At 31.9% G+C, this 57,521-nt stretch overlaps 4 protein-coding genes across 4 annotated transcripts; 1 reads left to right on the forward strand and 3 right to left on the reverse strand.

The window, feature by feature from the left end:
* Positions 1 to 368: 368 nt before the first annotated feature.
* On the forward strand, positions 369 to 5,891 carry LOC125818942 (protein PALE CRESS, chloroplastic). The gene is made up of 7 exons (XM_049498456.1): positions 369 to 534; positions 628 to 692; positions 1,278 to 1,472; positions 2,531 to 2,617; positions 3,279 to 3,329; positions 4,885 to 5,067; positions 5,275 to 5,891. Exons 1-7 carry the CDS (start codon positions 414 to 416, stop codon positions 5,506 to 5,508), a joined length of 936 nt encoding a protein of 311 aa, XP_049354413.1. The 5' UTR covers positions 369 to 413; the 3' UTR covers positions 5,509 to 5,891.
* Positions 5,892 to 6,836: 945 nt separating this feature from the next.
* LOC125818852 (isoamylase 2, chloroplastic) lies at positions 6,837 to 10,644 on the reverse strand. Its single transcript, XM_049498369.1, has 2 exons — positions 10,559 to 10,644; positions 6,837 to 9,659 (listed from the first exon to the last, which is right to left on the reverse strand). Exon 2 carries the CDS (start codon positions 9,589 to 9,591, stop codon positions 6,955 to 6,957), a length of 2,637 nt encoding a protein of 878 aa, XP_049354326.1. The 5' UTR covers positions 9,592 to 9,659; positions 10,559 to 10,644; the 3' UTR covers positions 6,837 to 6,954.
* A 1,955-nt stretch (positions 10,645 to 12,599) lies between these two features.
* LOC125818861 (CSC1-like protein At4g02900) lies at positions 12,600 to 26,575 on the reverse strand. Its single transcript, XM_049498378.1, has 13 exons — positions 26,413 to 26,575; positions 25,654 to 25,805; positions 25,026 to 25,365; positions 24,701 to 24,850; positions 24,162 to 24,297; positions 23,977 to 24,078; positions 23,558 to 23,677; positions 23,350 to 23,430; positions 21,888 to 22,228; positions 21,181 to 21,426; positions 20,003 to 20,327; positions 13,139 to 13,372; positions 12,600 to 12,896 (listed from the first exon to the last, which is right to left on the reverse strand). Exons 3-13 carry the CDS (start codon positions 25,337 to 25,339, stop codon positions 12,690 to 12,692), a joined length of 2,256 nt encoding a protein of 751 aa, XP_049354335.1. The 5' UTR covers positions 25,340 to 25,365; positions 25,654 to 25,805; positions 26,413 to 26,575; the 3' UTR covers positions 12,600 to 12,689.
* A 9,326-nt stretch (positions 26,576 to 35,901) lies between these two features.
* On the reverse strand, positions 35,902 to 36,941 carry LOC125818991 (EID1-like F-box protein 3). The gene has a single exon (XM_049498504.1). It carries the CDS (start codon positions 36,939 to 36,941, stop codon positions 36,132 to 36,134), a length of 810 nt encoding a protein of 269 aa, XP_049354461.1. The 3' UTR covers positions 35,902 to 36,131.
* Between the last annotated feature and the right edge of the window lie 20,580 nt (positions 36,942 to 57,521).

Here is a 57,521-nt window from a genome sequence, read left to right on the forward strand (position 1 = left end):
TACTTTTGAATTGACACACCTATTAAGAAACTAATGATTGATATATTAAGTTTATTATTTTACCCCTATTAATTATTAAGTAGATGAATTAAAAAAACTTAAGATTGTCAAGAAGTTTTACCTTTTGCAAAATAATTAATTGGGGGTATAATAGGTAAAAAAAAAAGTTGTTTTTCTTAATTTGTCAAAATAGATAAGTAATTAGAGACAACTAAAAAAGGAAAAGTTGACAAGTAATTAGAAACGGGGAGTATTGGACAATTAAAAATTAACAGAAACTTGTTATTTCTTCTTAGTTACTAATTTTGTAATTAAATATACATAAAAAAATATTAAAAGAATATATAAATACATAAAAATGGAGAGGATTTATCTGGGGTTTTAGGGAACACCCATTTTAGGCAGCGAGCTAAATGGAGTCAATAGCTCTAGGATTAACATGCACTGCCACTGTTTTCCCTCATTCTTTTCCTTCAACTTCATCTCTCTCAGCAACTTCAACTTTTAATTCAATCAAATATCCATCCACCACAGGTCAGTCAGATCCACTTTAATCTTTTCCTAGTTTTTTTTTTTCAATTTTGAGGTTAAATGATTGATAAAATCTAAAAAGTTTCAATTTTTTAGCATTGCGAAGCAAGGGGATTGAAGAGAAGGACCTTTATGGACTTCCAAAGGAATTTTATGATGATGTATGTTCTTTTTTTGCCTCTTATTGTTTCTGGGTCTGTTTCATTTTTGATGTTTGAGCATATTTTTCCCATCTGTCACCAGTAAATTATCCAAAATTAGGGTAGGAAAGCCAGGGAATCAAACCCCTACCAACTGAGCTTCTAACATTCCCCGTAATAATTTTGGTTGGATTACTGGTTTCTAGTTTGATTCTTGCAAAAGGGTAGAAGATAAGGTAACGAGGGTCAAAAGATTCTAATTTTAGTGCTCTCAAGTTTTTTGAAGTACCCCTTCGTTTCAATTTGTCTGTCTTACTTTCCTTTTAATCCGTTTTAAAAAGAACTTGTACGTTTTTTTGACAACTCTTTAATTCTAACTTCCGGCACACCACAAGATTAAAGAGCATTGTGGTACATTCTACCTATTTTTAGTTTAAGCCCACAAGTTTAACTTCGTGCCTAGTCAAACACCTTCACATAAATTGAGACGAGGGAGTAATACTGTAATGGAGTATAAATTATTGTAGAGGGAGCAATGTATAAGCAAAAAGGAAGGTTAATACTGTTAGCATGCTCTGGAAGTTGGTGCTAAGCTTTCTCTTATAGGAATGGCAAGCTAAACAAAGGGAAAAGACTAAGGAATTGCATAGACGACGTCAACAGGAGGAAGAGGAAGAGGAGGAAAAGATAGATGAATATCGTGAAATTGGATTGCGATTGAAAGATTATCCAGAAGAAGATCTTGTAAAGGCCAAGAAATTGGTTGCCAGCTTCATTAGATCAGCTGAAGAAGTGGAAGAGGTGAACAACTTTTATTGTTAATGTGTATTCTTATTTATTTCTGGTTGGATATAGATAATATACACAAGGTGTATGAGGCTTTCCCTGTGATGCAACTGTATTTGTTTTCTAGAATAGTTGAATTTTAGCCTTTATGAGAACATTAACATTGTACCTTGTTAAGTATTTGGCTTAAATACCCAGTCTAGGAGAATCTGAACAATGTCAAAGTTGTTGCGGAGCTGGTGTTAATACAAACAAGAAAATCACTAATTGCTTTGTCTTTTTCTTTCTCCTTTTTTCGAAAAGAAGAAATTATTCTCTTTGGCCATACTGATGTCTTAGTACGCAAACTGGTAGCAAAGGGGTTATCTTTTAGCTTTACCTACCCCTTGTTACCTTGTATCCCCTTCAAGAGAGTTAGAAGCAAAAATCCTCATTTCTCAAGGATATAGTTTTTTTTCGTCAATTGCTAATTAAGAGTTGTACAATTAATTTATTGATCCTGTTGATTTATGTGGCCTTGAGAAAATTAGTAAAAGAGTTCAGTTTTGGAGCTATAGATTTCTTTCTTTTCTCCTTCTGTAGGTTACAGAATTGATCCCCAACAACCCTTCTTTCTCTTGAGGGACATCTTTCCTGAGTTATGGTTATCTATCGTGTTGTTAATTTAGCCTTTAGATCTCTTCTTGCTTGTGAAATCTATCTATCCATTATACACTAACTTTAGCTACTTGGATGTGACAGAATACATAAACATCTTCTTATTAAATCCTTTTCTTATGACATCTATCTGTCTATTCCAATTTTTCTTTTTTGATGACTGAGAAATACCAAGGTTTGGATGGTGCCATGGTGGATAATGGGCCCGCCACTCTACCTTTCTCCACCTAAATACCAAGCTTTTGTTTATAACAGGGTTTGAACCTGTGACATATGCCTAAACCACACATCACATGTTTCTCTCTTACAACTAGACCAAAGCCCTAGGGATTTTTTCTTCAAAAGTCCAATTTTGTGATAGTTTTCTTATTGGACATTGTTTCTTGTATGGATCTTGTTTTGATGTTTATGTGCAGAAAATTGAGGAAGCTGCAGAAAAAGGTGAACTCGATGAACTTGTTCTATTGATCATATGGAATCGGCTTGATCTTGCTCGGCGTGATGTAAGCATTTTATGGCTTATCTTACCTTTCTATGACTAGCTCAGCTACCCTGTTCTATTTCCTTTGCTTTTGCTTGTTTGTGCAATGGATTCTCCTTTGGTCGTCAGTTAAAGTGTCACATTCATTTTAGCATGTTCTTTAGTTCATGAGCTCAGATGGAAAGCGGTGGCTGCTGCAAAATTTGTCACTCCTACAGAGTAGCGAATTTGGAACAGAATCTCCACAAGTTTTCCCCAAATAAAATGGCCTAGTTTAAATGAGAAAATTTACAGGACTTACTGTGACAATTAGATGATGAAATGCACCATGGATGATATTTCATGCAATATTAAAATATTAGGTATTTTTCATCGCTCATTGACAATTCTGTGATTCTGTCAATTCCTTTAGATTCCATCTTCTTGTATTTAAAGTCCTTCATATGCACTGTCAATGTTTGATTAGTATGGTACTGTTGCATAGGCAGTGTGGAAATGGGAATAAGTCTTTTTCTTACTTTGGTGTAATAGAAGACTATGCAGCCTCCTAATTATGTGCTTGTATAGAGTATCCTCTAGAAGTCCATGTGTGGTAGCTTAGTGAGCCCTCACCACTAACTCTTTAGTAAAAGGAACAAAAGAAAAATCTAATGCATGTAAGATATCTTTTTTGTGCATTCCAGGATGAGAAGGATGCAGTTCGAAGTCTTGATCTCTTGTACAGGCGAGTTGAGGTATGTGAAAACAGTCTTCTGTAGAAGCGCTCCTGGCCAAAAAAACTCCTATTTCTTTGATATCAATTATTTAAAACATCGACTCTTTTAGGGGTTTGGGCTAAAATCATCCCTCAAGTATAACTCAAACTTGGGGTACATCCTTATGGTATAATTATGAACAAAAAACATCCTTTAACTATCCCAAACTTTGCAATAAACATCCTTATGTTAAAAAACTAACAGCTAAAATAAATACATGTGCCAAGCACATGACTTCCTCCCAAATCCCCATATATTGTACGATTGATTTCCTCCCAAATCGTGCCCCTGATCCTTATGTAGACTTCTACCTAGTTCTCTACGGCTCATCTGTACTATAGTATGATAAATTGTATAAAGTTCATAGCTGCACCCATTGGAGCAGATTATTTTTCTGCACAAAAACCTAAAAGAAGAGTCCCAACATTTTGTGGCTATTGTTTATGAAGATGAAGAAATCCGTACAGTATATGGAGATTTGGGAGGAAGTCATGTGCTTGGCACATGTATGTATTTATTTCAGCTGTTAGTTTTTTAACATAAGTTAACCTAAGGTTGTTTATTGCAAAATTTGGGGATTATATTATAAAAATGTACTCTAAGTTTGGGTTATACTTGAGGGATGATTTTAGGCCAAAACTCACCTGTATTTTCATTTAACTCAATTATACTTGGTAATTTTAACCTTGATAGTGTTCCACTGAATTTCCTTTCTTCTCGTATGTGTTGTATCCCTCTGCCTGCCAAAAGTAACTTTTGTGTGGTTAACTGTCATTTTAAGGAAATGCTCATCATCTCAAGTATCCAGCTTTGATAAGTATCTTACCCATTTGTTGATCTTTGACGAATTGACAAGTAGATGTGATTTACTGATTATTTTTGGGAAAATTGTATGAAATAGCAAACTATTAATTCAAATTAAATGTTATAGTCATAGTTTATTTTAATTGTAATTCGCAGCAAACGTCCCCTATCTTTTGTCATCTGATTCAGTATACAATTAGCCATTTTCGATATACAATTAGCCATTTTATACATTTCGGTATAAAATGTATAAAATGTGTTTGTGTTTGTATAAAGCGAGAGAAAAGTGTATATACAAATACAAATACATATATTTTCGTCCTATACACTTATAATTATACAAATATAGATCTTATTATACAAATTACAATGTATAAATGAATTTATACAAAACTGAACAATTTGTATAAAATTGAATGTTTGTAGCGAACTATACAAATCAAAAGCTCCATAGCAAACATAAAATTTGCTATGGAGCGCAATTATGCAAACTATAGCTATAACATACAAATATGATTTTTATGTTTACTATATGTGAAAGTTGCTCTTTATTTTTATCTCTCACTCGTGTTCTTCCTTTTTTAGTTTGTCTTTACATTTCAGGCTTTTACTCATGTCTTTTCCTGACTGTCACACAATCGTGTTTTATCTTTCATCATGCGGGAAAAATACCCAGCTTTCTCTGTCTTTATTGTTTTTTCTTGTCTAAAACCTTTAGCCTTGCATTTAGACAGAGATTTTGAAGCGGGAAGCAACTCCTGCCATGAGACTACTGAATGATCTTCTGAATATGCATGATGGTGGACTAGACAATGAAGGATGGCTCAAGGCATGTAAAAAACATATGGTTGATACATTTCCTCGAGAGGACCCATTTAGCATTCTTGTACCTGCAGGTTTCGACATGGACACGGTACATTTTTACTCTTTCATATTGCTTTTCTGATTTGGTATAAACTGTTCATCTTCGTACTATCAATCTATGAGATCCAAAACCTGATTGTACTTGTGTGATAACTGATATTTACATTCACTTCTCTCTATGTGGTATGTGCGCATTAATTCGTTACGTCAAGACATCTAAAGTTGCTTTTCTCACTTTCTTTGCATTTCTTGTTAGCATCAAGGTCCTCTAAGACCAAGCTTGGAAGCTGACGATATGCTTTTGAGGATAGATTTTGTCAGAGAGGTGGACGAACTGTTAAAGGAGGTGCGATCTGAATATACAGAATCATTAGAAGCACAAGGACTTGATCCAGAATCAGTCGCGAGTAGATTGAAACAACAGGAGAAGCAACGCGCAATACATCAAGTTGAAAGTCTTTTGGATCTGGCCATCAACTTGGTGTGGTAGCAAGTTGCTGCCTCTTCCCAATTTAGAAATATAGGCAGAATAGAAATCTCATTAGAGAAGAAAAGTTCACAGACGGTTCATCGATAATATGTCCCGTTCATGAGGTTCCTACTACCATTATAGTTACGACGACTCCATGCCACCAAGTTATAACATCTTATGTAAGATAATTTTGCCATTTCTCCTTCCTTCCCCTCCCCATGGAAAAAAACTGTGTGCTTCTGCTCCTTCCCAGCCGAGAAGAGTGTCTATGTATTAGCTGGAAGAATAGCATTTGAAGCTTTACCGAGTGTACATTTAGGGGTTGTTTGGTAGGATACATTAAGAATAATAATGTATGTAGTAGTTTCGTGTCTTACTAATACCTTGTTTGGTACATTTTTCAATCTATGTATACACTATTTGGTGTTATGTATGTTTAGTAGGTGGCAAATCATGGTATTAACAATGTAAGGATTTTTGTTGCATGGTTAAAAGACATAATTGCCTGGCAAAATCTTTTCAACATCCTATTCACTGTATTTGTGGAGGTATTTTAGTAAACAACTTTTCTTTTTCAGAACTCATGCAAATGTGTGTTATTTTTAATAAATCAAATAAAATCGTGCATAAGAAATGACTTCAGTTTAACTAATGTTAGCATTACTAATATGTCCTATTCAATATTATTCTTATACACTCAGCTAAACGATCTCTTAATGGTGTAGCAAATTGTCTTGTAACAGTCAGTGGATGAACATATAATTGTTACTCCCTCTTTTTCTGATTACTTGTCCATTTTGACAAATCAAGAAAGGATAAAAAAAAATTACCTATTATACCCTCAATTAATTACTTTGAAAAATGTAAAACTTCTTGAAAATCTTAAGTTTTTAATTCATCCACTTCATAATTAATAGGGGTAAAATGGTAAACACACTATGTCAATCATTGTTTTCTTAATAAGTGTGTCAATTAAAAAGTGGACACGTAATTAGGGACAGAGGGAGTATGTACCAGGAAATCTTGCTCTAGCTAACACTTATTGAGGCATTTCAAATTTAAGCGGCCTTGGTTTTCTACTTGAGCCTCCCTCCAAGGATAATGGTAGATGAACAATCATTTGATCTCCATCACAATCGGCATTAAATCCCTTATAAACTAATGGATGTAAACAAATAGCACGCCCCTCCACTAAAACTGGCCGGGCTGGAATGCATGTCTGCCTAATCTATGCAGAGTGGGTGCTCTATTCAGCAGTAGAGGATACAATCATGTCAACAAAACTTGCAGCTGACAAAGCTTGTATGGCACTAATCTTTACATCTTTTACATAAGAACTCTTAAGATATTTGAAGCTGCAAAAGAAAATGTTTAGATACAAGTATTCTCAGTAAAATCTTCTTATTTATTCAGAAAAAAAAGCCTCTTATTTAAACATATATATATACTTAGGGGATTTACAAACTATTGCCTCTTAGAAGAAAGTCTAATCTGTTTCTTTCTCTTGCTAGAATCTATTTCAGCTAGTCTCTGAGCTTCAAACAGCAAACAGCTGTGAGACTTCATCTCATATGCAACTAATTCATCTTCAACTGGAGTTCCCTTCTCATCGAAAAACCCCGGGAAAGGGAGGGCTGTGTCAACAAGACGATGCCATACCATATCTGTTGGAGGTGGTGGAAGGATAACAATCTCTGAATCACCAGCACCATTGAAAGCAACAAACAGGTCACCTACGATATCAGAGACTAATGTCTGGCTGACTTCAGCATCGGCCTTCAAAGTCATAGCCAAGAATTTGCTAGACGGGCCATCCCATTTCAGAGGAGATTGGTCACTCCCATGCCACTGGATGTTTTCTTCCTTCAAGAAGGTTCTCTTTTGAAGAAGATCACTTCTTCTCACTCTTAAATTACTCAAGAATGAAATAAACTGGGCAATCTGAGTCCCAAAACCAGTTTTTAAAGTATTCCAACCCAAAGATTTTCGAGCATCATATGCAGGGGAACCTCCTGAAGACTGACCACACTCGTCTCCCATGTTAAGTACTGGTACACCTAGAGAAATGAACAATATGAACAGAAAATTACGAACTTGTTTAAGTCGTCTCTCTAGGACAATGTTATTGGTCGTAGCGCCTTCTTGTCCACAGTTCCAACTTAACTCTGAAGCCACTTCATTACTACTGAAGCTAACCAGGTCAACAAGTGTGAGTCCAGAATTTCTGGCAATGTAATTAAAAGAGAATGCAGGACCTCGTCCACCTGCAAAGATATCCCCACTTCCACAAAGTCGTGTTGCTAGATTGCTTAGAAGACCCTCACCTCTCAAGAAGTCTCGAATGTCATCACAAAATCTCATATTTATCTCTGCCCATCTCCTCCAGTGAGGGAACAAATTTTCCTTCGAATCATTGGTTAATGGATTCCAATTATCTGCAATCATCTTGACCTTTGAAAGGATAGGATCAAAGGCAATAGCTTCAACTAATGGAGGACGAGATAGAATCTCTCCATTGAACCCTCTCAACAACGAAGAAGAGTTAACAAAAACAAAACCATCAATATGAAACTCAATTACCCAGTGGCGGAGACAGTCCAAAATCATTTGTTGGACTATGGGGTAATTGCAATTCAATGCATTTTGAATATTCAGATCCTGACCACCTTTTATGCAATATGAAAAGTTATCAACATTCATCAAAGGTGCATCCTCTGCAGTGTGAGTGAAAACAACTTCAAGAAAAACCTCTATCCCGTTAGCATGTAATTTCTTAACCATATCCTTCATAGATTTAATGACAGAAAGAGGGTCACCAGAAGGTCCATACATATTTCCAGGTGAAAAGAAATGCCACGGAAAATAGGGTCCTTTCTGCTCATCAAAAGGGAAAATTGGCTCCAGTAACATTGCATTCACACCAAGATTTTTAAAATGGCGCCATTTTTTGCTAATGCCAGAGAAAGTTCCAGCAAGGTCATCAGGTAGCTTACTGGACTTGTCCTTTGTAAATTGAGTCACATTTAAGCGGTAAATTATTAGTTTCTCCATAGGTAAGCTAGGAGGGACATCACCGCTCCAATCATAGCCAGGTTCCAGGCATAGTTCTCCAAGATATTTTGGACGTATCTCAGACCCACCCTGACGAGGAATAACACGCCTTATCACCTTAGCATATGGGTCCAAAAGAACCAGCTCTCCCTTCCCAGAAGTAGCCGCCTTACATCTATAACCATAATTCTTAAATGGCAAAGAACAATCTAAAGCAGCATGCCAAATATTGCCTGATCGATTAATATAAGGATCTAGATCAATCTCTAAAGAAGGTTTTTCAGCTGATATGTCATCATACAAGCACAAAACTACACCTTTTGCACTGCGTGAGAAGAGAGCGAAATTCACAGATCCATCTGGCTGAAAGGAAATACCCAATGGAGCAGGATGCCCTGAACTGAGACCAACTGGTACAACAAAATTTGTGTTCCTGTGGCTTCTGATTTCTGAGTTTTTCATGTCAGTAACTAGTTGTGACTTCATATAGAAGGAGATATAGAAGGGGGCTAAACTTTCTTCAAAATCCAGCTCAACGGTGACCTTGCCTGAAGGTCCTTGCACAAATGGTGTTTCAACAGTACTACTTTTTCCATCTGCTCCACGTCTGTTTAGATCCAGAGGCATAAAGCATGAAGCATCAGATCTAAAAAGACCCCAAACCATAACTAGCTCAGAATGTGCATCTGAGAGCTCCAATGGCAAGACTTCTACAAGCACTTTGTACTTTCCATTTGTCTTTTCCACCAAGACTTTCACTTGACCACCAATATCTGTCCTGAAAAGGTAAGTGGGAACCCTTTTTGCAGATGGAACAAGCGAAATTCTCGATGCTGATAGTGCTTTTCGTCGATGAGCTCTCCTAGGAACTTGTTGGTCATTATTTCGACCTATGCCAGAGAAATTCATGTCTTCCAATTCCAGCTTCCTTAGACTGCATACTATTTTTCCACGGTTACCTGATGATGCAGGAACCAACTTGGTTGACTCAGTACTGCCATAGCTCAACAAACGTGAATGCACAACCAACTGTATTGGTGAAGTTGCCATTAGCAGCACACAATGTTACGACAGCGTCAGATATAGAACTTGGTGGATCACATATTCTTAATCAAGTCCTGCAAAAATACAAAAACAAACACTACATATCTCAAAAGGAGTTGGAAGAGGTAGTTGCCTTGGCGAGAATTCTTCAACAGGCAGAACAACTAGAGTAAAACACCATAATGGAAGCAACAGATGAACGAATTGAACGTGGAAATAAATTGCAAGAATCATAGGCAGATCCATGATAGAAGTCCACCCACTACCTTCAAAAACAGTAGACTCAAACTATTAACGGAGGGCAAATATACTTGAAGTAAACAACTTATACTCTCCCCCATGTTTCAATTTGTTCATCTTAAATTCCTTTTTAGTCCATTTCAAAAAGAATGTTTTTACTTCTTTTTCAACAACTCCTTAATTCTAAATTTCCACCTGACATATTTAAGATCACAAGATTATTTATACATTCTGCATATCTTTAGTACTTTAAAACCACAAGATTCAAATGTCTTTCTTTATTTTCTTTAACTCCGAGTCAATTCAAAATCAAACAAACAAATTGAAACAGAGAGTGAGTACCAACTATAAATCGGGTCAAAATTCATAACATCAAAAAGGTCATTACTAGTATTGATGAATTGGTTTTGGTTCTGCACTTTATGAAATACCTTTTATTTTGTCAACCAAACATTTTAAGCAGATATTATCAAAATTGATTGTTACAGCATATAGTATGAGTCTATCACAACTTGAAGCTATTATCAAATTGGAAGCAAAGAAGAATTTACACAATAACAGTCCAGTTGAGGATTTTATTAAGAAATGTGAGTGAACAAAACACTAACATTTACTAATTTACTCTAAAAAAAAATTGTAGTTTACCATGAAAAATCAGTCCAAATCTAGTCTGAAGCAGAAAATTAAAGTAAGAAGAAATGAAAAAATGTAGAGAGAGAAAGAGGAAACATACCCATAAGGATTCAGTCAGAGAAACAGAATGTGAGGAATTTGAGAGCAGTACCAATCTGGGTCCATTTATTTGTTCTTTTTCTGTTATTTCCATATCCCTTTTTTCCTCATGATTTTAGACAAATTATTTTTATTTTTGCAAGATATAAATTTTATATTTTTATATCCTAATATCTCTCAAATTATGCTCGTAATTTACAAAAATATGTCCTTTAATTTGATTTTAATTATGTAGGACACAAATTATCCGGTAGAATGCAGTTATATATTTGTTCAATTTTATACAAAAATAAAGTGTTTATCTATCTATTCATAATTTCACATTCAAAATTGAAGAGCATATATAAATTAGGATCGATTTAAAATGAATGTTTATGTATTAGTATCTCATTAAAAAGCTTTGTATGTATTATATTTTAGGGAAAAAGGACAAATATACCTCCGAACTATCGTAAATGGTATGCAGATACCCTCCGTCATACTTTTGGGACATTGGTGCCCCTGTCATTCAAAAACTAGAGCATATATGTCCTTCACTCTAACGAAAGACTAAATAGGGACACGTGGCGCAATCTTATCCATTGATCCGATATTTAATAAATGTCGGTCGATGGATAAGATTATGACACATATATGTTTGTTAGTATAAAGGGTATATATGTTCTAGTTATTGGACGGCAGGGGCACCAATGTCCCAAAAGTATAACGGAGGGTATCTGCATACCATTTACGATAGTTCGAGGGTATATTTGTCTTTTTTCCCTATATTTTATTTATACTATACATAAGTTTCAGTTAAGGACAAAAATAAAAATTAATTTATTTAAAGGATAAAAAAAATCACGAAAAATCGTACAATTAATTATTTATTTCCTCCGTTGAACGTGGGTTTTTGGGCAAATGGGCCCAATTGCTTCTTGATCCGTGAAATATCTCACTATATATTTATAAAAAAAATTATCAAATAACATTATGAATTTCAATTTAAAAAAAGTATTTCATTATTGTCAATTTATAAGACCATTTCTTGTTTGATCCATCACAAAAAAAAATGTCATTTATTTGATAGCATCATCCTCATTTTATATTTATTGAATCTTACTTAATATTTTATTGTAAAAAAAAATTAATTAAAAATACTATTAACATGACTTTGATAAGACAATTTAACAAATATTACAAAATCTTCCATTATTTCTTAAATTTTCTGCTTGATCAAAACAATTCGGATATCTCACGTCAAGAATCGTGGACCCATTTGAATCACTCAAATCAAAATAGTTTTTATCTATTTTGAGGTAAGTACATTACTTAAAATATATATATATATATATATATATAATTTTTTTAAAAAGACATTACTTAAAATATCAAAACAAGGGTAAATAAATAAAATTGTAACGTCCTCCTACTATATTTTTGGATCTTGCCCATTCAGCACACCCAAATGGTAGGCGCACTATTTGAGTAAATTCTTTTAAGTGGTTACTCAGATTTAAAAAATTAATGAAATAAAGTTTTTTAAAAAAATTAAGAAAGTTAAAGAAATTTTATAGAATGGAGTTATTTTACTTTATTTTTGCATCAATAAAGTCACTCAAATTATGTGTTGATATATCTTTAGAATTACTTTTTTAAGCCGTGAATTAAGATTCGCAAGACATAAGTTAATATGTTTACGACAGCATAACCAGTGTAGTCAGATGTCCGATGATAGATGTACGCAAACCTTGTTTTCGCAATTTAATAAGTTTATGGAGCTTATTATAGGGACCTTTCTTTTGGTCACTTTGTACTTTGATTGCTTAGATATTGAAGTATCATTATAGTTTCACACTTTCATTTTAGCCTTTGGATTCTGCACATAAACATCAGATAGTATGAACAAGTTAAAGAAAATCTTTCTTTCTCCTATATATCGCGAGCATTTACAGGCACCTGAAGCTGAGATATCATCATCATCATCGCGTGTTCGAGTTCTGCATTCAGTACATTCTGATTCTTTCATGTTCCACCGCAGAAATCCCAATACAAGCTATAGTGGGGAGAACAGAATAAAGAATAGTAACCACTTCCTTTTAAGTTCTTTCTATCTCCCTTTGGGTGACAAAACTGACTCTACATCCTGTGTCTCAAACGCCTTCTTCAGAATGAGACTTACTACTCCTACGTGATCTCTTCGTAGGAACAAGTGGATTATTCTCCTCATCGTCAACTGCTGACGGTCTGTCCAACTCCACACCTTTAAAAACTGGGTGGACATAAGCATCCTTGAGATATGCTTTAAGATTAAGAGTTGGTTCTGTCGCCCGTTCTAGTGTATCCTTCACCATTGCATCCTGCACCAGACACTTAACAATCTTAGCCTAAGTTGACAAACATGGTCAATAGCATTTCTAGACAGAGGAAGATGTAAAAAGTATGTGTAAAGAGTGAATTCCTTCCTATTAGCACTTGAACCAGCACGGTGGCAGTATAATAAACGAACAAATTTCTAGAATATATGAATTTTTCGTTCTTCTTATTTACTAACTTGTAGTCCTGGCTTACAACGTGTTGCAGTAGGTAATGAAACACTAACCTGCAAGGGGAATTTCACAAATGCCGACTCATATCGGCCCTTGCAAAATATATGGAACCAGATTGTCAAAACTGGAAGTGCAATCATTACAGGTGTTGATTTGGAAATATTTTTGGTGCTCAACAAACCCAGCAATAGAAGCTGGGATATCACCAAACCTGTAAGTATACGACGATGCACATCTGGCCAAAATGATGCGCCGCTCTCATACTTCTGATCGTACACATTAATGATCTAGAGGAAAGAGCAAATTTTCAGTATCTGGCCATTTGATGGATATCTAGGGAGCAGAAACAGCAAATATTAAATGTTGAAGTTCAAGACCCCTACTAAATTGCACCATCTAAATAATCAAGTTGTATGAAATGGATAAAAGAGCTGATAATTTCAAGTTGCATACAATGGATAAAGGAGCTGATAATTTCAAGCTGTCCTGAAGGGAAAGCAAGGCAAAGTAGCACAAGATAAGTGCGGGAAAACATCATGTAACTTCTAACGGGTGACTTGCAGAGCTGAGTAGCAATTAAAGTACCATATATTTGTATATGGTGATGAATTACTGCTTATTCTTGTGCCTAAATGTATAATAGTAGTTGGTTTTTTCTTCTTCTTTTTTGCGTTAAAGTAATCCTTTCATTTCTCTCTCTGTAGATCTGCTATTCTTTTAGTAGGTACTTGTTAAAGTCACCACATCAGTGGGATTAGAGATCTTTGGTCTACTTGTATGGTCTTAGGCAAACCTTCCCTCCTCATGAGTTAGCTTTTGGGGTTGAGTTAGGCCCAAGATCCATTTCTAGTCAAGCTCATCCCAATTCATTGTTTATGATGTTGGCCTCCTGTCTTATATTGTCCATGCTCCAAATGTCCAGTCTTGGGCGTGCGGGGGCGTTAAAGTTACATATCGGTGGGATTAGAGGTCCTTGGTCTCCTTATATGGTCTTTGGTCAATCCTCCTGTTACATGTCAATCGATTAGAAATCGAGTTAGTCGTTAATTTTGTATTTGAGTCTGTTAAGTGGGACATGTGACTGACACGTGAGTTGTAATAGTTGTAGAGGAAGTCGGTTACAAGTTGTTATAACTGATTTGTGGACAGCTGTCCCTTCTTACATATACTCGTTGATTTCATTGTAAAGGTATCAATTCAGATCAAATAGAAATTCTCTTTCTCTCTCAATCTCCTCTCTCAATTCATCTTCTTCCTTGGAAGAATCGAGTTCAGCTGTTCAAGAGCAACTATCAATCTTCTTTGCTCTTTAGGCTTACTCAATTGACATTGTATCATTGGTATCAGAGAAAAGTATTCTCTGATCTGTGGCAATGGGAGATCACAACACTTGGATGCAAGAGCTGCGCAAGGAGGTCGACAGTCTCAAACACTCCATGGAAGGAGTAACCAGCTCCGTCGCCGAGATTTGACGGTCTGTGGATGCTAGTGTGGCTCAGGCCATGGACGAATTTCGAAGATTGCTGGCAACATCTACGAACACCCATGGTGGTGTTAGACCCCTAGCTGAAGGAATTCCTAGGGGTGAAAACAGACCTGGGAATTATCAACTACCTACTCGTAATTACCAGATGGATTTCCCTGAATTTGATGGACAGGGATTGAGGGAATGGCTTTACAGATGTGAACAATTTTTCGATGTAGACAAAACCCCAGAAGACTCAAAGGTTAAGCTGGCATCTTGCAACTTCGAGGGCAAGGCACCTCAATGGCACCAATCTTATATGAAGCACAGGCTGTCATGGGAATGGCCACGTTGGACTGAGTATGTAGGAAGCCTCTATGCTAGGTTTGGGGCAGAACTATTTGACGATCCAATGGGCGACTTCAAGTACTTGAGACAGGTAAACTCTGTTCAAGACTATGTCGATCTTTTTGATGAATTACTCACTAGGGTTGAACTATTAGTTGCTTTGTTCGAGGGTTGAAACCAGAAATTGGCTTACCTGTTAAAATGCTTGCACCAAGGTCACTAGCTAAGGCAGTTAACTTAGCTAGAATACAGGAACAAACCTTAGTTGTCCAGAAGCAAGTATTTTCTGGATCTTCAGTACTTTCCAATCCCAGAACTACTCCCACTTTTTCTTATGGATCCACCTACCAATCCGGTAGAAGTCATCCAAACCTTTCCAAAAATTCCACGACCTTCTCTAATAACCCCAAACCTAACCTGAAAAATGTCAAACTATTAACATCTGCTGAGATGGATGAAAGGAGGAGCAAAGGACTATGTTTTTATTGTGATGAAAAGTATGTTTATGGGCATGTTTGTAAGAAGAAGCGACAATTATTTTCTATGGAAGTAGAGGAGGACAGTGAGGGTGTTGAGGAATTAGAGCAGGAAGTTGCAATAGACCCTGCAGAATTCTTGACTATGATAGGCCATTCCCTGGAGACTGGTGATCAGGGGGCCATTCTGCCTCATGTGTGTGTTCATGCCATGAATAGACTGCATGACTTTAGGACTATGAGAGTTACAGTATCTATTAAAGGCAAGGCTGTACAAGTCTTAATTGATACAGGGAGTACTCACAATTTTCTGGATTTAAACACTGCCAAAAGGTTAGGATGTGTTTTAACTGCTATCTCCCATTTTCCTGTGTCTGTGGCTGATGGAAAGAAGATGCATTGCCAGTATATATGTAAGAAGCTGGTTTGGAAAATGCAAGGGGTCTCATTCGATTCTGACATGTTAGTACTGCCTATTGGAGGGTGTAGCATGGTCCTTGGGGTCCAATGGTTAATTACCTTGGGGGATATAATGTGGAATTTCAAACAACTTAAAATGGAGTTCAGTATCATGGGACATAAAGTGTCTCTGAGGGGTGTCAAACCTCCTGCAGCTAAGTTGGTACAACAGAGTGGCATGGATAAATAGTTAGCTAAACCAGCCGAACTATGCTTGACCTCTGTGTATGTATTTGGGGGAGGAGTACAGTGGGGAACCAGGTAGTTTCTTTTCAATAAACACTTGTGATGAAGTTGGTAAGGATAAAGCCACATACAGGAGATGCTGCGAGATTTCAATGATTTGTTTGAGGTACCAACTGAATTACCACCATCAAGAGATCATGACCATAGAATCGTCTTGAAGGAAGGCACTTCTCTTATCAACATTAGACCCTACAGGTACCCTGCAATTCAGAAGGATGAGATTGAGAAGCTGGTCAATGAGATGATGGATTCAGGAGTGATAAGGCCTAGTACCAGTCCATATTCTTCACCCATAGTCATGGTTAAGAAGAAGAATGGTTCATGGAGAATGTGTGTCGATTACAGAGAACTGAATACTCGTACTATCAAGGATAAGTTTCCCATTCCATTGATTGAAGAATTGCTAGATGAACTACATGGAGCAAAGTATTTCTCTGAGTTGGATCTACGATCAGGTTATCATCAGATTAGGATGTTCGAGCCTGACATCCCAAAAACTGCTTTTCGAACCCATCAAGGTCATTATGAATTCATGGTCATGCCTTTTGGCCTAACCAATGCCCCCTCCACATTTCAAAGCTTGATGAATCAGATTTTTCTTCCTTATCTTAGAAAGTTCATTTTAGTATTCTTTGATGATATCCTTGTCTACAGCTCTAAGTGGACTGATCATCTTTCTCACCTGAGGGAAACTTTCAAGATTCTTAGAGCAAATGTTTTATATGTGAAGCAAAGTAAATGTGCATTTGGGGTTCAACAGATTGACTATTTAGGTCATATCATCTCTCAAGAAGGGGTTGCTATGGATGGAAGCAAGGTAGATGCTGTGGTGAACTGGCCCCAACCTACAACTTTAAAAGGATTAAGAGGGTTTTTGGGACTTGCAGGGTACTACAGGAGGTTTATCCAAGGTTTTGGTATTATAGCAAGACCCTTGAATGACTTATTGAAGAAAGGAAATTTCAAATGGACTGAAGGTGCTTCTCAAGCTTTTGACAAGCTCAAATTGGCCGTTACTTCAGCACCTGTTTAGCTTTACCAGATCTTTCCACAGAATTCATAGTGGAAACAGATGCCTCTGGAGGAGGTATTGGTGCTGTACTTGCACAAAACCACAGACCTATAGCATTTTTCAGTCAAGGGTTGCCCGCAAAGAATCAAGCCCTATCAGTTTATGAAAGGGAATTGTTAGCACTAGTGTCAGCTGTCCAGAAGTGGAGGCCGTATCTTTTGGGTCGGCAATGTGTAATTAAAACTGATCATCAACCCCTCAAATATTTGATGGAGCAAAGGATCACCACTCCTAGCCAACAAAAGTGGTTGGTCAAACTACTTGGTTATGACTACCTTATTTCATATAAAAAAGGCAAAGACAATGTTGTTGCAGATGCTCTTTCTAGAAAAGAGGAACCCGTCCAGCTTTGTAGCATTTCTGGGGTTCAAACTCAACTACTTGAAGATGTTAAGAACTCGTGGTTGCAGGATCCTGTGCTACAGAAACTAATCACTTCCATTCAGACTGCAGGTGTTACTAAGCCTTACTACAGTTATCATGCTGGGATCCTGAGTAGAAAAGGTAAGATGATGGTAGGCTCTGTGGCTACAGTGAGAAAAGATCTGATAGCTTTATACCATGACAGTGCTAGTGGAGGTCATTTTGGTATAACAGCCACCTTACAGAGGCTAAAAGAGGATTTTTACTGGAAGAAAATGAAACAGGATGTCTATGCCTATGTTAGATGTTGTGATGTTTGTCAAAGGTGCGAGGGTGAAAATGTAGCATACCCTGGCCTTCTTCAACCTCTACCAATTCCAAACAAAGTGTGGCAAGATATTTCAATGGATTTTATAGAGGGTCTTCCTAAGGTCGCTGGACATGAGGTTATTTTTGTGGTAGTTGACAAGTTGAGCAAAGCAGCTCACTTTATGGCACTCAAGCACCCTTATACTGCAGTGGAGGTGGCTCAGGCTTTCATGAATGGGGTATTCAAACTGCATGGAATTCCAAAAACCATAGTCTCTGATAGATATCCAATATTTACAAGCAGGTTTTGGAAAGAATTGTTCAAATTGCAGAAGGTCACCTTGCTCACTTCCTCGGCATACCACCCTCAGACAGATGGGCAGACTGAAGTTGTTAATAGATGTCTTGAGTGTTATCTCAGGTGCATGACGTTTGAGAAACCTAGGGAATGGCCCCAATGGTTCGCCCTTGCCGAATGGTGGTACAACACTTCATTTCATTCTGCTATTAACATGACACCCTATGCTGTTGTTTATGGTCAAACACCTCCTCCGCTCCTTCCTTACATGCCTTTCGACTCCCAACTTAACATGGTCGATAGGAGTTTACAAGCCAGAGAGGCTACCTTGAGATGCCTAAAGTCTCATTTAGCTAGATCCCAAAGTAGGATGAAGTCTCAAGCTGATAAAGGAAGGACTGATAGGTCTTATGTAGTCGGGGATTGGGTCTACATAAAGTTACATCCTTACAGACAAAACATCATTGAAATCTCATACTTCCCAAAAACTTTCAGCCAAGTTTTTTGGTCCTTTACAAATTATAGCAAGGGTGGGTTCAGTTGCGTACACTCTCCAATTACCCCCTGCCTCTCGAATTCACCCTACTTTTCATATTTCTCAGCTCAAAAGGAAGTTAGGGTCCCATATTGTTTCGGCTACCATCCCTGAGGTTCATGTTGACGCTGGTCACATCCTCTTAACACCAGAAGCAGTTCTTGATAGGAGGATTATCAAGAAGCATGGCAGACCTGCTACTCAGTTGTTAGTCAAATGGTTCAATGCGTCTGAAGATGATAGCACTTGGGAGGATTATCAGTCTTTCACCCAGCGGTTTCCACATTTTAATCCTTGAGGTCAAGGATCAGATGAAGAGGGGGAGTATTGTTACATGTCAATTGATTAGAAATCGAGTTAGTCATTAATTTTGTATTTGAGTCTGTTAAGTGGGACACGTGACTGACACGTGAGTTGTAATAGTTGTAGAGGAAGTCGGTTACAAGTTGTTATAACTGATTTGTGGACAGCTGTCCCTTCTTACATATACTCGTTGATTTCATTGTAAAGGTATCAATTCAGATCAATAAGAAATTCTCTTTCTTTCTCAATTCATCTTCTTCCTTGGAAGAATCGAGTTCAGCTGTTCAAGAGCAACTATCAATCTTCTTTGCTCTTTAAGGCTTACTCAATTGACATTGTATCACCTCCCTTCATATACTAGTTTTTTGGGGCTGAGTTAGGCCCAAGATCCATGTGAGAAAATAGGAGATAAATATTATTGAATTGTGTGGTTGAGGAGAGTTTGGATTATTTGACATGGTATCAGAGTCAGGTCCATCACAATTTATTATTTACCGATGTTGGGCCCCATTTTAAATTATTCACGCTCCAGATGTCAAGCCTTAGTCATGAGGCGGGGTGTTGAGTCCCACATCGGTCGGATGAGGAGAAGTTAGATTCTTCACACTTCTAGCTTCTGCTATTTGTTCAGGTTTTTTAAAATAAATCTGCTAATTCAGTAATTAGTTCCAGAAGTAGTTAACTGGGTTTGTATAATCAAATAATGTGTTATTAGACATAAATAAGTAAAGGGACGTCATCTCTTTAACTGAAGAAAGTGTTTTTTTACCACAAATATGAAGCAGGAATAAAGTGTATAAAAAAAAAAAAAGTTCAAGAGAAGGTTCAATTGTTCAGAAAGAATGTTGTTGGCTTGTTGCACTCTGAAAATACAAACTACACATTCTATATTTGCTTCATTGGCGATCCACAAACCGAAATGTAATTTTTGGAGAACACTAGATTTTTTTAGGTTCATTGCTTTTACGCATTTATCACACATCTCGTAGGTACCTTCTCGACAAAATATCTAATATCTGTTACAAAAGGAATAGTGAACATACCTGATGGCGAAAAACCATATAAGAGAACGCGAAGAAGACAATGATGAAAGGCAGGAGTATAGGTGTGACCACTGAGTACACAAGGCCTAGTAGGAAGTACAGTTGTATGCGAGGTTCTGATACAGAGAAATTTAACGAACCGGGATCTGTAGCCTGCTCTCTATCCTGATCTGTCTTTACCAGGAAAGTATTCTTAAGATGAAACATAACGAAAGGAACCAATCTAAGAATCTCTGCAGCAATTCCAGCCCAACCATCAACCATTATGTAGGTAATGAAGAAAGTAGCCTTCAATGGCATAGCTACACCAACTGTTTTTGGAATTCTGAACATAAAGGAAAAGGTTAAACAAATTGGTGCATATGATCAAGACAGAAGAAGAAATGCTTATAGAATATATAACCTTTAAACAAAGAAATCCTTTCATATCAAACACAGAGAAGTATTTAATAAGGAATTTCCTATAAACAAGTTCAGACTCTTTTCAATAATCTAAAGTCACTTAAATAATCCAAACTCTTGATGCCTCATATACTTCAACTCACATAATGTAGCCCTATAATAGATCGGTCAATGTAATGCATCTGCAGTTGCAGTGTTCACTGAACATCGTATAATGAAAACTACACTTTGAGGGGAAATATTATTAAAAAAGTACAACTAAAGAATCAAAATATCCCCATCTATGTTTTAATGCCCCCTATAATAGATCGGTCACAAGCAGGGATCAGCTATCAAATTAATGTAGTATATGTCAATATGGAACATTCGACAGAAGCAATTCTAGATAACAGTGAGATCCTAATGCGAAGAGGTTAATTTTTCAGATAGCTCCATCTCTGAACCAAGAAATAAATAATCATAGGAGGTGACATGTTTATCACTAGATAATGCGAATATAATCTTCTTTCCTCTTTTCTTGTTTTATTTTTTAGGAATGGTGAAGTTGAAAACCTATTCCTTCAAATCTTTGTTGTGGAGTTTATAAATTATACACCCTTTGGTTGAATCATAAAGACTAGATTCGGGCTCCCTCACTGCATTAGGCAAGCTCCTATTATATCCTACTATTCCTGATATTCCCACTTCATATAATTTTTTGGTTTCTTTCTAGCAGTCCAACGGTAAGATCCGTCAACATTTCATGGCTTCCATTTAGATGAGCAGTAGGAACTCACTCCGATGGAGGCTCATCCACGAATCTCTGAAGCTGCTCAAAGGCTGCTCCAGTGATGATACTTCCCAAGAACACGTTGACAAGGATAAAAAAATGATATTTAGTTGCTGATCTTCTGTCCAAAGATGAAAGTGATGTATAGCCTTCTATTTTTGACATGGCCATTAGAATCATAGGAAGAAGAACCAGAAAGATCTTCAATATAATCCCAGGAAGAACACCTTGGATAAAGGATTTGACAACTTCCCTGTAACAGAAATGTCCAGAAGTAAGAACCTCAATTATTGATTTCTTAAATACATAATATGCTCAAGTAATATATCTAAAGACGTCCTCAAGTGCAAATGTAGAAGTTTGATGCTAATTTCGTGGGTGTCTTTGTCTTTCTAGATAAGTCAGCTAAACTGCTTACCTTCCCCAGGAAAAGATTTTGAAAGTGCAAAAGAGAGAATGGGAGACTACTGAAAAGAGTATAAAAGTATATACATGGACCTCTAGTTCAGTGCATTTGGTAACCTGAACGCTTATATGGAATGGGTAGAAATATTCTTATGGTATAATCATCCATCAATACAACAGCATTTCAGAAATTGTTTTATTTCATTTTTTTTCTTTTATGTATAAACACTAGCACACATTTTACTAACTTAACAGCATAAGATCACTTTTTTTTTTGTAAGTGAAAAAATCATTAAGACAAGCACTTACATTTGTATCAATGGCCTTAAGACGGGAAGTTTATTCTCTATACCATCAATGCTTGCCAAAGATTGAACAAATGCAATAGGGATCATAAAAAAGAATGTAAGAAAGAAGAAAGCAACAGTCATTAGCAGTTTGCGGACATTGAGTTCAACAAATGGTATTGAAAGATTATTCCAATAGACGTCGCGTGGTTCGGGAGCCCATTGTGTCAACCAAATGGTTGGGTTACTTGATTGTTGTGTTTGAGCACAGACAGCTGCTCCCCAACGAGATTTGAATGAAACGAATGCCGCAGGAACTATTGCTTTGGGATCACTCATTACCTTTTCTCTTTCTATAGTTTCCTACATCAAAGGGTAAGTCGATTACCATAATGCAACAGGAAATCCAAATATTAATTGCTAAAAATTTCAACCCTTTTCCATTAGCAAACTTACCTGGTGTTGCTAATTGGTTTCCCATAATCTCTTGATATTGGCAAATCATCTTATTTTGCAGAGACATTCATGATATAATGTATATTAAATTAAAGCCAGTCTTTGACAAGCTTAGCAAGTTTTTAGAGAAAGTTTACCTATTGGTAAAGTAAAGACAGGAACCTATGTCTTATTTCAACGTAAATTGGTCTACAATCACCTTGTACAAGCTAACATACAAAATTAGACGCAGCAAATAAAATTACCAATACTACCACAGGTTATGTGATGTTTTTCTCAACTTTAAATCCAAGAATCATCATATTTACAAGAGACATCAAAAGAAGCTGAAAATATTTTCTCGCATGCTAGCTAACAACAAATATTAGCGAGAATAAACATTTGGCCCAATTCAAGCAAGGTCTGTCAGGAGAAATCTCTCGTTTATTTTGGATTCCCTGAATGTAGATTAAATTCCCCGAAGTACTACATCAATATAACTACGCATTGGCCATATACATGCATCTTCTTTGCTCTAAGTTCAAAAGAGCTAGTTGAAACACGTGTTTTTTTCAAGATGATGCTTAAAATATGGAAAAATCTGAAAGGTCACATTTTTACGTATGAGAATGTACTCCAATTAAATATTTTGCCCTGCTGAAGGTTTGTATGTACCTGTTAAATAGTCCTCAATGACTCATTTATCTTTCCAGATTTGATCATGTATGCCATAACAACAATGCTTATTGCTTATTGCTTATTGCTTATTGCTTATTTCTTAACAAACCTCCAGTGTTCAAAATCAATTTGGGTTTCCAACATGTAGCTCATTTGATGGGAAAGAAAGAAATGTGATTTGTAAATATGAATTAGTTACGGCAGTAACACAGAATGAATCGATTGGGAAGTATAACCCAACCCATGAAAAACTTTAAAACAGTGGTGCATGTAGATGGAAGAACAGAAATACTTCAAGCAAAAAAAGTACTTATTCAGATGAATTCATAAAGAACAAAGAGAAATAAGATACAACAGTCAGAGACACTTACTTCTTTACTCAACTTCTCAATTTCTGTGGTATAATAGTCGATGGCATCCACAGTTTTTCCCCAAAGGCCCCAAACCCCTGTCTATACATGACTGAACATGAGATTCGTTATGTATGATTGACTCACTTTACAAAAAAACAAACAGGAAATGAAAATAAACAATGCTTTGGTGTTTAGAAAGGTAACAAGGTCAAGAAAAAAAAAGTACCTTTGTTTTTGGCTTAATCTTAGGGTTCCTCTCATACTTAGTTTGGTAGTATGTGAGCCAATTTTTGTAGCTCTTCTTCTTTTCCACCAATTTAGCTAAATTATTTGCATTGTAAACAACCTACAAGTTGAATAAGTATAAGGTTGATCAATTGCAGTAACTTATTTGCCTTGTAAACAACCTACAAGTTGAATAAGTATAAGGTTGATCAATTGCAGTGACCAAAAACTACCAGGACATGTAAGAATGAGAAATGGATAAATCCCTATACATCTCAGCGTAACTAGGCTAGATAGGACATAACATAACTATGTCATCTAAGAAGGGAAGAGACATGATAATAAACAGTATCTGTATATTTCCCTGTCATTGTCTGAATTCTAAAATACATCATTCTTGATATTCAAATGGACAGAGACCTGGTGTGTTAGATAATGATCTGGATGATTCACGCAAAAGAAATGTTCGACATGCTCGCTCACTGATTCATCTGGATCTGGAGGGACATTTCTCACAAGGACCTATAAGAGAACAGCACTGGTAAACTAACCAAACAGTTTACACCGTACACTCAACATTTCAACGAATTATGTCATGCACCTACAGTGAACTGATCAGGCCGACGATTTTCAGAGGCCAGAAACTGAAGCCTCATGGTTGTTATTATATGATATTCTTTGTAAAGTATATAGCAGGTCCAAAATGTGACTACGTAAGCCATTACCAGGTGTGCCCAAAACCTGAAATTTTTTTAGAAAACTTTAGTTAGTAAGTGTCATCCTTTTATAAACCACTAAACAAAGGAAACTGCAGCAGCTAAGCCTGACAAGAGTACCAAACGAGGTGCTATTTTATATATTACTATTTCACTATGCAACAAAAGTGAAGAAACAAGAAAATTCATCAATGTGGTGCCATAAAACCTGAGATGAATACATGTTCCATTATTCTATTATCTTTTTGAAACCTTGATAATAGAATTTTATTTGAGATAAAATTATGGTTTGTGACGTGCAGTTTCTTTACCAAATTAATATTTATGATGAACATTTTACACAAGAAACTCAATTTATAGCAAGTAGCTTTTTCACAACAATGTCAACACGAGAAACCAATACAGAAAGGGAAAAAGTCAATCCTCACTTCTTTGATGCATCCGGCACATTGGATATCGAAAGTTTATCAATAGTGCTGAATGTTAGACCCTCAGTTTGCTCTAATGATTTCCCAGACCAATTGACGGGCACTAAAACCGCAAAAGAAAGTAGTGCGAGAGGAACGAAGATTTTCAAGCTGCATTGATAATACTGGAATTAGCGCTGATGCATAAAAAGACAACAATAACGTAAATCAACATTTCTGCCCACTTATCCCTTAAAAGTTCCTAGTGACAACCGAAAGCATTTCGTTATCAGTAAAAACTATTTAAGTGAAATGGACAAGGACTATGTAAATGTTGTGAACTTACCCAAGAAGGTATATCCGTATATACACGGCAGAATCAAGACCAGCATGATCGATAAGCTCTGGTTCTGGCATTCTTAGAGCTGCAGGCATCCAATTCAAGAACCTTATGTATGTTCTGCAGTCCAAGTTGACAAAAATTTTCACAAATGTTCCAGAACTTCTTGGACTTGCTCGTATACCCTTCAGATACCATTTTGAAAAGTACACTCTGTCGTTGATTGGTTGGAGTCGTAGAATAGCAAAGGCCACTAGAAATGCAAATGCAGATAGAAGATTGAGCACAGCTGACAGAACAATATCTTCACTGCTAGCCATGTTTCCCTCCAAATGTTACTTGTAACCTGATCTTTCGGCAAGAATAGCTACGTAGTGAGAACATGTATGATGATATTGACCAGGGAAGATAGGTTTTAAGTATAAGAGTGACAACTTCTCCTATTATGGTATTTCTCATAATAGGACAAAACTACTCATAACTTAGTTTAACAATATGTCATCAGTGCAATCAGCAGTCAGCAGAAGGGGATGCAGCCTTGTTCCCAGACTGAACCAGTAATTTCAATACACAGCATAAATATATGTGAAAAATCAGTACAATTACAGGAAATACTATAAAATTTTGAACTCACTTTCAAGAGTAAGAACTTAAAGGTTGAACCTGAAAATCCAAATTCTGGTTCTCCTCTGGCAGTCAGCACCTTTCACTTTATTATCAAGGCACCTTTTGCCAGCCACAATGATGGTGCACTTTCACTCTACCAGCCTGTACTTTTGTGTTAACCTACAAATTCAATGACAATATCTACAAAATAAGTACAAAAATATATATATACTCACCACAAAGTAATTGAAGAAACATCAAGGTTACAACAAAACTTATCCAGAAACGGTATGCTATGATGCCAGAGACATGCAGATAGACATTTCCCTGTTTTTCGTAAAACCCCTCATAACAAAAAGAAGAGAATCATAAAATAAACTTCTTGAGGTAATTTCTTCCCCTGTCCAAGTCAGATACCCTCTGGAATTAGTCGAGTTATGTGCAAGCTGATTCGACACCAGGGTCATCAAAAAGAAATTGCTCTGTTTAAGCCCAGAGTTACAAAGAATAAAACAATGAGAACATGAAACAGCTACGCCATTGACGTTGAAATATAGTCTTATACATAAATCATGTATTAAACAAATCAGAATCAAGAACAGAGGCCCATCAATTTTATTTTATTTTTTCTCTTCTATGAATTCAAAATTTGCTTATTCCAATATCATGGGGTTCGAAAACAGTCTCCCATAATCAAGAAAACACACGAAAAATCAAAACTTTTTGACACATGATTACAAACTTAAGAAGATTAATAAACAACCAAAAAACAAAAAAAAAAACTAACCAAAAACGACCCAAGATTCTTGCTTTCCGTCCTCTTACAAGAACCCAACACAATTTTTCTCCCCCCTTTTGGCCAAACAAAACAAAAGTTTAGATTTTTGATAACAATGAGGTGAATGTGAATGATAACAACAACAAAACAGCCACCTCTCCTTTTTTTTCTATGAGAATATGAAAAAAAGATTTCAGTTTGGTTTGTGAGAGAATTAATAAGGGTTTCTGTGAGGAAGATTAATGACGGAAAAAATGGCCGGGCCTGAGAGTGAACGGAAAAGAAGCAGAGACGGGGACCGGCCTTCCTTTGGCAGGGGCGAAACTTGCTGTCATCAGACACTTTCACCCAATAAACGTTATATGCTCTTATTAACACACACCTCATTAACCAATTCCACAAATGCCCCCCTTTCTTTTATTTCATTTTCGAGTTTATTCCGTGGCTTTTTCACTTCTGTTATTTTTATTTCGAACTAATTTGTTACTCCCTCCGTCTTATTTTATATGTCACTTTTTTACTTTGTACTTGAATTAAGAAATGATGTAAATTTATCCTTCTACCCTTATTTAATTTTTTTGGAACTCAAGTATTAAATCAATGAATATGAATTAAATTATTTTGATTAATTAATTTAACCAATGAACATGAATCATTTATTTAGCTTTTCTAAGTTGGTCAAATGTATATTTTTAAGGCTAATAACTCACAGGGGTAAAAAAGGAACGATATGGTAATTTATGCATTGATTTTATGAAATGACAAGTATTATGGACCAACTATTTATAGAAAGGGATGACATAAAAATGGGACGGAGGGAGTATGATTTTTTGTTGGGTCAGAATCTATTAAAATAGTTGTCGTTTCATTTAATCCCATTTCGCAGCAAAATTCTTGTCAATCATCTCTTCTTCGCCTCTCTCACTTTATACAAACACAAATGCATAATTTGTATTTGTATAAAGCAATATAAATACAAATACATATTTCTCCAGCCTATACACTTATAATTATATAAATACAAATCTTCTCTTGCCCAGTTCTTATTTCCTTTCTCTCTCTCACTTTATACAAACACAAATTATATTGAATACAATTATAATTTGTGTTTGTATAAAGTGAGAGAGAGAGATTTGATATACAAATACAAATATTTTAACACGATTCAATTGTATACGAATTCAAATTTTATGCAGGTATACACATACAATCGTGGATACATATACATATAGTAGTTACATATATACAATTATCTAACTGATATACATATACAATTCACATATCTCATCTCTCTCCCAATCTCGCTCGCCACTCTATCCTAACACAGAAAACATATACATATACAAACGCAATGTTCATAGACACAAATGAATTAGCGCCCGATTTATACCAATTGCCACGATTTATACAAATCAAATACTCCATAACAAACATAATTTGGCTATGAAGAACGCAAAGAGCAAAACTGTAGCTATAGAGCGCTAATATGATTTTTATCATTGCTATTCCTAAAATTTACTCTATTTAAAATTATAAATTTAAATTACGTTTTGATATATTAAATTATTTTTTTATATTTTTGTGATAAATAAAATAGATTAAACAATTTTTAAAAAAATAAACTTAATGTGAATAGATTTATGTCACACATAAATTGAATGGCATTATTATTGTCTTAGTAAAGATGTTATAGAAATATACCTAAAGTGGAAGACATTATAAAAAGTTGAAAAATAGTTTTTACCTTCTTGCCGATCATTGATGAGAAGATCAAATTATAAACATTGTAATTTAATTTAGTATGGAGATTTGTTTTAGTTCACACGCACAATAAAGAAATTTAACATAAAAATATGGTCATAAATAGTGTATGGTTATAAATTTATTGAATTAGTAGATTGTTTATTTGAGTTAATTCACGAATTAGTTATATATATATTTTCGAGGTGATATGAATTATTTTAGATAACGATATATATAATTTGGACATTTAATATTGTGATTCTTGAAGTGATTTTTCAATCCACCATTATTTTTTTATTTTTTTTTATTTTTTCGTATGTTTATATAGAGGATTGGAGAGAACTTAATATTTACTTATATATAAGTGAAATTTATTCAATTCAAGGCACTTAAAAATTTTAAAAGGAGGGATGCAACACGAGGACTTCCCAGGGGGTCACCCATCCTAGTGCTACTCTCTAATTATAAGATACACTTGAATAGAAAAAAAATTATCTGCTTCTTCTATGCATTTTATCTTCTTTTCTATTCTTTTTAGTTATATTGTTAGGAACTTAATTTTATAACCGTTATAATATAGTACTCCCTCTGTTCTATTTTATGTGACACTTTTTGAATTTTGAGATTCAAACAAATTTATCTTTGATCATAAAATTTTCATAGATCTTTTAAACATTTCGAATTATCAATTATTGTGACTTATAGTACTTTTTAAGTAGTTTACAAATATATAAATTTTATTTTAAGAATTGAAAATTTCATGTGCAAATTTTTGATCAAACTTAAACCGTTTAATTTTAAAAAAATAAAAAAGTCAAATAAATTGAATCGAGGGAGTAATACGTTTCTTAGAGGAAATGCTCGGACAATAACCTCGGACAAACAAACGACAGGAGCCAACAACCACCGCCCAAGATAGGGAATCATCTTTTTGATTTAAAAAAGAATGATGAGGTTTTTTTAATTTAAAAGTAATTTCACTAAACTCTTCTATACATGAAATATTATTAAAAAAAATTGAAATTACAAAATTTTAATATTTTTTGCAGCCACGTATTATATTACAACTTATTATCGTATTATTTTGATATAATATATAAATATGTCTTTTGACTTGATTTTATGGATATTTATGTCATTTAATTTTGATGTACACAAATAGACACTTATGATAAACAGAAACTTTAAGCAAAACGCCACATAGAACACCCTATTTTTTTTAAGCAATATCAATCTATTATTTGTATTGGAAGCTACCTCTATAACTTTATGGTAAACAGAAACTTTAATTTTTAATGCGCGTAACATTTAATTTTTTAATTTTGCGCCAACGCGTTAAACCATTCAGGCAAACATATGCAGTGACTAGTTCTGCTATCTACTCCCTTTATTATATTTTAGCTTAATTTGTAATTCAATACACTTCTATTAAGAAAAATATTTATAGATATAATTTAAATTATTCCTTTTGTTTTTTTTTATATATCATTAATTTTTATTTCACGTGTATTAAGAAATTAAGTAAGTTTATTATTCTATCCTTATTTTTATTTTTTTTAAATCAACTTTTCAATCAATGAATATGAAATTATTTGTTTTGATTAATTAATTTGACCAATGAACATGAATTATTCATTTAGTTTTTCTATGTTAGTCAAATATATATTTTCAAGGCTAATAACTCACAAGGGTAAAATAGAAAGAATATTGTAATTTATGCATTGATTTTATGAAATGACGAGTATGATGGACCAAATATTTATAGTAAGGATGACATATAAAAAGAAACGGAGATAGTATATTTTTCACTATTGTCCTTTTGTTTATTCTCAAGTTATTCTTAAAAGTAGGGTGATTTAACTCCTAAAACGTGCAAGACTTCATTAAAGAGAAGGGCAAATTTGGAAAACTTTCAAACATTTATCTTGAACTTTGAACAATTCAAATATTTTGATCAATAAGAAAATTCTTAAAAATTTACTTAATATGAAATAGAGGGAGTGTTAAACGGTAGTTTTAAGTTTGAGTTCTATGAAAAAAAATTCATTAGAGAATATTTTTTTTTTTTTGGTTTCCCATTCGGTGTCCGGTACCTACATTGGAGCCTAAATTCGAATTCGCGCCGGAAAGTTCCACATTGGGGGTAGGGTAACAAAGGCGACTCTGTATCCACATATTGGAGCCTGACTAAATCCAGATTCGCGCCGGGAAGTCCCACATTGGGGGGTAAAGCGCTCCCTACCAAAGACGACTCCGTACCCAAGGGGGCTCAAACCCGAGACCTCTTGATTAAGGATGAATGAGTACTTACCACTCCACCACAACCCTTGTTGGTATTAGAGAACATTTTATTATTAAATACTCCCACTATTTCATATTAGTTGTCCACATTATTAAAAATATATGTCTTAACTTTTTGTCAATTTACAAAATCAAGTTAGAATTAGTTATATTTTTTTCATTTTATGGTTACAATTAATTCTTTTAGAAAATGTAAACAAGCTAATAAAGTTTCAAAAAAGTTTCTTTAGGGAAAAATTAGTAAATATACTTTGTATTTATGATTTCTTAATGGGCATATAAGGGAAGAAGTGGACAATTACTATAAGACCGAAGAAGTAGATCGTATATAATGTGAAGTCGAACTAATCGAGACTCTAATGTGATTATTAGCACCGAGTGAACCCCACCCCCACCCCACCCCAACCAAAAAAAATATTAGTTGGAATACAACGTCTCTTTCAATACATTCGTGTGGGTGATCAATAAAGATTGCAATCTTGAACTACCTTTCTTTCGTACTAATATTGATGGAACATGTTATCTACTACTTGTTATCTAATCTAAAATAGTGGAAAAATTGGATGAGTTAGGACTGAATTTTGGGGGTTAAAATATATTGAGTTGTAAATAAATGTGTTATAAAATATTTTATTCGAAAATTACTTGGAAGGAAAATGAACAGGCTCAAGATTGACTAAATAATCTATATAATAATATAAAGCTAGATATAGAAAAGGTGATGTGGCACCTTTCTATGGCCGTCATTTGGATTTACCTTTTTTCTCATTTTTTCGACATTTTTTTTATATTTTTATTTCATTTCTGCTACTAATTAAATGACTACTAATAAAAACTTCATAAAACTCAATTAAACATAAGATTGCAGTAAAGGCCCAATTGAATCTGATTGCAGCCCACGTTGTGTCATTCCTTCATTAACCTTGAAGGATTTATGAAAATAAATAGATAACAATAAAGATGAGATCATGGGAATAAAATAAAATATAACGTAAAAGAGGAATCAGAAAAGGGCTTTAGAAATGGGTTAAATAGTATTAATGATTATTATTAAAAAGAATTTAACATTCAATTAGGTACAATTAATGCATATAATACTCATTTATTTATAATTACACTCAAATCCGTTAGTATTTTTTATATGCTATGTTTTTAATTTTTTTATCACTATAAATACTGAAAATCATTTTCACTTCATAACATTCTTCCTTTTTCATTCAATAGTTTTCTTCTCAAATCTTCATTATATATTGTTACTAATTTACTCCTTCATTTGAAGCTTTTTTTCCAGAAAAAAAAAAAGCTTCTTAATTCCTTTTTTTTTTTTGCTTTTGCCATCATTATTAATAAATCATTCTTGTGCAAAAATTTTGTTATTAGGAAACAAAGAAGAATGGTGTATGACCTTACTTGTGAGAAGTATATGTACAATTCAAGCTTGAAAAATAGTTATTGTTACCGATATATCAAATTTATTTTTTTAATTATTTGTTGCAAGTTTGTACATAGTTATAATGTAGATGTAAATGTAATAAAAAAAAAATTATGGGATAAATGTTTTATTATAAATTCTCGAAATAATTGTATTGACTTCTTATTGAATTTTGATAATTCTTACAAGCTTGAAGGATACATTATTATTAGCTATGTATCAAAATTTGTTACTCTTTTTAAATTTAAATTGTTGCAGTTTGTATGTAGTTTTAGTGTAATTGAAATAAGACTTGAAGAATACTTTAACATTATCTATAAATCAAATTTTGTGATTTTTTAAAATTAATTTGCTGCAAGTTAGTACGTAGTTATAGTGAATTGAAATACAATAATTTTATTTTCTAGGTTAAATTTCCTATTAGAATTTTAGGAATAATTATATTAATTTCATATTGAATTTTGGATTATTTTGTACATGTTTCCGAAATAAATGACATCCTTGAAAAATATGAGTATCTCTTTTATCTCAAAATAATTTATAGGCCAAAGTCATCTGCAGCCACTCAAAGTTGTCTGCATATTTCACTTGAACACCTTAACTGAGACTTGTACCTATTGAACACCTCTACGACTTTAGATTGATACCTATTTGACATTTTTTTATTAATCAGCCCCAAATATTAAGTGAGTGAGATACACTCACGATGACATGGCATAATAACGAATTAAATTATGACAGGTCATTTTGGTCAAAAATATTATTAAAAAACAGTGGGAAAGAAAAAAAGATATTTTAAAATTAAAAAATAATTATTATGTAATCCCTATGCAACCCACCCACCCACCCACCAAACACTCTTCCCTTGTTGCCCATCAGAACCAATCCACCCGCCATTTCTTTTTCTTCTTCTTTTGTATGTACAATGGCAGAATATTGAGATTCAAAAGTAAACAAAAAAAAAACTTTAATAGTAACATTGTAAATCAACTATAAAAGATTATGATTAAAAAATAATTAAAAAAGAAATAAATTTTGAGAGTGAAATAATATTTCACAGATCGGAATATTAATTGTACAATGGTGGTGTTATTTAAATTGCAAAGTTGTAACTTTGCTTACTTCTATAACTCGACAAAGATTCAGTCCTAGATTAAAAGAAAAAAACGCGACCAAGTCACGACCAAGCGATTCTAGATCTGAAGAAAAAAAGGGTTAGGTGGCGGCGTTAATGGCAGAGATGATGGTGATTGCTTAAATAAGGAGAAAGAAACGAATGTGCTGGCAGCGATAATGGCAAATCTGATCGATGGTTAAGGAATTGAAGTGGCTAGAAAAAAAATGAAAGAAGAAGAAAGGTGTATGATGACGGTGACGATGGCAACGGCCGGAGAAAGTGGTGGTAACCAATTCAAGGAAGAAGAAATAGATTTTTTTAATTAAAAAAATGTTTGATTATATGTTTTCACGCGCTCATCAGTGGTGAATCACACTCAAAGTGCCAGGTAGGCAAAAAGTGTTCAAGTGGTATCAATTCAATATTCTATAGGTGTTCAATAGGTACAAGTCTCAGTTAAGGGCGTTCAAGTGAAATATGCAGACAACTTTGAGTGGCTGCAGATGACTTTGGCCTAATTTATACATAATTAAAATTAGGCAAAAGAAGAGTGATGTGAAACTTTTCTTTGCCCGACAATTTTATTAATCTTTTTATTTATTTTTCTTAATTATTTTATTTTAAAGATTCATATTCATCTCTATAGTCTTTTTGTATTATAAATCACTATCATTCACAAATTACAAGTATTTTAATATGTTTGACTTATCTATTTACCTAATAGTTTTTTCTTTCTCCTTCCAAATAGAATTTTAATATTGCAGCAAACCACACTTTATATGAAAGCTGACATGTTAAAAAATAACAATATATATAACATTTAAAGAATTTTCAAAACGATCAGCATTATAATTTATAATAAATTAAAGTAGTAAATCAATTTTTTAAATTAATAATAAATTAATTAAAATGAGAAGCGCGATCAAATTTACTAGTTAAATATAACTCACAATTGTTAGAGACCAATTGTTATTGATTGTAGTTTGTCTACGTCCACCAATCATTCTTTTTGACGTTGTAAAAACTGAATTTAAACAAATGGATGAAAAATCATGTTGTTTATTGTAGTTTGTCTATGTCATTTCTTCGGTCTACTCTACATTTCTCAATATCTCGCACTTTCTTATTGGGGTATTTGTGCATTCCTCTTTACGTTTTTAAATAATTAATTTTCTTTTTCTTCATCTTTCACCTAGGGATCATTCCTATCTAATTATAAATATCTTTGATCATTTCTAATCATATATCTCCTAATATGATTATACAATCATTTCAAAATTCTCATTTTTCCTCTTTTGAACATGCAAGATCTTGACCGGTTGATACTTTTTCTCATATAACATAAGAGATAACAAATTTGGGATAAAATAATATTTTATCTCACATTTGATAAATAGTATAATTTTTGTTTGTTTGTTTATTTTTTTACTCCTTTCTAGGAGTTTCCACCTATTTTCCCATCATTTTGCTTTCTTATTGACTCGAGCTCACAACCTTACCATTGAAAGTAAAAAATGCTTGTCGTTCAATTCTTAAAACAACTCCCTCTTATCAATTTTGGAATTTGCAATCTTAGAATTATATATGTTTATACCAAACTCCACGTGAGATGAAAATCTTGATTTTACTCTTTCTGTCCCTAATTACTTGTCCACTTTTGAAATGACACACTTATTAAAAAAATAATTATTGACATATTGAGTTTACTATTTTACCCCTATTAATTGTGAAGTGGATAAATTAAGAACTTAATATTTTCAATTTTCTACCTTTTTTTAAATAATTAATTGAGAAATCCGTCCTTTCTTGATTTGTCAAAATGGAGAAGTAATTAGAGATAACTAAAAAAAAATAAGAGTAATTGCTAATTCGGGGATATGACACTAATTCAGAGGTCAATTCCATTTATTACTCAAATAAACATAGTTCATTTATTACTCTAAAAGGTACTCTCCGTGTTTATTGATTTTAGTATTATGTATTAGAAAATAATTTAACGAATACGTATTAATTAATGTTAAGATTTAGAGCCTATTTGACATTGCTATTAAAAATAAGTTTTTTTAAAATGACTTTTTAGAAAAGTGTTTTTGAAAAAACAATTTATGTTTGGCTAATTCATTTGAAAAAATATTTTTCATAAGCAAATTGCGTTTGACTAATCTTTTTTAAAAAGTGCTTCTGAGAGTCAAATTACAAAAAAAGACAACTATTAATATATTTCAAATATTAAAATTATTTTATAGACAGAAACAACTTTAAATATCTATTATTAAAAAAATATTTTTATTAAATTAAAATGTTCATGTTTAAATTTACAATCAATATTATATATATTTTTTAAGAGGTTGAAATCTTTAATTGTTATTTTTTGTAATCTTGTAAAAATATTATTGTTACCTTTTTTCTAATTCTGCAAAACAATACATAAAATAATAATATAATATATAAACGTAAAATAATATATAAAATTTATTATATAAAACAAAAAAATAAAATTCGTAAATCAAATTTAACCAAACTTATGAAATATGCTACTTAATTAATAAGAAATATATTGTTCAATTTGTATATATGAAAAGAATATTTTAGTCTTGAGAAAAATATTTTTTTTGTTTCTGCTTCTGCTCATTTTTTAAAAAGTAGATTTTTTTAGTTTCTTCCCAATAATAGTCCCAACAGCAGAAAAATTACTTCTACTTCCATTTAAAAACACTTTTAGTAATTTGTCAAACACTTATTTTTTTCTCAAATAAGTGTTTCTGATCTTCCGACAATAACGCCAAACAAGCTCTAAAAACATAGAAAAAATACTATTATTTTTTGATAGTAATAAACAAGTAAAAGTGAATCGGGAGTACAACTAAAAAGAAAAAAAATCTATTCATTCAATCAGGTATCCAATTATTTACTCTTTGGTACAATCAGCTGTTCTTCTCTTGGTGTTTGGTTTGTTGAGAAATGTTTCTACAAAAAAAAAAGAACTTTCAGAAACTCTTATTCAAAATTTTCAAAACAAATCAAACATCAGTTAAATCCATATCCCTCTGTCCTGCCCCTGACTCTCATCTTCAGGGACACTGGATTGGATTTGCCCCAAATGGCGATCGAGGATCGCCATTATGTGAGGCCCTCCTATCCATTACTGCCAATCTGATTTCTGTCATCCTCGTGATCATCTTCATCATCATCATCATTTCCATCTTCCTCTGACGACAAGTGCACAAGCCAACAACTTCCATGTAAATGCCCATTAACACACACAAAATACTCCAACCCGTTTTCCATCGTACCCAATCTCCGCGCCGCGCTCTTCGGTACAAGTCTAGCTGCCGTCATGCTCCAAACCCTACCACCGCAAAATGGACACCTCACTCCTTCTTCAACCTCCAATTCTCTCGTAATCAAACACGCCCTCGTCCTCGATCTCATAAATCCTCCAAATACCCCTCTGAAAATCCCTAAATCATCACCCCTATCCCTAATTTCATGCTCACACGGATCACTAACGTACAACAAATCAGTCCTACATCTCCTCACTAAAAAACTCCGACCCGACGTCTTTGAAAACCGAGACGATTTCATGAAATGACCCGGACATGATTGACCCGTTCGGAAATGTCGGGTCGGATTACACCCGCAACAGTAAAACAACAATTTCGCCATAGCTTCCCATTCTCCTCCGATCCGACCATTCGGCGCACCGTCCATTAACGACGCTATCATGCGCGGTGCGCGATAAATACACATCTCCTTCCATAATAGCCTCTTCGCTAATGCTCGTAGATTTCGATCAACCGACGCCGTTTGACATAAGGAATGAACATCCCACTTCATAGAATCGAAAACCAAACGGAGAATCGTCTCGTTATGAATAGCTGAGTCGTCAGACTCAGCTACTCTATTCGAATTCCACCTTCGTCTCTGACTCTCACTTTGACTCATTTTGTTAGTAATCGAAAACTTATTTTTGTCCCCTATATATAAATCAAAACTCTAGAGTCAAACACGTGTAACACAAGTTATAGATAAATGATAACTACTTCATCCAATAATATTTTTTTTTGAATTTGGGTATGTGGAATTCTCTTATTGGTAGACACAACCATGAGGGGATATGATTTGATGTGTTAAAGAATTAAAGACAACGTATGCGTTTGGAAGATAGTGAGAAAACATTGCCACGTGTTGTAATAAAAGTATCTTTTTTTTAGTTGCTCGAAATATCTTAGGGAGTACGTGGCGGGATTTGGGAAGGGTTAATTTATTAGTGCGTAAAACGCTGAAATGTGAGCATTATTTTTGTTCTTGTTTTGAAATGATTTAGTCCACATGTGTATGTAATCTAAGACGTACACGTATATAATAAGAATTGATTATGGTATTTTTGTTGTTTATTATTTGTGGTCGGTCACATGCATGGTCTCGTCAAAGGTACAAAGAATTATATTTATGTCTTATAATAAAAAAAGATGCATTTTGTTGGAAAATATTTCGTGTCAGAAAATGAAACAAGGGTTGTCTATGTTACTTTCCATGTAGAAATCATTAACAAACTTTGTTTGGATGGTTGTTTACTTGTTTACTTCTAATTAAATTCTTGATTTAAAGTAATAATTGAATTTGTTAGGTAAGAGTTAGATACTCCCTCAATTTTTAATTAATTGTCTACTTTTTCTATTTAAGTTGTTCTTAATTATTTATTCATTTTGACAAATCAAGAAAAGACAATTTATTTTTATCTATTATATCCTCAATTAATTACTTTGTAACATGTACAACTTTCTAAAAAAATTAAATATTTAATTCACCCATTTCATAATTAATAGGGGTAAAAAAGTAAACTAACTATGTCAATCATTGTTTTTTAATAGGGTTCCAATTCAAAAATTGACAAGTAATTAGGGATAGTGGGAGTAGTAACAAAAACATCAATTGTTTACTCCCTTTGTCCCTAATTATTTGTCCACTTTTTCTTTTTTAGTTGTTCCTAATTACTTGTTCATTTTGACAAATCAAAAAGGACAATTTTTTTTACCTATTATACCCTCAATTAATTACTTTGAAAAATATAGGACTTCTTGAAAACCTTAAGTTTTTAATTCATCCACTTCATAATTAATAGAGGTAAAATGATAACTCACTATGTCAATAATTGTTTTCTTATTAGTTGTGTCGATTCAAAAATTGTGATGGGTTACGAACAAGGGTAGGATGTATATAAAGTTAATAATTTTTAGGAAACGTCCTGTATAAATCTCGTCTTTATAATCACATAATAGGTTATTTCATGAATTTATCTCAATCAAAATATGAAATACAATAAATTCATTTTAAAATTAACTTCGAGATTATCCTTCGTACCAAATAAGCCCAAGCGTGAAATCCGCTTCTACATAGGCTTTTGTTTTTACTTCCTCGAACGGCTAGAGGAAGTTATTTTAGGGGAAGGTCATTTGATCTAACTGATTAAGCTATTTAATTAACCTTTTTATTAATATTGTTATACATTATTATCAAACATAATACTTTGTTCAATTATTTTTACTTGTCCAATCTAGGTTTTGTATGTTCCTAAATAAGTAATGATTTATATGAGTTTGAACCCAAATATTCATAATAATTTATGTATAGTAATGTATCTTGCGAAATGATTTGGTAAATACATAACTAATGTTGAGTATAAAACAAGAAAAATATATTTAACAAATAAGAATAAAAATCTATTTTTGATGTATGAATTATATATATATATATATATATATATATATATATATATCGTTGTATATGTGTATATTATATGATTTATATCTTATCTATATGTATATATATATATATATATGTGTGTGATGCGCCATAATTATAGCACATTCTATGCCATAACATAAAATTTCCCATTGAGGAGTATATATATAAACATAAAAGATTTAAAAAAATAACAAAAACCAAAGCCGAAGAGGAAGTTAGCATTTTGCTACTTTATTTGTGCTAATTTATCTGACACTATTTGACTGGACATAAAGTTTAGAAGAGTAAGAAATTCTTTTGAAATTTGTGGTCTAAAATAAATATTAAACATTTGCATTGCTATAAATTATTTCATTAATTAAGAATAAAAATAGAAAATTAAAAATTAAGTTAACTTTTAATTATAAAAATGTGACATTTTTTTGAAACACACAAAATATAAAAATATGTCACATAAATTTAAACACATAAATTACGTACTACCCAAAATGTCTTCAATACAGAAAGTTCCCTCTCTTCATAGAAGTGTATTCCTTCTTTAATTATTGCAATGTCAAGTGATAAAGTTGTATCTCGAGAAGATATATCTTAACTTGGTGTGTTTATTTATTTAGGGGAAAAAAGTTTGAAATATATTTAAACTGTGACTGAAATTATTGTAACAATATCGAATTTTGGATATGACCTTTTACTGATCCCCTGCACTATTTAATAGTGTATTTTAAAGGTATATATGTGTCCACGTAGACATCATAAATATTGCATCATTATAAATAGTTATGTCCACGTGTGCACATATATATCTTTAAAATACAGTATTAAATAGTGCAGGGGGTAAAAAGTCCTTCACAAAATTTGATATTGTAACAACAATTTTGATCAAAGTTAAAATATTTTTCAGACCATTTTCTCTTTATTTAGTTTAATAAGTGTCTAAGGGGTAATAAATAGGAAAAAATGAAGATGAGGGGGTAATACAAATACTCAATAATTTGGGTATGTCAATTACAAATGATACCATACTAAAAGATGTCATATGTGATATGTGTATGACAGATGAAATATATTTATCCTTTAATTCAGTTCTATATATACAGAAGGAGTTTAGATATGAAATATTGTAAGTGTCATATGAATATCCTATAATTTAAGTATGAAGTTAGCAAAATTGCATAAATTTTTGACGTACTCAATTAGTAGGATAGACAAACAAAAAAGAAAAACCTTTTTTTGCAAAGTAACAAGGCATTCTATTATATACTACTAAAGTTGGTATTTAATGAAAGGGAAAATGACTTAATATACCCCTTCATTTTGTGATTTAGAGTTGATATACTTCTCGTTACAAAATTGATTCATATATATCTTTTATGTTATAAAAGTGGCTCACATAAAACCCTTATATTACAAAAGTGACTCACATATGCCCTTTTCCTCTAATGACACTTGAGATACTACTTTTACATTATTATTATTTTAAAAAATAATCATATAGAGGTATATATGATTCTTCTAGCAAAGTTTAGGGTATATTTAATCTTTCTCACACATGATTTTTTTTTTATTTCTTCGATTCAACACCTAATTTAAGTTTTAAAATATCTCCCGTATAGATGATCTATTTGCTTATCATTATTGGGGTTTCTTAGAGGGTGTTTGAATTGACTTAAAAGTTGGTCAAACCTACTTTTAAGTCAGTTTTTTACTTATAGAGTGTTGAAAAATATAGAAATAACTTAAAATAAGTTAAGAAGTGTTTGACAATGTTAAAAATCAAAAGTAGGTCTCCCCCTAGTTTTTATTTTTTGACTTAAAGCTTAAAAGTCATTTAAGTTTGACTTTTTATTTTGACTTAAAAGCTACTTTCTTTTAAGTCAATCCAAACAGGTTGTTAATATTATTTATTTATTTTTCTTTCATATCATGATATCATATCACATGGCCAAACGGACCCTTAGTGTAAAAATATGAGAAAGAAAAAAGTGTGAATGGAAAAAGGAAAAAATATTATTTTTTGTGGCTATATTGTAGCATTTATGATGAATTTTACAATAAAATATGAGTGGAAAATAAATTTGATCATTAAAATAATAAATTTAAAAAATATTTTATAATCAAAATCTAAAAAATAAATAACTTAAATTATAAAATTTTCTCCCGCTAGACCAAAAGGGTATATTTGTATCATTTGTATAATAATAATAAAGGTATATGTGAGTCATTTTTATAATGAGAGATAAATCAACTTTAAATCACAAAGTTAGAGATATATCAGACGATAATATCCTATATTTACAGTTAGAGTGTAAGAGCCTGTTTGGCATTGTTGTTGGAAGGCCAAAAGTACTTTTTTTGAGGAAAGAAACATTTTTTTGAAAAATTATGTGTTTAGCAAATCCTTTAAAATGCTTTTAAATGGAAGCAAAAGTAGTTTTTATGTTGTTGGAAAGAAACTAAAAATTTCTGCTTCTTAAAAAAAGTAGAAGCAGAAGAAAATTATTTTTTTGAAAATTAAAATATCTCTTTCATATATAAATATTTATCAATATATCTCTTATTAATTAATTAGCATATCTCATAAGTTTGGTTAAGTTTCATTCAAAAAAATTATTTTTTATTTTTTATTTTTATATAATAACTTTTTATTTTGTTTCATATTTATATATTATTATTTATATTTTATATTTTATATATTATTTTATGTTTTATTTTACAGAATTCGAAATAAACATAACTACAATATTTTTGTAGGATTAAAAATATGAAGGACTTTATTTATTTTTGTAGTGAATTTTTCGTATATAGTGGTTTAATTTGTCGAATGGTTTATAAATTCATGAATATATGCATTTTAATATTTTTTGTAATAGATATTTAAAATAGTTTCTCTATATAAAATAATATTAATATTAAAAGCACATTGATACTTGCCCCTTTTTGTCAATTGACTCTCAAAATCACTTTTTTTTAATTAGTCAAACACAATTTGCTTATCAAAAGCAATTTTCAAATGAATTAACCAAACATAAATATATTTTTTTCATAAGTCATTTTAAAAAAAGTGTTTATATAAATAAGCAATATTTAACAGTAGTTAAACAGGCTCTAAGAACATTGCTCTATGGAAGAACTCAATGAGAATACATGGAGAAAAACAAATTTAAGATGGGAGAAAATGTGAAGTCCTCTTAAATGACATATATAGTCTAATTCCTATTATTATATTTTTTTAAGATAGATAAATTTTAAAAGTTTTTCCTCTTTGCATAAATTTGATATGTTGTAATCTTTTGGCAGTATTATAATGAATAAATTCAATTGGTTGAGGTTGTCAATTGTAAATCATAATAATACTACATAGATTTTGTACCTAACATATTAGATGTTTATGTTTGGTGGTTCACTTTGCTGGTGTTTGCCCTGATTTTTTTATTTTTTATTATATAATAATTGAGTTTTTTATTTTCCTATAAGTAAAACACATTTTTTTAAAATATTTGGCTAGTTCTTTTTCTTATAGGAATAAGTTTATGATGTTATAAATAAAGATTCATTCCTTCTAAGTTGATAGCATCCATAATGTAGTTCTAAGGGTTTGAGAGTTTTATTAAGGGAGAATTTGTGAGACGCAAGTATTATGTTATTGCTTGTGTGAATGTAACCTTTTTTTACTCTTAGTGAATTCGTGTTACGATCAGACCATCGTGATTGACACCCACACTAACCCTCCGGTGGGAGAACCATTAATACTAATTAGTTGACCAACTAAATCAAAATACTAAAGCATTTAAGGTTACAGAAGCAAGTTTAAAAGCTAAGGAAAGAATTAGGGAGTTCCCATAAACTCCAAACAAAAGTCTAACAACTAAAACAAATGCGGAAGTAACACCTAGAGTCTGAAAGTCAATGTACCAAAACTCTAACAAGATCCATAAGTCTAAACAAGAAGGCTTACAAGCAGTGGCGGAGCCAGAATTTTCGATAAGAGGGTTCAAAATCTGAAGAAATAGACACACGAAGTAGCCGAAGGGGGTTCGACATCTACTATATATACCTAAAAAATTATTTTAACCATGTAAAAATAATATAATTTTCCGTCAAAGGGGGTTCGGATGAATCCCCTAAAGATATGGTGGCTCTGCCACTGGTTACAAGCCCAAACTAACGTACTAATAACTAACTAGAAAGTCTAAGTCCGAAATATGGACATAAACAGAAAGAGAACTCATGGCAGCCCGGAAAAACTGACTCACCCTTGAATTCGAAGCGATCACTGATCTTCTATGCGAGGTCTGTCAATAGCCGCCGGAAGATGCCATGTACTTAACAAAGAAAGATCAAGTGAAATATCAGTACACAACCACAGTGTACTGGTAGGATCATATGGCTATCCCACCAAGTGCAACATACATAAGTTAATACAACACAATAATACATGCATACACCTAACATATACATTATCAACATCATTTACGAACAACGCACAATTTCACATTTCTCTAGATATACAATTGTCAAGTCAATGGTCCTTTCATGGAACCAAAACCCAAACTGTTAGCATATTGGTACGTGGTACCCGATCTAATGTTTATGCCGGAATGTGGCAACCAATCCCATAATTATGTCGAAATGTGGCAACCAATCCAAGTGAGTGTGTCGGAACGCAACACACGATCCATTCAACAAGCACAATCACAATCACAAGTATATTTCCAATCATACAATCAAGTCATGATTCATGGCATTTATCAATCATATATCCTCATTTACAAGTAGTGTGATCAATTGTGCAATATTCGCATACATACATGTATTATAATGAAGCAAGAACAAACATATATCACACAATCATGAAATCACAACCATCACCTACGTCGAACAAAGCTTAAATCCCCTAAGAAACTTTATTCTTCCCTTTCTGAGTTCACTTGTTCTTGGTCTACAAACAATTAATATAACACGGGAATCAACAAACAATAACTAATTGCCCGAATTACCAACAATTCTATCAACCCTAGATCAAACTAATGATCCCAATATCCAAATTAGGGGTTTTTCCACCATAATTCCTAGATCAAAACCCTCCCCCATCGATAATCACCCCCTAAATTACATTTTACGGATCAAAAATAGGTTCGGGGAGTTAAAACCTTACCTTCAACCTTAAGAATGGTGAAAAACCGTAAAGAAAGCACCTGGGGGTCGTCTCCTAGCTCTCAAACTCGAAAAGTGCAGAATAAAATATTTTTGGGGTTTATTTCCGACTTAAGTCGAGTTTGTCCCGCCACAACGGTACTCACCACGCTACAGCGGCCCCGCCTCGGCGGCACAAATTCCCGTCATAGCGGCTTGCACGGAACAATGAGCAAATTTAATTATTCCAATACCTTCATTTCACAACACACCTTCAACCAACGACACTCAAAAATTATCCGTTCACGCTAAGATCAGTTTTGGGAGTTTTACTCACCCGAATTCAATTCCGTAAAGTCGTACGGGTTCCTTAACGTTTTAGCTACCTACTCATGTAATCAAAATCATAATTAGATCACCCAATTGTTACCAGATTTCCCTAGACCTTACTGACTCCGATTTCGTCCAAATCTGGACTAGATTGGGAAATTCCAAGTTAGTATGAAAAAGTTTTCCGGCCCAAAAAATTTTCCCGTTGGCTTTTCTATAACGACGGGAACAGGTCGTTACAATTCGTGAGGTTATTTATTGCGAAATTTTATACTCTTCTATATATTGTATTGATCATCTCGTCTTGTGGATTACATCGATTGATCGAACTACATTAAATATTTGTATCTCTTTGGTATATTTCTTTTTTATCTTCTTATTCATGGTATTTTGAGATATGTTTTGCTAGTTTCTGCGTGACACTTAATTATTTTGGTCCTTATAAGTGCATTTTGATTGTCTTGCTAAACAAGTTACCAACAACTCAACTATTCACTGTATTTTTAGGGCATGTTTGAAAAGTCATCCTGATAATTGGATTTGGAGTAATAGGGTGTAATTACACTGTCTGCCTTGTTTGGTTGGCCATGTAATTACCTGGTCAGCATGTAATTGAGTGTAATTGACATGAGGTAATTACACTCTCCAATTCATAGGGGAGCCGGGGAGGCTGTGAGTTGTTGGTAATTACATGGTGTTATTACAAGTTGATTGCTTTTTAATTTCTTCCTTTTAGTTCTATTTTTATTTTTTTCGTTTTAATGCATTTTTTATTATTAATATTTTTAATTATTTTTAATTTTATTATTCTAATATTTTCTTAATTTTTTATTATTTTCATTTCCTTCTCATTCTCAACCTTTACTTCATGTGATTCAATGCAATTTTTCATATTATCTAGAAAATTTTATTATTATAATTTTGTTAGGATTCTAATTTTTAAATTAAAGTAAAATTCATTGTTGAATAAAGTTATGGACTTACATTTTCCTTTAAAATCATATTTATGTATGTTATGTTGAAATTTAACATAAGAGTATTATGTGAAATTTTTTTATTTGAATTTAGAACTTATGTTATAATTTCAATTTTATTTGTTTTAGGAGTATTGACTCAATATTTTACATTGCAAACTATTTTTTTAAGTTGGACTTGATAGCTTATATTTTTGTCAAATGTTTTAAATTTTATAACATTATATTTATAATATTAATCTTTTTGTCAAACATGTATTTTCATGATGTTCATATAAATTTTGTACTTTTAGTTTTTATGATTAATTTAATTTAAATATACTAAATTGAAAAATATAAATCCATTATTTTTTAGAATATTAGTTAAGAACATATGTTTTTTAATTAATATATTTTCAAAAGACAATATATATCTTAAATATTCAATTTAGTGTCATTTGTAAATACCCTTATTTGTCTAATATAATATTCTAATTTTAAATATTTAATTTTTATTTTTAAAATTCAATATAACTTTATGATTACACTTGTAATTACATTGTGGCAAACAAACATACCAACATAATTACTAGGCTGATAATTACTATCTGAATAATTACACCAACTTCAATTACATGGTGGCATTCCAAACAAACCCTTAAAGTATTTTCCTATTTGCTACATGCTATGAAAAGTGAGAACCCTGTACACTCTTGACGGGCCATCTTTTTTTAATACGGGATCAGAAATATCACACACTGAAAAAATATCAAAAATATTTTATAAATAACATGTTGGCTCATGCATAGCATGAAAAGACTTATTATTTTTCTTGAAGGATTAGAGATTGAGGGATATTTACAATGAGGAAACTTTAATTTATTTATACGGAAATACTAACTTAGAGCTCGTTTGAATTGACTTTTAAAAAGTGACTAAAAAACACTTTTTAATGTGCTTAAACTTATTTTTAAAATAAACAGTTACGTGTTTAAATAAAAGTAAATTATTTTTTTTGGATCTAAAATTTATTTGATGTATTGTAGCATTGGAGTAAATAATACAAATTAATTTGTTGATTCTATGTTGTAAGATACTTATTATTGTGTTTATTGATTATGGATGGAGTTTATAGATCTCCGAAGGAATCTATAAGTGAATATTCACTATAATGCGAATATTCTTATAACATAATAGGTTTATTGTCTTAATACTAAATTAACAAAATCTAAGGAGGTCAAATAATTTTAAATTTGTCTCATATTTTTATGTATATATATAAGATGAATTCATAGAGTTTGACCATCAACAAAAAAAATAATCACTCAATATGAATTATTTTAACAATATTTTCTCATTCATCTTTGTATTGAACCTAGTACTAGCAAGTGCATGGCCATTTCCTACATATTTTGTTTACATTCATGATGCTCTCCCTGAACATTCTAATTCTTTGACTCTTCGTTGTCAATCTAAAGATGATGATTTGGGATATAAAATTATTAACGCAAATGAAGAATTTAGTTTTTACTTTGGTTTACAAATTTTCGATCGTACATTATTTTTCTGTCATTTTTATTGGAATAATAAAGACTTTGACATTTGATGTCTTCAACAAACACATAATTAAGCATTGTAAAGGAACAGATGGTGATATTGGGAGATCCCCTGGTATGTATGAATGTCATTGGAAGGTACAAGAAGATGGCTTCTATTTTGCTTCTTGTAGAACAGATGAATATGTAAAGAAATATGATTGGTAATAAAATGTAGTGCAATATTGAATCTTATTTTAACTTGAAGTATATCAAGATATAAAAAAATAATTTATTAATGTTACCTTCTTGCATCTTACTTTACTAATTTCATTTTCATATAATAGTCACCCATTTCTCACTATTTCCTTTCTCAGTAAAGCAGAGTGAGCAATTTCTTTTATTACTACAGTTGTCATACCACAAAGAAGTCCAATAGTTATGCGTGTATTTTGTTAATTTCGTTGTAACCCTTTAATCTAAGGGTTAAATTTTATGCATCTTCATATAAATGATTTATTTTTATTTTCATTAAAGTCATATAATTATATTTGTTAATAGAAAAATTGTAAAATTTTCACCATATAAATATAAAAATTACTACTGCTGAAAAATTCAACTTGGGATAGATAAATTTTTTTATTTTAAATTTAACAGATATAAATTTGATTAAAAGAGAATTGACCTGAATCAATTCAACGCAAAATTCATATGTAAAACTAAAATACTATTCCTTTTGATTCATATTATTTGGGTTGTGTCGGCGAATCTTTTAAAAAATTACGTATGCCTGAAAAGTAAGAAGATTTTTGACTAAATCATCTTTAATATCCTTGAATTATTAAAGTAATAAAACAAATATAATTTATGAAAGTTTTAAGGAAAAATGCAAGAATAACCCCATAAAAAAATTATTTTAAAGAACACTTTAATGGACCGATTATTTCACTAACAACACTATAAATGGTGTTGAATGGATTATCATATAGAACATAGATTGTAGTTTACCTAATGGATTGTTTGATTACATTGTTTTGGTCATAATCGATTGAATATATTTACAATGTTGATTCAGTTTGATTAAATTATTATATTGTTTTTTAGTTAAATTGTAATTTTTACATGTCGTTGGTTATATTAGTTATATTTCTTCATATTCATTTTTAATATTTTTAGTACATTCTAGAAATAAGTTTAAATACAAATAAAGAATTATATTCACAAATATTTAATTACCTCGTGATTTTAGACACATATTTTTACTAGCCCATAGTTTGAGTCCATGAATATTATAGATAAAATGCTTATAATTTTTCTATGTAAGCCTTTACTTGATCCTACACCCCATAACACTTCACTATTCCATTTTATGTTCTATGCCATTGTGTTATGTGTTTTACTATTTTTTTGCCTCAATTTTTATTTCTAAATTATTTGTTGTCATGTTTATGTAAAGATGAATCTTGGACCTAACTCAACCTCAAAAGCTAGCTTATGAAGGGAGGATTGTCCAAGTCCATATAAGGAGATCAAATTCTCATCCCTTTTTGGGAATTCTTAACACTCCCCCGCACGCCCAGACCTCGTTAACTGGAGCGTGGACACTATAATATGGGGGGCCAACATCGGTGAACAAAGAAATTGGAATGGGTCTGGATCTGATACCATGTAAAGATGGATCTTGGACCTAACTCAACCTCAAAAACTAGCTTATGAAAGAAGGATTGTCCAAGTCCATATAAGGAGACCAAATTCCCATCCCTTTTCCGATGTGGGAATTCTTAACAATTTACTTTATAATATTGCTATGTTATTATTGATTTGGTGTATTTTGAATTTTTGGTCACTTTCATATTGAGTTGAGTTGACTGTGTATTTGTTCCATTTATTCATTATTTGCGTCATTATTATCTTCTTTGTTTTAGTCATTTATTAATGGTTGTTTATCCATTTGTTTTAGCATTTTTGTTTCTTCTTATTAAAATGTTATGTTATTAGTGGGCTAATTTTATATGTTCTTAATTTTTTCTAATAATGAATTGTTTAGCGTAGTGAGTTTTGTGTTACTTTTATTGTTGATTTAATCATATAGAATTTGAATAAATTAGAAATTGGCTAATGAAAAAAAAAATCCGTCAATTTTTAGGCTTTTCTATTTTAATAGATGAAAATTTTAGTTTAAGTTCATATTATACATTATAAGTTGAAATTGACAGATAAAGAAATTATTGTCGATTTTCAAAGCCTCTCATGTTCATAAGACATTATTTTTTAGTTATTATTTCTTTCATTTATTTTGGTTAATATTTGTCCATTACTTAACAGTCGAACACTTTTACTAGTTGTCTTTACTAATACCCAATATTGCTTCCCGAAGAAGATATTTGAATGAAGTTTGATTAAAAAAATTAATTCATTTGTATGTAATTATTAACGTTAGACAAATATTAGACCGTTTCCCATATATACTATTGTTTTACTTTTTATTTGTGTATATTTCATGTTTATTATATTTGTACATTATTTTATTTCTTCTCAATTTGAAGAAACAAGAGTTCAGCTGGGACCTATAATTATGAATTTTGAAGGGTGCTAATAAATTTCCTTCGGAATCACTTGAACCTTAACTATAATCTAATTTTTTCTTAATTTATTAATTGATTTCCTAATTATTCTAAAATTAGGTGATTGTTATGCCGTAATTTCACTATCTTTAAAAAAATCACTTTTTGAAATGTTCTAAGTATAAAACAATTTGAGAAAAAATACTTAGAAAGAGTCGCCACTTAATTTTTTAAAGAAATTAAGAAAACTTAATTTGAAAAGACTCTAACAGATTAAGTCCTTAAAAATTTAGATAAAATGGGTAAGAGATTCTTATTTACGCTTCAAGAAGGTTTTAAGGCATTTGAAGCGTCCGCTAACATGCGGTTATCCTACGACTTAGATTAAATATTTTTTGACTATTTTTAGGAAAATTAGTTAATATAAAAATATAATACTTTATAATATTTGATTAATTTTAAGAAAATAATTAAATAAATGACATTTAATTTTACTTTATTCTTTTTAGAGAAAGGGACCTAAAATAAACATTTTGAATTAGAGAGAAGTAATTAGAATTTTAACAAAATAGATTAGTTGATTTTTATTTGAATCATTTTTTGGTTAATCAAATATGAAAACTATTTTAATCTAGTAAAAAAGTTTTAACTAAAGATTATAAATGAAAATACAAGAGTTGATAAAATGAGATTTGTTAAAAAACAAAACAACACAAAGAAATAGTTCGTCTTTTGGGGAATTAACTAAGTTAATTAACAATTATAAAGTTAGAATTAAACAACAAACAATAAATAATCACAATTAAATAATTAAAGAGTAAGGGAGAAATTAAATTTGGGCCTCCTTTTGGGCCAATTTCATTGGAATTTTTGGGGTTTATTCCTAAACCCGTTTTTTGTTTACACCTGATGTATATTAGTGTATATCGGATGTATACAACTCATTTTTCTGCTTTTCGAGACCTGTACGTCAATTCCAAGGATTTGTTCTTCAATTTATCAAGGTTGAATGACTCGATAAAAGAATTTTGGGCCTTTATGGCCCATTCGAAATGCAAAGATTGAGTCCGTGAGGACTTGGGCAGATTTTCTGCAACAAAAAGATAACCAAGAATTAGAATAAAGATGAAATTCCAACAAAACGACAATCAAGTAATCAATTCAAGATAGAAGTAAACACATAAATCACTTTAGGAGATACGAACATAATTGCAAAATAAAAGCACTTCTAAACAAAAGACAGAGGGCATATATCCAAAGAAACGAGACAATTGCAGCAGTTAATTAAGATTAAGACAAGCCAATTAATTAAATGAGCTTCTTAACTAAGTAGAAAGATATAACATCAACTAAGTGAGGCAAAGCAAGATCAACAGTGAACTAAAAAATTATGGCCACATACAACTATATTTTGGCAAAAAGGCTATGGAGGAAAATAATCATTTATGTTGTCTCACAACCCAAATACATGAAGGCATCAATATATGAGGTTTAATATATATATATATATATATATATATATATACTAGACATCGGAGCCCGTGCTAGCACGGGTCCAATATGTATCATTTTTTGTTTTAATTTATGTGACAAAGACAAAATTAAAGAGTTAATCAAACTTTAATATTAATTTAAAATAGTTTAAATTTAAAATTATTGTTAACTATGGTAAAAAAAAATTTTATGTCTTTTAACATTCTAAATAGGTAATTATTGTTGTATGATTTGTAATATCTTTTACGCAAATTTGAAATAATAAAGGTTATTTCTTCTTTCTCAATTTATGTGATACTAATAAAATTTTGAGATTTAATCAATTTTTTGTCTTTAAAATATTCTATTGTTAATTACTGTAAATTATTGTACTTTCTAAGTAATTTTCAAATAATATATATTATTTCATTCGTCTAATTTATGTGTCACCGATAAAATTTGAAGAGTTAATCATATCTTTTACATATTTTTATATCTTTTGAATATTTAAGTAAATAATTATTGTGATTTATAATAGTTTATACAATTATTTTAAAAAAAATAAACAACAAACAAAACGAATTCATCATAAGAAAATTACCAAAGCATCCTTGAATACATCAATAATGGGTCCCACTTTTTGTTTAAAAAATATGCATATTGGGAGGATATTTTTGTCCAAAGTGGAAATAGAATAAGTATAAAGCATTAAAGTTTTTTAAAATTTTAAATTGTTAATTCTTATTGTATGATTTGTAATATTTTTAGGCCATTTTCAAATTATAGAGGTCATTTCTTCTTTCTCAATTTATGTAGTATTAAAAAAAATTTGAGATTCAATCAAATTTTTTTGTCTTTGAAATATTTCTAGCTGTTAATTACTGTAATTTATAGTATTTTTCTAAGAAATTTTCAAATAATATATATTATTTCATTTGTCCCAATTTATGTGTCACCGGTAAAATTTGAAGAGTCAATCAGATCTTTTATATATTTTTATATCTTTTAAATATTTAAGTAATTAATTATCGTGATTCATAATATTTTATACAATTATTTAGTATAGTAAAATAAATTTAAAAGAAACAAACAAAACGAATTCATCATAGGAAATTACCAAAGCATCCTTCAATACATCAATAATGGGTCCGACTTTTTGTTCTTAAGAAATTGCACATTCGAAGGATATTTTTGTCCAAAGTGAAAATATTGTGTAAAAAATGTGTATTTATTGTGATTTTAAATGTTTTGTGGGGTAATAGGACGCACGCAAAATTAATGTGTCTTTTTGAAAATCTGGGACAAATTCAAGTATCACTTAATGTTTTTTTTTCAAAATCTAATTCGTAAATAATATTTTTTCTCAAAATCTAATTTACTTTCGTAAACTATGTGTCAGATCAAAATCAGATTAACAAATTCAAAAGGAATGAGTAATAGATAGCTCATACAATGACATATTTATTATTTAACTAAATAATAAATATGTAACTAAAAATCTTGTTAGATTTTGATTGAAAGCTAACAAGATAGTTACAATGTAACTAAATACTATAAAAATATTTGAATTGTGGCTTATTATATATAGATATATATTTTAACAAAAATAACAAATCACAACTTAAATCTTGTAACCTACCCAGTACTTTCATAGTGCATTAAAAAACAACAACAATACAAGGTAGTATCTAACTATGACAACAACAACAAATGGTAATTAGGCATATCCGATCCAAGAAAAAATAAATGAACTCAAACAACCACTCAATATAAGTCGGTATAGTCTTGTTTATATGTCAAAACCATCGACAAACACAAACTTGCTCTCTTAATTTAAAAATGAACAAACTAAGAGACCCAACACGATGTAATAGAGCCACGACAACTCATATTATACTAAAAGAGGTCAGCATAGTATATTTGAAATATTAACACCAACAAACTCATACTCCAGGCAAATCTTAGGACATAGTCTTAAACAAAATACAAGAAAGCTCTTATTTAACCGATTGACGTATATATATATATATTATTTTATTTTAGGGCAAACAGATGCATCAGGAATTCAAATGACATGTGAAGGAAGTTACTCACATAGAATCAGTAAGAATAATTCGAATTGAGGCAGTAGTTACTATGAAATCAAGCCACAAATAAGCATTTTTTTAAAGTATAAAAGAGAAGAGGAGATTGATCAGTAGCTATACACATTAAACAACCAAGATATTTGTTCAATAAGGCCTATATTTGATGGCAAAGACATATTAACATAAGAAAATAGCAAAAATCCATAAGAAAGCATCAAACAATTGAAACAAATTTATCACATAATAGAGATTGAAACAAACAGAATACAAAATGGAACGGATATTACCTTTGTCGAGGCAGCGAGACTAGAACAACGAACTTGACCGTGAAGCTTTTACACCACTGCGAGCCTAATTCGAACAAGCGAGTAATCGATACCAAAGAAAACCTAGTTTTGGTGAAAATCTCCTGTCTTGCACTTCTCTCAATTTCTCCTCCCTAAAACTTAATCCCCCTTGAATGAAAACTAAGGAGGCTATTTATAGAGGGGTGAAAAGACAGATTTAGGGGGTAAAATTCGTTTGAATTTTTTGAAATTCAAAATCTTTGCTCTTTTCCAAAGTTATAGTGGAAGGGGGATGGGCAATTTCTGGAAAAAAAAGAAGGAAAAGGGAACAACGATGTGATCGTCTAGGGCACTAGGTTATGGGTTCTGCAGGGTAGATTTTGCGGATTTTCTGCGTTTGTTCTGCTTGCTGCGTCGTTTCGCTGAAGAAGAAGAAGCGCGGGTCTGGGTCGGTCGGGTACTATATGGCGTATTGTATGTTGTATTGTATTGTTGCTGGGTTATTTGTAATAAGAGTGTTGGGCCTGGGTTATTGTTGTAAGAGTTAGTGGGCTGCTGGAAAATGAATAGAGAATGGAGTGGGCTGAAATGGTTTAAGGAAAAAGGCTCAAAATGGTCTTGCATTTGATTTTAAAGGGAGGTAAAATAGTGGCTAGATTCGCAATCGAAATGAAACCGAATGAATTTCAATTGTAGCCAAAATGAACTTAGTCGATAAATTTGGCCGAAAGTTAAATACGATGAACTTATACAAATTAATCAATGAACTTCTTAATCTTAACGAGATAAAATAATTAACTCAAATATAAACTAAATAATTTAAATATAAACTATTATATATCTAAACTAAAACCAAATAGTCAAATGAAATTAAAACTTTTTTGAGATGATTTTCAAATATTCATAAAAGATACTAATTATATACATAATTAATTAAAACATATATATTATCTAAAAATTATAAAAAGGTGACAAACTATTTAAAATAACTTGCAAACTTTTTTTTTTTTTTTGAAATTTTCTAGAACTTATTATTTTAAATCGTTTCAAATTGAAGAAGCTCGATAATTAATCCACATGCGGAGGTTCGAAATTGGGTGTCAACGGTGATGACTCTTTAAATTTTTTCTTAAATTTTTTCAAATTTAGTTTAATTGATTTTTTAGTCACCACGACGTTGCACCTTATTGAAAAAATAGGAATGTCAACATGTGTAACGATCCATTAGATCATTTTGAGCACTAGAACATTTTTCCATAAAATACTCTTTTCGTTAATTTTTTAACACAAATTTTGAACTATTTGTTTAATTATGATTATTTAATAGATAAATTTGAGATAATTAATTTAGTTGGTGTTTAATGGATGAAGTCCACAATTAATTTAATACTACAATTTAGTTGGTGTTTAATGATAAATTGACTTTCTTTAAAGCCATTGTGACACTTCTATTTTTGTCGATCAAATTTGAATGATGAATTAAAGTGAGATATTCACAAGCTTGAAATTGAATGAGGTAATATATATATGTAGACAATATATGAGTAATCAATTTTTTCTTTCTTTAAGCCCAAATTTATGGATTTGATTCCAAACCCACATTTCTTCCTAATATATATATAAGGTAAAATATTATTTATTTTAATTACTTGTTTTTAAAATATTTTCCAGAATCTAAGAATATATATAAATTAATATGAATATTGTGGTAAAAATATTCATATTAATAATTCTTTCTTAAAAGGTGTATAAAGTTCAAAACGGACAACTCAAAATATACAAAAAAAAGTATAATAAAAGAAAAAATAGACAAAATATCTATTGAAAAAATTTCTTATAACAAAAACAAGCATCATTTATTATAAAAAAAAAAATGGTCATTCGACTCTTTTCATTACATTGATAGGTTAGTGGGCCTCACTCATTCAGCTACTTTGAGTGCTACACCGCTACTTCTTCTTCTTCTCTATAAAAAATGTTTTCCCAATCTATTATGTATTTCTTTAGCAGTCTACTCTTGTCAATTTTGACAATGTCGTAACATTATTAAGAAATATAATAAATATTATCAATAAATTGTACTTAGTTGTTTGTTGTGATCAAACTCACACTTCATGACGACTAATTTTTAGTTCCACCATTGAAGAGCTTCAAAGCTCAAATTATAAAATTCGACCAGTCACAAATATGAATAGTTTCGAGTGAATAATATATCAAAAGACTTAAAATAACAAAAGAATACCATACGAAAATTTGGGATCATTTAGAGTAGATTTGAGTTAGTCGGAATAGGAAAAAAAATCAATTACTCATTGATATTTATACTGCAATGTGTAAATATCGTATAAATAATGTATGTATATATAGAGAGAGATGTTTTTTTAACTCCTCCCTCAGGAGTTTCCACCTTTGCTCCATTGATGACTCAAACTCATAACCTCTAGATCGGAGGTGAGAGATGCTTATTATCCGAACAACTCCCTCTCGTCTCCCTAATATTGATGCTTAATTTAGTTAGGAAAAAGGGTTAAAAATGCCATTAATGTATTATAAATGATTTAAAATTGCACTCTTTCCACCTATTAGATCAATAATGCCCTCAAGGTTTTTTAAAGTCTGAAAATGCCCTTTTTTAACACCACAATAACATGACAATGATGAGTCATTTAATGAAACAAATAGTTTCATCTTATTGGTCCACATAATTTTCTAGACTCAATTTCACTACCCAATCCATCTTTAGGAAGAAAAAAACCACCCAATAATTTATAGTCATTTTTATAAGTTGCTCTCAATAACCTACCTTCCATTATATTCATCCTTGAATACATTTGCAGATAGAAATGTGGCTTTGTCCATTCTCGTTAAGTCTAAAATGTGGTTTCTTAAAGATGAATTTGACACATTTTCATATGTGGGTACTTATATAAGACTTCATTTTTTTTATTTTTGTCTCTCATAATGTGTGGCAAAAAAACATCATTTTAGCACATTTTTGTATGTGGATACTTATCAAGATTTCATTTTTTGATTTGAGTCATTCATAATAGAGCAACTTTCACATATAACAAACAAAAAATTATATTTATATGCTATAGGAAAGTTTGCATAATTGCGCTCCATAACAAACATATATATGTATAATTCGCTATACATATACAATTGAAAGCTATGTCTATTTCGCTATACATATATACAAAAGAAGCAATTGTATAATTCGTTGGTTCCTCTTCATATTTGTATAATTTCGTTGGCATGCCATTTGTATAAATTATACAAAAAGAAGCAATTGTATAATTCGTTGGTTCCTCTTCAGATTTGTATAATTTTGCTGGCATGCCATTTGTATAAATTGTTGTTAGGCTCTCGTTTGTATAAATCGTTGACAAAAATATTTGTATATCAAAAATCGCTCTCTCTTTCGCTTTATACAAACATAAATTATACATTATATTTGTATAATCTGTGTTTGTATAAAATGAGAAAGAGAGAAAAGCAAAAGAGAACTGGGCAGGGGAATATTTGTATTGTATAATTATAAGTGTATAAGACGAATATATATGTATTTGCATGTGTATATACAATTTTCTTTCACTTTATACAAACATAAATTTTACATTATATTGTATAACCCGTGTTTGTATAAAACGAGAAAGAGAGAAAGGCAAAAGAGAACTGGGCAGAGAAATATTTTTATTGTATAATTATAAGTGTATAGGACGAATATATATGTATTTGCATGTGTATATACATTTTTCTCTCACTTTATACAAACAGAAACTCAATTTATACAATTCTGTTGTATAAAGCGAGAGAGGCGAGCACAGAGGGAGCGAGCGAGAAAGGGACAGTGGCGGGCGAGAATTTGGAGGAAGAGAGGCGACTGACAAACGTTTGCTACGTGACACAATTAAATCAAACAATAACTACTTCATTTATTTTAGATTATAAGTGTGCCATTCTGTACAATTATCCCATCATAATATGTGCCAAAATTGGTTGTTTTAACACATTGTTATCAAGATTTCAATTTTTTTTAATCTTATTCTGCTAATTTTACTCTCTTATTTTTTTTTTGACTAAATAAGCAAATGGGTGTTCATTAGTATTTCTCGTCTGAAAATGTAAATGGAGAATGGTCTATTTCTCACATGATATGTATTGAAGAGGGTCAAGGACGAAAGAATGGAAGGAATACCCGGATAGGTTGGGTTCATTTTTAAAATGGTTTACCGGTTGAGTTTTTTTTACCTTGATGGATTGGGTAGTTAAATTGGGTTATAAATTATGTGAACCAATATACTAAAATGAAGTCATTTGTTTTATTAAATGACTCATCATTGCTATGTCATTGTGGTGTTAAAAAAGGGTATTTTTAAACCTTAAAAAAATGTTGAGGACATTTTTGATCTAAT

The sequence above is a fragment of the Solanum verrucosum genome, unplaced genomic scaffold, assembly GCF_900185275.1.
Source record: "Solanum verrucosum unplaced genomic scaffold, falcon-dt-bn FXZP01000267.1, whole genome shotgun sequence".
NCBI lineage: Eukaryota > Viridiplantae > Streptophyta > Magnoliopsida > Solanales > Solanaceae > Solanum > Solanum verrucosum.

What these genes read in the sequence shown, in the direction of transcription:
- LOC125818942 (XM_049498456.1), top strand. Translation starts at nt 414, where the DNA reads ATGGAGTCAATAGCTCTAGGATTAACATGCACTGCCACTGTTTTCCCT. An exon ending in CAAATATCCATCCACCACAG is followed by an intron (nt 535 to 627) that starts GTCAGTCAGATC and finishes TCAATTTTTTAG; the next exon opens with CATTGCGAAGCAAGGGGATT. An exon ending in CAGCTGAAGAAGTGGAAGAG is followed by an intron (nt 1,473 to 2,530) that starts GTGAACAACTTT and finishes GTTTATGTGCAG; the next exon opens with AAAATTGAGGAAGCTGCAGA.
- LOC125818852 (XM_049498369.1), bottom strand. Translation starts at nt 9,591, where the DNA reads ATGGCAACTTCACCAATACAGTTGGTTGTGCATTCACGTTTGTTGAGC.
- LOC125818861 (XM_049498378.1), bottom strand. Translation starts at nt 25,339, where the DNA reads ATGGCTAGCAGTGAAGATATTGTTCTGTCAGCTGTGCTCAATCTTCTA. An exon ending in ATACGGATATACCTTCTTGG is followed by an intron (nt 24,851 to 25,025) that starts GTAAGTTCACAA and finishes TTATCAATGCAG; the next exon opens with CTTGAAAATCTTCGTTCCTC. An exon ending in AGATTAAGCCAAAAACAAAG is followed by an intron (nt 23,431 to 23,557) that starts GTACTTTTTTTT and finishes AGTCATGTATAG; the next exon opens with ACAGGGGTTTGGGGCCTTTG.
- LOC125818991 (XM_049498504.1), bottom strand. Translation starts at nt 36,941, where the DNA reads ATGAGTCAAAGTGAGAGTCAGAGACGAAGGTGGAATTCGAATAGAGTA.